Source organism: Ruditapes philippinarum, unplaced genomic scaffold (genome assembly GCF_026571515.1).
Source record: "Ruditapes philippinarum isolate M1 unplaced genomic scaffold, ASM2657151v2 ctg10199_1_1_1_1, whole genome shotgun sequence".
In the NCBI taxonomy this organism is placed as follows: Eukaryota; Metazoa; Mollusca; class Bivalvia; order Venerida; family Veneridae; genus Ruditapes; species Ruditapes philippinarum.
In genome coordinates, this window is record NW_026860910.1 from 1,384 (window position 1) to 73,472 (window position 72,089).

The following is a 72,089-nucleotide window of genomic DNA, read 5'->3' on the forward strand; positions in this document are numbered from 1 at the left end:
TAGTCATAACTTTTATATCTTAAAAATGGTATTATTTTTACAAGTTTCTGTTGTTATTTATAAGTCATAATTTGCAGAATTTGCGTTAAATCAGGTTTGATTATTTAATGTTTTCAATTATCAATTTCATCTTATTCAGTAGAAAGTTATATAGATGGACGATACGAAAAGTAAACCGATGCTTCAACAGATAAAAGAACGAAAATTAAAGGAAATATATAATAAAGAAAATCTCGCGGATCGATTAAGCAGTTTGCGGACCTAAGTTCCAAGATATTTCAATTTCAAGCACATAGAGTGTGAGTTGTGATCTACTGCGTACATCAAAAATGATTTCATATAGCAGTGACAATTTTGTCAGATATGTAACAGAATATATTTGGTCAAATTGCTTTGCTAGTCATAACTTCGTCTCTGAGTTAAAGATAAAGAAAGTAGTCCGCCAATTGAAATTACCACTTCTAAATGTGTTAAAGAAATAGATCCAACGAGTGACACTGATAAGGATAGATGTTGGATAACTGCCATAGAGTTGCTACCAACTGTGGACCTTGTTCTTGATGATGGTAAAAATTGTAACGTTAAAATTTGCAGAGTAGAAGACTGTCATTTCAGAATTAAGTTAACAACCGGAACCTTTTGACGTGGCTGTGGTCTCAAAGCATGAAATAGGTGTTACAATACCGGAACCTTTTGACGTGGCTGTAGTCTCAAAGTATGAAATAGGTGTTACAACACCGGAACCTTTTGACGTGGCTGTAGTCTCAAAGTACTGGAAATAGGTGTTTACAATACCGGAACCTTTGACGTGGCTTGTAGTCTCCAAAAGTATGAAATAAGGTGATTACAATACGGAACCTTATGGACGTGGCTGTTTAGTCTTCAAAGCATTGGAAAAAGGTTTGATACAATACCGAAACCGCCTTTGACGTGGCTGTAGTCTCAAAGTTTGAAATAGGTGTTTACAAACAACCGGGAACCGTTTCGACGTGGTTGTAGTCTTCAAAAGTATGGAAATAGGTGTTACAATACCGGAAAACCTTTTGAGTGGCTGTAGTTTCTCAAAGTATAAAAATAGGTGTTACAAATACCGGAACAGCAACAAGGTACAAATATTTTAGGTACATTGGAACGGGTTATCAAACAACTCCCGACAATGGCGAGGTTGATGGACAATTGTTTTGGAATTTCACTAAAATTTCCTTTTTTTGGCAAAAATCTTTCCTTTTCCAAAAAATAGGTTTAGAAAAAAAATTTCAAAAAAATTTGGGAAAAATTTCTGGGGTAAAATTTTAAGCCCAGTTTAAAAGGGGGAAAGAAACATTTAGCACCTTTTTTAAAAAGGGTTTGTTTTGTAAGAGGGGAAAACATTTGAAATTTTTATTAAATCACAAAAAAAGGACTCGGTTAAAAATTTCACAAAAAAAGGGGGAAAAAATTTTCCACATACAGAGCGGGAGACCCTTGACCGCCCGGAAAAGTGTTTTTTGCCAGGGAAAAGATGGAAGCGCCCTTTGTTCCCAAAAAGAGACAATAATTCCCTTACTTTAAAATACCCTTCCCAATTTTGAAAAAATTGAAGTTTTTAAAGGGGGGAAGAAAAAGACTTAACATACCATGGTCTTTTTTGTTCTTCCTCTTTTGGGGAATAAAACTACCTATGTTTTGGTGATGACGAGGGAAGTTATATTAAACCGTGACCTTCGTATTGATATTGCGTTTTCTTGATTTTTTGGTTTGTTTCGACAGTTCGCCTAACATTTAATTACCATGGTCAAAATGCCTGACCTAAAATTTTATACCCTGTATATGAACATCATGCATAATGATTACAAACAATTATTTCCCTATTTTCCAATTTAAAATGTTATTTTTATACAGGGAGTATTTTAAAAAACAGAATAAAATCCGTCTTTGAATCTCGTAAGTAATGGAAGAACATCCAAACACAGATAAGTGATTCTTGTTTTGAATATTGAATTCTCTTTATCAATAGGCAAAAAAAAGGGAAAAAAAAGAAGAAGAAAAAAAACACTTTCCCTTTGGCCCGTCACAATAAAAAACCCCTTTAAAAGAAACCAATGTACTTTGGGGTGTTTTTTTCATTCCCCCCTCGCCCATGGGAATGAACCAAAAGGTTTATTTTAAATTTAATTTTTAATAGTGTTTTTTTAGCTTCGAAAAGTTATAAAACCAACCCTTTTTGGGGGAAAGGAAAGGTTATTTAGTTAACGAGAGGAATATCGATTTGTTTAAAAAGCATAACCTGTAAAAAATTTTATAACGATTTTAAAAGCTTATTCATTTTATAATAAAAATAAAAAATGTTTTAATTACGTAAACAAATTGACAAGTAAAAAAACCCACAGGGGAATGATAAGGAAATTTACAAAATAAAACGAAACATTACCCATCATATTTTTTTTTCCAATAGTTTAAATAAATTATTTCCCTTTTAAATGAAAGTATATGGGCTGTTGTGGGTTTTGGCACATGATGTTACAGATTAATCACAAATGTAACTTAATGAAATAAAATGTTACCATGGCCAAAATGTAAAAAATATGTTTTAATGAGCAAATTATTGAAAACGAATTACATGTTTAGATGGGGCAAGAGTGGGGCACCCCCACAGTTACTCAGATTGTGCTTCCCCCCTCCCGCCCCGAAAAAAAATAGCAACATTAAACCGATTTTTTGTTGGTCGCCTTGAAAAAAAGGCGACATATAGGGGTTACTTTTGTCTGTGATGTACGGCGTCGTTGTCGGGTGTCCCCGGTAAGCTTGTCCGGAGCATAACTCAGTCACTATATTCAGATTGACTCCAAACTTGGTATGCATGTTCTTTATAATGACTCAAAATGCAGTGCGCAAAGAATCGTTAGTCTGCACTTCTTATTTAGTTATTGCCCTTTGTTAATTTTCATACTTTATTTTTGTCCGGGCCATTTCTCCTGAAGTATGGGTTTGACTATGGGATTGAAACTTCATAGGATAATATATCTCATTGAGAAGATTTGCAGTGCACAAAAACCGGTACTCTGTGCATTTTATTTTTGTGTTATTGCCCGTTGTCAATGTTTTTATTCAATAGGCTTGTCCAGAGCATAACTTGGTCAATATAAGTTTGATTGACTCCAAATTTGGTATGTTAGCCTTTTTCATTGACCGGAAGTGCAGTGCATAAGAATACATCACAGAGTACTCCATTTGATCTGTTAGTGTAAAACTTTTCCATGGTATTTTTATTTTTGATAATATAACAGTTTTATTAATCCCGATGTAAAATTGTTACAATCAGTTCAAATGCCACTAAAGTTAAAAGAACATGCACATTGTAAGAGCAGTGTTTTAGAAGAAGATGCCTCAGTGACAGCTATATTGTTCACAAGGCAACACATTCGACTCGCGGAGTTCTAGTTTTTCGTTTCAAATAAGCATATCGTTCACTATTCATTACATATAGAACATGCATCGCAGTTCATCACTTAAAGAATATGCATTATAGTTAATTACTCATAGTATATTAATGATCATTATCACAGTTCATCTCTCAAAATATCAATCACAGTACATTACGCAAAAAATATCTATCACATTAAATTTGATATAAAATTCACATCAATTCATCATCCATAGAATATCAATCACGGGTTTCCAACATTCCCAAAGAAAAACCAACTCTGAGCTTTCATCAAAATTTAAGGAAAATACCAAATCACAGGGTTCAGTCATTATAGAAAATATACAGTTAGAACTTCTATGAGTCGAACTTCGAAATTTGTCCCATTTTCCCCGAATTTTGTCGAAGAAAAAGAAAGTTTCCCCATTTCCCCCCCCCCCCCCATATAAATTTCCTTTTAAAAACCTATTTTTGATTCCCAGGAATTTTTTGTGTCGAAAATTTTTTGAAAGTGGTTTGGGAAGGGTTTTTTGTGGTCCCCTTAAAATATTTTTAAATTTTTGCAAATTTTCCAAAACATAAAATCCCAAGTCTTTTTTGATTATTTTTTACCCCCTTCGGGTTCCCAGACTTTTTTCACACCTTAAATTTACCTTTCGAAACATTTTTCCAAAACAACTTGTTTTGACAGGTGGGTTTTTTTACCATCCGTGTGTTCAAACAGCCCTTTGTTTGTGATAAAATGGTGGTGATAAAATGCTTTTAATCGTTGCCATTTTTAATTTGCCTCTAGTGGTATTTGAAAGTAAACAGTAAGAACTACTTTCATTTGAAAACACCCATGACCCGGTGTCGCGTGAGAATAACACGCGAAATATTTACTATAAGTCGTTTTAGTTATCGCCCTTTCTTACTGTTACGCCTTTTGAAACTCTATTGTATACGTCAACGGGTAGTCTAAATAATAAGCCGTGAAAAACGTTATCTAACATGCTATATTTATCATTGTAAAATGTAAAATATCTGATCAATGATTGAGAAAAATGAAAAAGGTTTCGTTATAGATCTAATGATTAGCACTAGAGATCTTATGATTAGCACTAGTCACGGGTCGAAATTTTGTCATGGAATTGAGAGCGATTCATGAGTCGAAGTCCCGATGTGTCGAAGTTTTTAACTTCGACTTACCGAAGTTCTACTGTACATCACAGTTAATACTCAAAGAATATCAATCACAATTCATTACATATAAAGAATATCAGTCACAGTTCATTACTCAATCACATCATAGCTGATAGTGTACAATCGCAGCGCATCAGTGATTGAATATCAATCACGGCAAATCACTCTATAATACAAAGACATTTTTAGATTATAACGCTGAGAGAATGCTATATATTCGAGTCACATAATTCGACTTAGCTATCTCGTGGCCACAACTAAGTAACTCGTGGCCACGGCATAGTATCTCGTGGCTACGACATAGTATCTCGTGCCCCCACTTAGCTATCTCGTGGCCACGACTAAGTAACTCGTGGCCACGACATAGTAACTCGTGGCCACGACTTAGCTATCTCGTGGCCACGACTTAGTAGCTCGTGGCTACGACATAGTCTCTCGTGGCCACGAGCTAAATAAAACACACACACACATGTCACATTTGTGCCACCATACAATAGCGACAATGCAAGAAAAAAAGTTATCAATTCGGTCTAAGCGGATGTTTGTTTAACATGGCATTTTTATAAATAATGAACGATAAATAATCATAATACAAAATAATAAAGAAATAAATAAAACGAAATAAAATATACGTGTAAGGCTTTTTTAATGATAATTAGTTTAAATTTGAACCATAATTAAAGCTACGAAAAGAAAAAAAATCAATTATACAATTTTTTAACTTATTCTTATCGGGTTTTCAAAAACCAAGTCTGCCGATAGTCTATGCGCATACAAATGAGCCGTGTCACGACAAAACAAACATAGTGGGTTTGCGACCAGCATGGTTCCAGACCAGTCTGCTCATCCGCGCAGTCTGATCAGGATACTTATAATAGGGTTTGTAAGCTAACAGCATGGATTATGATCAGACTCCGCGGACGCACTTTGTTGGTTTTGTCGTGACGCGGCTCAAATGTTTATTTATATCTGCATTGTCTATCACCCTGACAAAACAAATCAAAATATCTTTATACTCCTAACGAGAACTTATCACGCTTTTCATGCATTCCTGAACACATTCAAAATATTTAAGGCAGACGATATTTTTAGCTTGTACTGAAAACCGTTTTCTACTTTTAAAAACTGATTGTCACTCTTTTATTTGTATTTCAATGTTCAAATGCAAATCTATTCCTTTGTTCCTGAGTCGAATTTTAGGAAACAAACCAATGGAACATAAAACAAAAAATTTGACCTTTAGAAAATGGGGCTTTAAATACACACCCATATAATATACAAGGTAGACCAAGCGTTACAAATCAAATCTACAAATTTAAGATTTTCAACACTTAAATACGAAAATGATACTACATTTGTTGACCTTGTCGTCTAAATATCATTAACAATGTAACTAGTTGCGTATTTAAAATATTATATTACAAGATTATCAGTGTGATTATCAGATACACATTTATGTACATTGTATTGGTAGTATGTCTGATCTAATAATGCCGTCCTTCCTTGATGATCGTGTTTTTCATATTTTATACATGCGATATTTTTTCCAATTTAGTTAACGTTATTTAAATTATACATACACATAGCAAAATACATATGAGCCGCGTCACGACAAAGCCAACATAGTGCGTTTGCGACCAGCATGGATCCAGACCAGCCTGCGCCTCCGCGCAGTCTGATCAGGATCCATGCTGTTCGCTATCAGTTTCTCTACTTGTAATAGGGTTTGTAAGCGAACAGCATGGATCCTGATCAGACTGCGCGGATGCGCAGGCTGGTCTGGATCCATGCTGGTCGCAAACGCATTACGTTGGTTTTGTCATGACGCGGCTCATATCTATATATTAAACGTTATAATTATGTTAATCTAAGACTAGTGTAATTAAACTTGTAGAAATATTAAATGCTAAAAAGACAATATTCTGAAAAACCTGGCTTGTTATATGTGTTTTTTTTCCCATTTTCAATTATGTCTGTTAATTATAAGTATTAACTATGTCTCTGTAAAATGATTATGAACTTATTGCAAAGGTGGGGCGTCCGTGGTCGAGTGGTTAAGGTCGTTGACTTCAAACCACTTGCCCCTCACCTCTGTGGGTTCGAATCCCGACAGGGACTTTGGATTATTACATGTGAGGAAGCTATCCAGCTAGCTTAAATGGCTTACGGAACGTCGGTGGTTCTACTCTGAAATAATGCACGGAAGGGCACATGAGGTCTTCCTCCACCAGTAAAGCTGGAACGTCGCGATATGACCTATACTGTGTTTACCTGACGTAAAAATCCAAAACAAACAAAAAATATTGCAAAACTCTTGAATAAACGGTTTGTTCTGTTTTATGTATGGATGTTTGTGTGCGATAAGCCACAATTTACGAGAAATACATACATATTTATTTCATAGGAGTACATCGAATTCATCATGTATTGTACAATTTTATCGTTGAAAGCTACATGATGGTTGTTAGTACATGATAAATGTGTTCATCTTAAAGTAAATAATAACTAGAACAGAAAAAAAGTCAGGGAGATCACCGTGTATTTATTATACCATTTCAATACCAGCTATTCATTGTCTTATCTCCCTTTTATTTGTAATTTTTACAACTTTAAATAAAATCGTTTATGTACAGTGTTCCGTTTGGGCAATCTGCAATCTATTTTGTCTGTACCCGCAATGCACGAGAACGATGGTGTAAACGCGATGGTACGATGGTTCACCATCGTACCATCGCGTTTTCACTTTCGTACCATCGTGTTTGTCGTCGTGCCCTGGCGTTTTCACCATCGTGACATCGTGTTTTCACCATCGTGCCATGTCGTTTTCACCATCGTGACATCGCGTTTTCACCATCTTGACATCGCGTTTTCATTATCGTATCATCGCGTTTTCACCATCGTACCATCGCGTTTTCACCATCGTGACATCGCGTTTTCACCATCGTGCCATGGCGTTTTCACCATCGTGACATCGCGTTTTCACCATCTTGACATCGCGTTTTCATTATCGTATCATCGCGTTTTCACCATCGTACCATCGCGTTTTTCACCATCGTGACATCGCGTTTTCACCATCGTGCCATGGCGTTTTCACCATCGTGACATCGCGTTTTCACCATCGTGACATCGCGTTTTCATTATCGTATCATCGCGTTTTCACCATCGTGACATCGCGTTTTCACCATCGTGACATCGCGTTTTCACCATCGTGACATCGCGTTTTCACCATCGTGACATCGCGTTTTCATTATCGTATCATCGCGTTTTCAGCATCGTACTATCGCGTTTTCACCATCGTGACATCGCGTTTTCACCATCGTGCCATGGCGTTTTCACCATCGTGCGATCGCGTTTTTACCATCCCGCCATCGTGATCTCACAATCGTGCCATCATCGCGCTTTCACAATCGTGCCATGGCCTTCCGGTTGACATGCGCAATAGTACATTTTTATCAAAAATGATTGCTACTCATTATTTAACCTCGCACCCTTTCTATATTCGTATCTTTGAGATCTTAGTACTTAAACCATGAACAATAACAAACTGCAATCGCTCCAAAATTAAAAATAGAAATATGTCACCCTTGTGCACTGTACATATGAAGTTTCAAGTTGAAATACAGCAAAAAATGCAAACATGTATTAATTAAGCCTATATGAGCATATTAAATAGTCTTTGAGCTTTATACAGGATGATGATATAAATGAAAACTTTATTGTAAAGGTTTTATCATTTATAACTCAAATTAATAAGTAAGTATTTTAAAATTGTTTTTGTTATCTGCCGTATCGGAATTAGACATCTTTCTGTATGTGTATAATCATACTGACCGAAATGCGATGGCACGATGGTGAAAACACGATGGTACGATGGTGAAAACGCGATAGTACGATGGTGAAAACATGATGGAATGGTGAAAACGCGATGGTACGATGGTGAAAACACGATGGTACGATGGTGAAAACGCGATGGTACGATGGTGAAAACACGATGCCACGATGGTGAAAACGCGATGATACGATGTTGAAAACACGATGGTACGTACGATGGTGAAAACGTGATGGTACGATGGTGAAAACACGATGCCACGATGGTGAAAACGCGATGATACGATGATGAAAACACGATGGCACGATGTTGAAAACGCGATGTACGATGGTGAAAACGCGATGGTACGCGATTTCACCATCGTACCATCGTGTTTTCACCATCGTGTCATCGTACCATCGCCTTTTCACCATCGTGCATCGCGGGTAAGGACGATACAAAAAATCACTATAGTCTAAACGGAACACCGTATTTATGTACTTGAATATTTCTTTTAATTGTTAATAAGCAATCATTGCTTATTTATCTCTTTCATTAAATCAATATTTAAAACAATCAACTTGAAATACTAGACACATGTTTTGTTTTGTATGTGTACTCTGTTACACATGTTTCAAAAGAAACACGTACTACAAAGATTGTGTGATAAATGTTTTCGTAAAGGACGCATTTCATTATTTTTTCGAATAAGTTAATTCAACTAGATCAATGAACATATCGGCAGTTTTTGTTCTTTTGAAATCTTAGACAAAATGGGTGTAAAAGATAAAACATGTTATAGTTATATATAGTATAGCGACGAGATTGTTATATGTTTGTGGAAATACCATGGTCTGGGCGATATCGAGGGGTATTACTTTTTTATGTTCATGTATTCTACTACGGAGTCCTGCAAGCACCGTCTTATAATATTTATCAAGTCAGTATTGTCAATTTCTAACATGCCTCGAGATTATGTCACTATACACAAAAATAAGAAATAAACGGGGTTAAACTGCCACGAGAATGCGGCTGTTTTTTTCTCCCTCCGATAAGATTGTTAATAAAGTCAATAATGATCCATTTTTTACGGTGGCACAAAGGTGACATGTCTGTGTTTTTATTTATCTCGTGAAAACGAGATACTATGTCGTGGTCACGAGTTACTAAGTCGTGGCCACGAGATATCTAAGTCGTGGGCATGAGATTATGTCGTGGCCACGAGTTACTAAGTCGTGGCCACGAGATACTATGTAGAGGCCACGAGTTACTAAGTCATGGCCACGAGATACTATGTAGAGGCCACGAGTTACTAAGTCATGGCCTCGAGATAGCTTAGTCGTGGCCACGAGAAACTATGTTGTGGCCACGAGTTACTAAGTCGTGGCCACGAGATACTATGTAGAGGCCACGAGTTACTAAGTCATGGCCTCGAGATAGCTTAGTCGTGGCCACGAGATACTATGTTGTGGCCACGAGTTACTAAGTCATGGCCTCGAGATAGCTTAGTCGTGGCCACGAGTTACTAAGTCGTGGCCACGAGATAGCTTAGTCGTGGGCACAAGATAATTGACAAATCAGAATACACTATAATATATATTATGAATTTTTAAACTGAACAATTTTCCTTTACATGCACCATTAATCTTTGAAAATACTGAAGATATTCACTTTGAACTTTAGGATCATATTAGAAAGTCACCTTCCAAGGCCCACCAGACATTTATTTTGACTATAGCCCTTTGTTGGGACAATTTTGTGATCCAATTGGTCTGTTTGTATGTACTACGGCCTGTTAACATTGTTTATACGATAATATGAGAAGGAATAAGTCCTGGTTTATTTTATTTGGAAGGGACATTGCCCATGGACAGTAGATAGCCTATAAGGTAAAATCCTTGTCTGGTGAATAGTTCAGAAGGGACAAGCCATGGTTTATAAAAGCTAGAAAGATCATTGCACCTGATCAGTAGATGCCATCTAATAATTTCGAGGTCATTTGGGTCGCAGGGCGAAAACAAGAATGGCACAAATCAGCCACCATAATTTATATATATAATTTTCAAGCCTTAGCGACAGTAGGGTGCGAAATAGAACAGCTTCGTAGAACAATCGGCAACGGAAGAAAAATCCACTTGAAAAAAAAGCGGAAGTGTTCCCCTTTAATTTATCTTGGAGTTAATCGGCTACCTAATACCAGTTTTGTCGCTTAAACAACTCAGGTCAACGTCCATCGTGGTCAATTCATACGCATCAAAACTCATTTGGTCAAAAATCAGGGTCTCAGTGACGCTTAATTTGAAATAATTGACCGGTCAATAAGTTGTAAAAATGGCACTTTTACAGGCTGGTGAAGTAGGGGCATCCTTGTACTATAGCACATGTCTAGTTAATTAGGGAAATTCATATAAATGGTGTAATCTGATTGATTATTTTATTTATTTATCTCTTGGTCACGACTTAGTAACTCCTGGCCACATTATCTCTTGTTCACGAGATAAATAGAAACACACATATGTCACCTTTGTGCCACCGTAATTCTTACTGATATTTTCCGTTCTTATTATATTTTGTTTTCCATATGATGCTAAAACGACATCTTACATACACTAACGCCACAAGTTATATCCAGATCAGTTGATAAGAAAATAGTTGAGCCAATTTGTGAGCAGACATCATCCTAAGTATGCTACTCATTCATAAACAATAAAAGCGAGTCTTACAAGTAAGTTTAAATTGCTTAAATCTTTATAAAATAATTCTTTAATAGTACAGTAAGGTATTTTTTCTATTTATTATGGTGGCTGATTTGTGCCATTCGTGTTTTCGCCCCGCGACCCCGCCAAGCGAAAAGTCGAAATTTAACAAGTTAAAATGGCGGGGGCGCGCAGCGAAAACACGCTAATTAGCGAGGGCGCGCGGCGAAATTTAATAAATAAAACTTCGCCGCGCGGGGGCGCGGGGCGAGATTTAAGAAATAAAACGGCGGGGGCGCGGAGCGAAAACACGCTAATCAGCACCCTCGCTAATAAGCGTGTTTTCGCTCCGCGCCCCCGCCATTTTAACATGTTAATTATCGACTTTTCGCTTGGCGGGGTCGCGGGACGAAAACACGCTAATTAGCGAGGGCGCGCGGCGAAGTTTTATTTATTTAACTTCGCCCCGCGCACCCGCTAATAATCGTGTTTTCGTCCCGCGATCCGCCGTTTCATTTCTTAAATGTCGCTCCGCGCTCCCGCGGGGCGAAGTTTTATTTATTAAACTTCGCCCCACGCCCTCGCTAATTAGCGTGTTTTTGCTGCGCGCCCCCGCCATTTAGCATGTTAATTATCGACTTTTCGCTTGGCGGGGTCGCGGGACGAAAACACGCTTATTAGCGGGGGCGCGCAGCGAAGTTTTATTTATTTAACTTCGCCCCGCAACCCTGCTAATTAGCGGGTTTTCGTCCCCGCGACCCCGCCGTTTTATTTCTTAAATCTCGCTCTGCGGCCCCGCGTTCTCGCTTATTAGCGTGTTTCCGCTGCGCGCCCCCGCCATATTAACTTGTTAATTTTCGACTTTTCGCTTGGCGGGGTCGCGGGGCAATAATAAGAATGGCACAAATCAGCCACCATAATTTATATATATAATTTTCAAGCCTTAGCGACGGTAGGGTGCGAAATAGAACAGCTTCGTAGGACAATCGGCAACGGAAGAAAAATCCACTTGAAAAAAAAGCGGAAGTGTTCCCTTTTAATTTATCTTGGAGTTAATTGGCTACCTAATACAGGTTTTGTCGCTTAAACAACTCAGGTCCACGTCCTTCGTGGTCAATTCATACGCATCAAAACTCGGAATAGCCGATAAACACCGCCAACGTTAAAACTGCCAACCAATGAACATTAGGACACATACTACGTCATTAATGTAAACATTAAGATTATATACTTGTGTTAGTTGTATATATACGTTAACAGTAATTCTGGATTCAATATTTTAATAATAGTTGTTTAACATTTTTTAAAAAAAAGTTAACACTCATTTGTGTAAAACAACATTTGTCGTAAAATATTGTCTAGGATTTACCTAAAACTATCATGTAATTTTAAAGATGTTCTAGTGCAAATTAAGTTGTCCATATATGACAAAATGTGTTGGATATGAAATTGGATATGGACTTACTTTATAAACGGACCAGAGAAGTAAGTATCTTAATTACTAATAAGCTAAATTATGTGATTGATAAAAATTTATGAAATGATTTTTGAAAATTCGTTCATTGTTTATTTCAAACGCTATCGTGTAAAGTATTTGCAATTTCCGTGGTCGAGGGGTTAGAGTCGATGACTTCTAATCCAGTTACCTCTCTGGCGTGGGTTTGATCCCCGGGAGATGCTTTGGTAGTTAAGCGCGGAGGAAGGAAGTCTGGTGCTGGTGTAACTCTCCAGGAACGATGGTTAGGAAACTACCCGCCTATGTGACTGAAATACTGTTGGTAAAAGGCGTAAAATGAACCAACCAAACAAACAATTGTGTATACAGAATACTGACTTAACTGTCCACTTACACAAGGCGGCAGTTTCCATGTCAGCCTTGTTTCGACTCAATGTCAAAATAGAGAAAAATAGAATCCCTAAAGAACGTCCAAAATGGCTAAATACTCTGTTTGCAATACATCTAAGGAAGTTTTTAAATTCAAAATTTCACCATTTTCAAGTTTAAATGTTTAATTCTGCTTAAGCCGGTGCGAGGGGGCGTGGACGGTAACTTGCACTGTCTATTACCGGCCATGAACAGACTCAATTAAAACGAGCCTGCAACATTTTCAATTTTAACGTGTTGGGATTTCTTTAGGGATTCTGTTTTTCTCTATTTTCGTTTTTTCACACTATTAAGGTGACATTTTGTGCCCCTTCTTGTTGTTGTTGTCTCGTCTACGGTAAGTATCTTCACTGTACCCACTAGGTTTGCTTATTTTAACTTTGCACCCCTCTTCCCCGACCTCAAGTCCCCATCCCCTACAACTTTTACTTTTCCTACTTACTCCTTTGTATAGTTCACATAAAGAAATAAAATAATTTTCAATGATACATCATGCTCATCTGTAAAACCATTGTGTTTATTTCGTTTAAATACTGAATACCTATCGTACAAAGAGAGTTATTAAAATGTTCGTTTATTCATTAACAGTCATATAACGTAAAACTCGCTGTTTCTGTATAATCTCAAATTTAAAAGCATGTAATTAATGATAAACGCATATTTTACTGTACCTTCAACTTTACAGCAGTATTAGTTGGAATGAGAATATTTCATTTTAAATGCATACAGGTGTATAGTGATGATTTATTTTAAAAAAATCTGTTTGCAAAGTATTGGATGATATTTACTTTTTTCCATTAAGAAAAAGCTCGTTGTAAAGTGAATGAAATAATCGTTGTTATTGTGTACTTTTTGAAATCGTCTTCATTGAAAATAAAGACATGTCGTGACAAGACATATTTGTGCTTACGGTGAATAAATAACTTGCTAAACAATAAAAAGGCTCGGTTTCCTATATCATATTTTACATGCTTCATTCACGCACTTGATTCTTTTCAACTATTTGAATACCTTGATCTATTTGACTGATATAGATATATATATGGTGGATGATTTGTGCAATGCGTGTTTTCGTGGGGCGAAAACACGAATGGCACAAATCAGCCACCATAGATATATCCAATGAAAATTGTTTTATACAACATTAAAAAAAAACAGTTAAATATTCCATAATCTTCTCGTCGATTGCCGAAAGAGTTGTTACGTTAAATGTTTTTATTATTTAACAAAAATGTGTTGTTCTTAAACAAAATAAAATATAATATAATATAAATAAAATATTTCGGAACGTAATGTTTTGCTGCAGTTTTAAAGTAATGTTTAAGCAATGATTTTGTGCATGTGTTATTCGCTCTTTAAGGTACGTTATGCCCAAACATGCTTTTAATTTTATTTCTCAAAGTTTATTTTTATGGTATCTTCAACCATAGTGTGCTTCTGTTGCGTTTTGTCAATCAATAGAGTTGTAGTATAATATAATGAAGTAGTTTTATGGAAGTCAAAAAAATTACTTTGTGTACATTATGCTACATGCATTACACATAATTCGACATTAAAAGCTAATTCAGGTAATGATCATCTAACATGCTCCAATACGAATGTTTACCCTTTGTAAAAAATGAAAACAAATATTGCATCTCTAAGGCATATAACGCTTTTAAGAAAAAATACCAAAATATTTAATTCACACATGTATTTTGGCATATTTCTTTTTATGTGTCGCCTTCACGGGATAATGGCGACATATATAGATATTTCTCCGTCGTAGACTGTCTGTCCGTATAAACATAAAGATACTTAGGGGGTTATCGAAACAAAAGGTAACCGTAAATTTCCTGGAAGAGAAATTTGTTTGTCCCACGCCCACACAATAAATAAATAAATAAAATAAATAAATGAATAAAAAAGTAAAGAAATAAAATAAGTCACGCACACACACATGCACACACGCACGCATGCACGCACGCACGCGCGCGCACACACACACTTGACGTTATCCGGAATTCGGCAAATGCTGTGTGTGTGTGCGCGCGGGCGTGCGCGCGCATGTATTTTTAGCTCACCTGAGGACAACGTCCTCAAGGTAAGCTTTTGTGGTCGTCCATCGTCCGTGCGTCAACAATTGTTTTTGAACAACTTCACCTCCTAAACAACTAGGATAAATTATTGAAACTTTGCAGGGATGTTCCTTGCATGAAGCTCTACCAAACTTGTTCAAAGAATTAAATTCCATAAAAAAAATCTGCCATGGCAACCAAAAGATTTTTTTTTACAAAAATCTTAAAAAATCTTATCGTAGAAAACCCAGATATTTTGCATGAAACATCTTCTAGTGGATGTCTACCAACTTTGTTCAAATAAAAGCTCTAGGGTCAAAATTGGCCCCGCCGCAGGTGTCATTGATTTTTCTTATATGTATATAGTGAAAGCTTTAAAAATGTTCTTGTCAAAACCGAAAGAACTAGAGCTTAGATGTGTGGCATGAAACATCTTCTAGTGGACGTCTACCAAGTTTGTTCAAATAAAAGCCCTAAGGTCAAAATTGGCCCCGTCCCGGGTGTCATTGATTTTCCTTATATGTATATAGTGAAAATTTAAAAAGTTTTTTGTAAAAAAAACAACAAAAGAGCTAGAGCTTAGATATTTGGCATTAACATCTTCAAGTGGTTGTCTACTAAGTTTGTCCAAATAAAAGCCCTACGGTCACATGTGGCCCCGCCCCGGAGGTCATTGATTTCCCTTATATGTATAAAGTGAAAACTTAAAAAAAATCTTGTAAAAAAACGAAAGAACTAGAGCTTAGATATTTGGCATGAAACATCTTGTGTGTTCAAATGAAAGCCCTAGGGTCAAAATTGGCCGGCCCCAGGGGTCATTGAATTTCAATATATGTATATAGAATTTTTTTTTAAAACCTTCTTGTGAAAATCCAAAAGCACTATACATTAGATATTTGGCATGAAACGTCTTCTAGTGGATGTCTACCAAGTTTGTTCAAATAAATGCCCTAGGGTGAAAATTGGTCCCGCCCCAGGGGGTAATTGACTTTCCTTATATACATGTATATACTAGTAAAAACTTAAAGGATCTTCTTATAAAAATCCAAAAGAGGTAGAGCTTAGTTATATAGCATGAAACATGTTCAAGTGTATGTCTACCATTTTTGTTGAAATAAAATCCCTAGGTTCAAAATTAAACCCTGCCCAAGGAAATTGAAGTCGACAGTTCAATCCCAAACAGGTCAATGTTTGTTTTCCTTCTTTTTTTCTGTCATCTTTTATAAGCTCACCTTTCACTTAGTGACAGGCTGAACTGTTAAATAAAATGGCGACCACAGCTTAAATTAAAAAACAACAACATCTAAACCACTGGTTCAATTTTGAAATAAATTTACACAAAAATCTCCTTGGTGGCAGTACACAAAATTATTCAGATTAAACTGTCCATTGTTTTCAAATTGTGCTTCTGGGGTGAAACTGGGCTCTAAGTCTACCTTTTGACCTATTTCGCAGGGGAGCGATCCAGGGCCCTCTGGACCCTCTCGTTTTATCTATTTATTCATTTTATTTTTTATTTTATTGTACTATCTTTAAAAGAGAGTAATATAAACGTCGCGCCTATTTTTGTAACTTTACTATTAATTAGTACAACACAGCTGTAACTGTAAAAGTTTGTCTGTAACCAAGGGTCAGAAAGGGAAAAGTCCATATTAACAGAGCTTTAGATATGAATGTTTTATATATTTATGTTTACTTTCTTCACCAATATAGTTTTTATAGACCCCATATGCTTTCAATGAAGTTAAATTATTTGTCATGAACACTGCATAGTTGTAGTCTAATTAGTATACCATTACAGTAATTTCTTAAAATAGCTCAAGACCGCGCTTAAGATAGACCCAATAATGACAATAACCCTTTGTTTGGTTTTGATTTTGAAAAGAAGCTATCACGAAAATCTTTTAGACTTGTAAATCATTTTCATGTATAATGTATTAAATTTTGTCAATAACGTCATAATTAAACAATGTAGGACCAATGTAGACTTTTTGAAGAAAAAAAGATCGATATCGTTGTATGGTTAAGTTTTGTATTTCATTATAATAAAGGCATCTCAAATTCTTTGTAAGTTTGACACGATCACAATTTAAAGCGACCTCGACTTATCCTTCAAAAGTTATTGATGACGTATTAAATAGATTGTATAGATCTCAATGATTTGGCTGAAAACATAGTCGTTGAACGGTTTGACAGATCAATTGTCGTTAAAAGATGTATGAACCGAGTTGATATCTTATGGAAGATAATTCCTACAAAAATACACCCATTGTAAATTTTAGATTATATTCTCCTGCAAGTTAATTCGTTCATTGAACCTTAACAATGGTAATGTCATGCTGTATTCTTATATTGTGGATTGCAGGTTTTTTTTTATTTCAAAGAAGAGTGTGTTTTATTTCTACCCACTGTATAAGTCGTTCTTATATGACAATTTTTCTCACTTATAAATAAATGATGCTTGATCATAAGTCTCTCATTTTACAGATTTAGCTAATTTTGAAACATTTTATGAAGCATTGTTGTGTTTGAGTTTTGTTATTAAACAATAAAAGTTTTAACATTGTCATTTTTTTTGTCAAAATTTTAATATTCCCTATGACTAAAATACTAATTCGTGAATTTATCTGCTCATTATTTTATACCGTATAGTAATTAAAGTAACACTGTTTATGAAAGTGATCCGTGTTTAATACAATATGAAATACATAAGTATTTAAATCAAAGGACAAAGTCACGCAGGCCATGGGATCTATACTTCACAAAAGGTTTTTTTTATAGTATAACCATCCTAACGGGCAGTATAAGGAACTAAAAAATTGACAACATAGGTCAGATATATACCTTAAAGGACACCTGTATGTAAAATTAAAAAAACAACTTTACCTTTTGGAATTTAATCTTGTATGTAAAAGGGCCCTTTTTCCGAAATAAGGAAACCTTTAAATAATCTACAATATCATCCTTTAAAAAAAAATGTTTTCCTATAAATTATTTGTAAGAAACACAATGTAACATGTACATTCATTTAACAATCCATATAAGCAAAATTATTGTTTTTAATCAAAATTCATTAAATATGTATAAAAACGTTATCCTACCCCGCCAATTTGTAACACATGTTTGACCAATTTCCTACTTAAAGAGCCTAATTAAAAAATCCCTAAAATTAAATTAGATGAGTGTCAGTTTTCAAAGTTTCCCTAATTTGTTTTCAATGGTGTTTTGGTTGCTCTTGCAAAATATTAAATACTTTTACCATATAGTTTTGATTTTATTGCACTTTAAAAATATCAGGTTTCATATTTGTCATTAAATTTAGCATTATTCAGTCAATAGATACCTATAATAATTAAATAATCAAAATTAACAGAAAAATGTTGAGCTTTCTGAGGTTTGAATTCTCGGCCCTAAGTTTCAATTTATTTAACAGTAGTTCTAGCCTTTTGAATACTCTTCAATGCAAAGGTAATGCATTAGGATGCTCATACCTTAAATAATATTAATCTAAAGATCAGGTACGTTTTTAATGAACGAGATTTTTCAGCAGATGACAAAACAGTATTCAGATGCTAAGATAGACCGCCTCCGTGGTCGAGGGGTCAGAGTCGATGACTTCAAATCCAGTTACCTCTCTGGCGTGGGTTCGATCCCCGGGAGATGCTTTGGTAGTTTAGCGCGGAGGTAGGTAGTCTAGTACCGGTGTAACTCTCTAGGAACGATGGATAGGAAACTGCCCGCTTATATGACTGAAATACTGTTGGGAAAAGGCGTAAAATGAAACAAACAAACAAACAGATGCTTAGACAATGTTTAAACATCATTATAATAGAGACGTAGAGCGCAATAAGTCCAATATTGCGACAAGTCAAAAACCCAGCAGCAAAAAACAGGAAGCGCAGCAAGTGAAAGTGCAGCAAGTTCTTTACTGAAGCAATGCCACAAAGCACACCAAGGCAAAAGTATCAAGTGTAGGGTAAATATCAAGAAGAATTACGAGGTATGATCAAAATGTTCGAGGCCTGATATACTTCTTGCCACTACACTGGCATTTACACACTAAACGTCTATACCGATATCTTATTGAAGGTAACTGACCGAGTAACACACGGTTTTATACAGATTAAGTAACATAAATCACACTTTGATCAGTAGAGGGGTGTACCATTTAGACTTAATGGAGTAAGCCGTCATTAGGTACCTCTGTAAGAAAGGGATTTCCGACAAGGTAATCCACGAAGACTTCGTTGATACATTAGGCAAGGAGTCCCCTCCAATAGCACTGTGAATAATTGGGCTGCTGAATTTAAGAGCGGCAGGGGGAGTGCTGGAGATGATGAGCGGCCTGGGCGGCCAAAAGAGGCCACCAACGATGAAACTGCTGAAGCTGTGCACGATCTGGTCATGTGCGACAGAAGGCAAGACCTGCAAAACATTGCTAGGGTAGAGGGTATAAAAGCTTTGGTTCAGTTCAGGCAATTTTTGACTGATGTGTATGTCATGTCAAAGGTTGACTGACGACCAGAAACGGACCTGACTTGACATTTCAAGATATCTTTTATTTCGCTACAGGATGAACCTAATTATATCTACCGGATCGTAACTCAGGATGAAACATGGGTCCATCACTTCGATCCAGAATTTAAAAAAACAGCATGCAGTGTGGGCACCCTGGCTCACCACGTCCAAAGAAATTCAAGAGGGTGCCATCAGCAGGGAAAATGATGCCTTCAATTTTTGGGATAGTCAGGGGATAATTATGATTGGCTATCTTGAGCAAGGTCGTGCCATAAACGGTATATACTATGCAGACAAATTGAGACGTCTGCAACAAGAAATCGCGTGTAAAAGGAGGGGCACACTGACTCAAGGCACGACAATGCGCCAGCTCATACATCGCAATTTGCAATGGCTGCTGCGGCTTTGAAATTCTTCTACATCCCCCATATTCTCAGGACTTTGCCCCCTCTTACTTCTAGCTGTTTCTGAAACTGAAAACCAAGCGTAGTGGTAGACGTTTTGGAAGCAATGAAGTTGTCAATGAGGCGGTCAATGTCTTCTTTGAGGACCAAAATAGAGAATTCTATTTTGAAGGGTTTAACAAGTTGGAGTACAGGTGGCCAAAGTGCATTGATGTCGAGGGCGATTACATTGAAAAGTAAGACAATTAGTGGGGTTCTCTGACTACCGGAAATACATCCGATCAATCCTCGTATATACGGAATATAAACATAATTTAATGAAATTTCTAGATTACGTGTAATCAAAATAAGACGGTAATGAGCATACTCATTTGTAACATCGCCGTTGTTTGAACAATATCTCTTGCGCTGAAACGAAGTGTGAAGCAATCTCTTTAAAGATGCGGGCATCACCATACAACTATAGAAAACACTAGCATTAATTATAATCCATATTGTACGTTCATTTTGAGCAGTAACACTTCTTCGGTCATCACAGATTTAATAAATCCATAGCGTATCCCGATGCTCAAATGGTATGAAAATCATCCGGAAGAATAAATAACTTCAGGAAAATAAAACATCTAAACGGCTTTAACATAATGTTAACTTAATCGCAAATTCAAAAGAGTCAGTCGTTGACCACTATTGTAAAATGGTCGAGAAACGAATTGGGAATATTGAGAAAAAAACAGCTGATAAGATGGCACAAAACTCGGTCATTATGTATAGCAGATATTTACTGAAATGGGGGGAGTTTTTGAGCCTATAAAGGTATATTATGAGACAAGTGCGGAAGAAAATAATTATGACTGGCAAAGAGTCCGTCTAAATACAGGAAAATAAAGACAAAATAAATATCTAAAATATCTGAGAAATTAATGTACGAAAAACCTCTGCCAGACGGATACCCCATATATTGACCGATGACCAAAAACTGTACAAGTACAAACAGCTAAGCAATTTCTTTTAATTTTTCCTAATTGAGTCAAAGATACAAAATGTAATTTGAAAACATTGTTACTAATGACATAAAACGGGTTTGAACCATTAACAAAACTGGAACAAAAGATAGCTAAACAAACGCTATAGAAGGCACGCAATTGCCCAAGGATGAGCACACACATTTTTTATTGCACATACTTCTTCAGTAATTGTAAAGCCGTACGAGTTCCGTACCGAAAAGCAAAGTGTTACAGGTTGGCATCACCGAGATTATTTCATTTTTTTCGGAATACATTTGATGGTTTCATTTCTCATTTCTATATTCTCAAGTTCGCTTGCGGTGAGCTCGAAATTGCTGTCACTTTTAGGCGTATTCTTCGGTATATGTGCTTCTGTGCAACTATGTGTTATACCAATGTATTATAACTGTTTTATCATGTATGTATATGTCTCTTTTTTTGCAATTATATTAAATAAATAACACAAAAAGAAAGCAAAAATTGTGGGTCGACATTCTGAATTAGTGACCGTCGGCGTCACATGCTTTTTACACCTTCTGATCGTGAAAAAAGCAAATAAGGTTAACTGATACAAAATTAGAGGTGTTGTAACCGATTTGTTTCTTATGATAGTAATGATTTTTGTAGTAACGGTACACTGAAAAAACTTGCGAAATAAGTGAAATATATACAAGACAAAACTGATGTTTACCCGGTAAATATTTATGTAATGCGTATTGTAACCGTGTTTTTTGTTATATACTCACAGAATGATACTTGTTCGTGTTTAATTTAGTAAATGACTACAAACAGATGTTGCTGTTAACTCATTACTGCATGACCATTTTGTGAAAAATGGGTGTTTTCATTGAAAAGTCTACTGTTGCTATGAAACTATAAAAAGCTTCAATACTGTTCAAACTTGGCACAAATGTTGACTGGGCCATAACTGGTACATTTCAAAATTGCCAAAAATTACTAATTTATTTTGATTTCTTTCTTCAAAACAGAGTTCAAACGACTGCAACTTCTCAAAGGATTGAGATAGAGTCAAAGGCTTTTCAGCGTAGGTTACACGTGAACGTTAACCAGAGGCCATGTTTAGTCTCTCACAAATCCAAAATTTTTGTTGGAGTCGAGGGGTCTGCCCCTCTGGCACCTCTTTATGTATATATTTGAAAAACAAGTGTTTGGGGTCTAAATATGTCATTTTTTTTCATTATTTGAGGCCTCAAATGGGGTTGGGGTGGAAAGGCATGAAAATAGGTCTATATGAAGTAATGGGGTAAATGATTTGTTAATCCTTTAGAAATTCATTGTTAAAAATAATATATTTATCCTATAATTAACACATAGATATATTTTGAACATTGTACAACAAGTTTAGAAAATGTTAGAAATGATTGCTCAACCGAACGTAACCAGTTACAACATGCATGAATATAAATTTATATTGTGTACCGTTAATACTTAATTATTACATGGGAGTGCATTTTTTACTATAAATTTTAGTATTTAGAGGAAATGACTTATTCGAGGAAATTATATACAAACAAACAGCTATGTAGACGAATTTATCATTCGCCCGATGTAAGCTGCTTCAGGTCTATGTCCGACGTAAATATGATAATAAATCACATGATTTCAGCATAGTTCAACCTTGGTTGTCTCGAACTACGATCTCTCGAAAAAATTTGCACAGGCCCGAACGATGTTTGACTGCACAAATAACTTAGCCATTGAAACTGGACAACTAGTTATACAATACTGACCGACAACAACGATACTGTTCTCAATTTTATAAGAATATGGTTGAAGATCCTTATCATTTGTACTTGTTTGTCCTAAACAAAGGCAGTTACGACTCAAAACCTTTACTTTATGTTGTAGATGGTAATATATTCAAATGTTTATTACTTTAATGTCGGCAGATTCTAAAAATAATCTGCTTACAAATAAGCCCGATTATTTAATTTGACTCTCAGAGAAAGACAATGAAACCACTCCCATTTAAGCACTAGGATAGCAGAATGACTAAATACAACCTAACATTTGTCAAATCTAAATTGTTGATTTTTTTCTTATTGTAAAGTTTGTATGCACCGCTATACATGTATGTATTTGTATGGCTATAAGTATGGTTTATATTTAGTGCCAAAAATATTCTTTTCTGTGCCGTAAACCTTCGTATTTGATTCAATTTATAGATTTTTCCAAAGATCCCATTGACCCTTTGTTCGGGTGGTTTTTTTCGTTTATGAATAAATAGATAAACGTCTCAAATGATTGGACACATTATGAATTATCATTTAAAGTAATTATGGTAATTAAATGTAAAAGAACTCTTCAAATCTATAATCTTAAACCAGTACACTACAATAATATGGCAAGATATCATTCATAGTGTCAAGTAGTTCAAAGTACTGCTAAGTTAGTTAGTTAATTAACCTGAACAGTCGCACGATAGTTATAAGTATATTATTGTCTACATGTGTGTAAACGAGGAGACATATGTATGATACATGCATTCTGTTTAATTATGTTATTTTTAAGTCATTGCAACAAAGTCTCTCTTATGTTAATAATTAGAGAAGTGAACCCTAAATTGTAGCTGTAAATACGCTTACAACCGTAACTGAAATTGTCTATATGCAAAGACCCCAACTTAAAATGTTAAAATGCATGAACGTCTGTCGGACCGTATATGTCACGGACCGAATATGGCACACGTGTGACATATTCGGTTCGAATTTGTCACACGTGTGACATATTCGGCCGAATATGGCACACTCTTCAGCCGAATATGGAACATAAAATGTGCTATATTCGGTTGAATTGAGCTTTTCTGTGCTCACCAAAACATATTTGTCACTTTCCGAAATTGCGCAAAAAATGAGAATACAAACGATGTTATTATTTTTTCTTACATAAGCCCACCCTCCGAAAAAACCCAAGACACCCCCTCCCCCCAAAAACAACACCTAATGACGGAATCGTTAAAACTACAACCGCCATTTCAATCTCCATAATTATCATCATCATCAACGTTATCATCAGCAGCAGGAGCAACAACAGCATCATCATTAACATCATCACAAGCTGCAGTAGCAGCTACAGCAAGATGTGCATTGTAGTGCTTTAAGTAGTAGGGGCAGGCCTACTAGAAGTTACAGACTACTAGTGTTATTATGCCGTGCCATAGTGGTTAACAATATCACTAGATTCTATGTCGCTATGTCATGCGTACGAAATAATTGGCTATTCAAAATGTACTATCAAAATGTTTTTGGATCATGTTAAACATATTCTGACCGTCTGAAGATATTGTAAGAACAAGATACTAAGGTGTTTTAGTTTTTGTCATAACCAATACTTAAAATCTCATGTTTGCGACTTGCTCGTTGTTCTCAATACTGTACGACGGAGTATAAACTGAGAACGTGGTAAAGACGCACTGGGACTAAGTAGGACAAAGTCTGATGATCATCATCATCATCGTGATCATGATGATCACAGTCATGCTGATGCTGATGATGATGGTATTGATGATATTGTGGCGGAGGTGATAACATAGATATTAAACGTGTATGATAAATAAATATATCATCGACATTTTTAGAAATTTGTCAAATATGTCAAACAGCTTGTTTGAAACATCTTTATTGCGTTCAATCGTCATTTCGAAAATGAATATGACGTTTTTAGGCATTACATAACGTTTAAGGAGTAAGTTATAAATGTGTTGTGAACAGAACGCCATTCATACTTTCTTCTCTCGTGCGCACCTGCACTGTAAAATTATACAACTGGTTTGCATTAAGAAAATATTATTTATTAAAATGTTAAAAATCGGACAGACACACATATGCAGGCACACATGCGCACGGACAAGTAAAATGTTTTAATGTTTACCCCCCCCCCCATCAGAGTGGGATATAAAAAGTCGATATTTTATCTTCAAGTCAATACATATTAATGTTCAAAATATTTTCGACAAAGCAAGTCACTGTTTATTGACACAGTAGTCATCTAACGAGTAAGATGATAAGCATGGCGGCGTAAACTAACCAAACATATGCTGATTTACGATAACGATGATGATGTATTATTGATGATAATGATAGTGATGTTGTTGTTGTTGTTTATGATGATGATGTATTATTAACGTTTATGAAAGTAGGTTGGTTAAATCACGATGATAATGTTACTTTACTGTGTAAAATGTGTGACATATACGATGAGGCATTTGCTATCAAATTGCAGAAACGTTTATGGCACACACGGACAGCTGTGATTAATTCGGCCGAATGTGTCCCAAACGTGTGACATATACCTTCCGTGACATATACGGTCCGACAAACGTTTCACTTCCTTGTTGATATGCACAAGTCTTGTTGCCTGAAAAGTTCAAGTTTTCCATATAGAATAACATAATTTAAAAAAAAAAGGAAATACGAACTAAGTTAATTGTCTGAATAACTCTGAATATGTAATCAGTTCCATAGTTAGACGTTTTGTAATATATATGTGTTTCCCTAACCAGTTTCATCAATTGTTAATTTTGAAAAGGGAAATAAATACGATTAAGGTACATAAGCACTTCTTATGATTGTCAATAAGCTTACATTTTTCATAGTTATTCCCTACATAAATTTAACTTGAAAATTTTAAAGATATATAAGAAGCGGGGCATAATAAATTTATATCATTCTGACGTTTATTTAAAACATAAAATTTGTCTGAGTGGTATTTATCAGCTATCTAACACCTGTTTGGAGTAAATAATAAATAAAAATAAATTTATCTTGAAAACATAGTAAGGTCGGAAAGTATCAGTACATTTGTTTATTACTGTTGCCTTTGTCTATCCCTTCCATCTGAGAAAAAGCAGTAAGTATTTATTGGCAGTTGATTTATATTTTGGGTAAGGTGACAAAATTACGAATCATGTTGATTTAAAGATCATGAATTTATTTATGTAATTACAGAAATGACGATCTGATAACAAAAGGAAAAATGGCAACCCCAAGTCAAGTAACGTCTTCAAAGGCGCAGCAGAATAGTTGTCGTCTTTTTCGTCTGCAAATGCTGATTATAGACGGAGGACTACTTATACTTAGGAATATTTTCGATCAAAAACTGCAAAATGTCCCTCTTGTCGCATTTTTGAAGAATGAAAGACAAACAATTACAAACTTAAGAACACGCGGGATAATTACGCAGGTACAATATGATCTACTGTTTCCATCAGGTGGCACCGGTCCAACTTCAACAGACCTAGACATCACGTTAATCATATGTCTCCTTAGGAACACCAAGTCATTAGGCCTGAACAAGAACTTTCAATGGAACTCAATTCCTGCACAAGGTGATACCTCAGTTGAGGCTGATATTTCCCGTCTGAAAATGTACAGGAACGAGGTAAATGAGAAATGAGATAATTAGTTAGTTATGTTTTATTATCCCCCGCCGAAAAATTTCGGCGGAGGATATAGAAATAGTCTCCGTCCGTCCGTCCGACCTTCCGTCCTTCCGTCCGACATTTTTGTCCGGAGCATATCTCTTAAAGTATTTGAGGTATCAACTTGAAACTTCATAGGTGGATAGACCTCATTGAGGAGGAGTGCAGTGCACAAGAATGATAACTCTACCTTGCATGATTTTTGAGTTATTGCCCTTTGTTATTTTTCAAAATTGATTTTTGTCCAGAGCATAACTCCAAAAGCTTATGAGATATTAACATGAAACTTCATAGGTGCATAGATCTCACTCAGGAGGTGTGCAGTGCACAAGAATGATAACTCTACCTTTCATAATTTTTGAGTTATTGCCCTTTGTTATTTTTCATACCTAATTTTCACCTGAGTGGAGCATAACTCAAAAAGTGTTTGAGATATCAACATGAAATGCCAAGGTGGATAGATCTTATTGAGGAGGAATGTTGTGTGCAAGAATGATAACTCTTCCCTATACAATTTTTGAGTTATTGCCCTTTGTTTTTTTATGTTATTTTGTCCAGAGCTTATCTCAAAAAGTATTTGAGGTATCAACTTTAAACTTCAAAGGTGGATGGATCTCATTGAGGAGGAGTGCAGTGCTTAAGAATGATAACTCTACCCTGCATTATTTTTGAGTTATTGCCCTTTGTTATTTTTCAAAATTAATTTTTGTCCAGAGCATAACTCAAAAAGCCTTTGAGATATCAAAATGAAACTTCATAGGTGCATAGATCTCACTCAGGAGGTGTGCACTGCACAAGAATGATAATTCTACCTTTTATAATTTTTGAGTTATTGCCCTTTGTTCTTTTTCATACTTAATTTTTCAATTCAATTTTTTTCTCAAAAAGTATTTGAGGTATCAACTTGAAACTTCATAGGTGGATAGATTTTACTAAGGAGGGATGCAGCACACAAGAATGATAACCTACCCTGCATTATTTTTCAGTAATTGCCCTTTGTTATTTTCAGCCATCAGTATTCACATAGGTTTCAAATCTGTAATCATTATAGCCATCAGTTCTCATTACCAAAAGACCTCTTAAAATGGAATTATTCCGCTCTACTACATATACATTCTTCCAATGAGCAAACATATTCGGCGGGGGATGGCCATGTTGACTCTTGTTAGTTTGAGTGCTTGTGATATCTAGTTTAGAACAAAAATAATCTATATGACGTCAAGTGTAAATTATTACGTATAAAAAGTACTCTTTGCTGAAAAAGCTTTTCGAGTATAGAACTATAAATCCTAAGAAAGATAATAATGTTATTTTTTATTCTGTATGACATAATGATTCTACTAACTTAGTATTAGCTTCAGTTGTCTAAAAGTAAGACACGTCTTCATTAAATACATGACATTAAACTACGAAACATATCCATGATATCAAAGACTGGCTTCATAATTTTAGATTGAGCCAATTGTCTTGCATGCAACTATCATATTTTATTTATTTTTGTCTTCCCTTGCAACGTTTCATTTGATATAAATACTTATCTAACATTCTCTTACTTTTTTAGCTCAGTCACATATCTTCAACAAGTGGAATAACACTGCCTGTCTTTACAACAAAGTGGACGGAGATCGAACAGGTAAGGATGGAATTTTATGTTACTGATAAATTAATCTATTTTTTCCTTTCAATTCAGTTCATAGTAGGTTATGTTTATGCATTATTCCTTGAGGCACATTATGGGTAAGAAATCCATTCTTTAGAAATGTCAAACGTATGTTTAACAATTTTTGAATAATGAATTAAGTGCAAGTTAACCCTGTACCTCATATATACGCGAAACAACGCACTTTTGAACCCCCCTCCCCTCTTTTGGGCCTCAAATAGTGAAAAAATGTCCTATTTGGGTCCCAAACACATGTTTTCGCTTGAGAAATGTCGCAAAAAAGTGAGCACTTTTTCGGCGCCGCCCCCATCCAAAAGATACATCAGGGGGTTGCCAGAAGGGGGAAGTGCCCCGTTCTGTTTGGGGGGGTGAAGGGGGCGGTAGTCCCCCTCATCGCCAAGAAAATTTTGGACTTGTGAGAGGCTAAAAATAACCCAAGGTCGATCATAATGTAACGTGTAACCAACGCTGAAAAGCCTTTGACTCTATCTTTGACTCTATCTCAATCCCTTGAGAAGTTGCAGCACTTTGAAATAAATTTTGATGGAAAAAATCAAGGTAAAATAGTGATTTTTGGCAATTTTGAAACCTCCCCTCGATGGTAACAGGAAATTTAAGACTGAACATGTCGTTACAAAGAAAATGGTCCACTTAACATCTGTGCAAAGATTGATTAGTATTGAAGCATTTTTCATAGTTTTATAGCAGTTTGAACTTGTAACAGTAGGCTTTTCAATGAAAACGGCCATTTTTCACAATATGCTCATAAGGGAAAGGGTTAAATGTTAACTTAAATATATACTATGCTCATCTTTGGGTAAAATACTTTCACTTCAGAAATTCTTTAAAATCTATTAAAGACTTTCTGAATATGTATAATTTGAATAAATGAATGTTTAAACTATGTTTGGAGAGCTGCATTTCCTGTAACTAGTCAAATAAATTTGGTCAGTCCTAATAAAAAACTGACATTTATGTTTAAATGACATTATGTAATCATACTGTGTCAAGAGTTTTAAACATGACATATTGCCTCTTTTCATGTCCAAGATGTTTATTCTACATTTCAAAAGAGAGACTGTATAGTTATGATCAGTGTTTCCAAAGGATGCACGCGACTTAACTTACGTATGTATGAGAAGTTAATGCGGGGGGGGGGGTAAGTACCGATGTAAACAGTAGATAGCAATAATATCAATAATTCTATCATTTAATCTCTGCTCGTACACGGACATCCTTCATAGCATAACATAAACATAAAGGAACATAACAGGAATGAAACTACCAAGCATAGCGGAGCTCAAAGCAAAGTAAGCAAAATTATAAAATAAAGAGCATACCATAGAATATAATATCTAGCAGTATATACATTAACAATGGTGACAATAAATATGATATCTGTTTAAGTATACAATACGTTCATAAACCAGTGTTTATTCTAGGAGGGCGGATGGGGGGTTTCACTCATATTTTTGTGAATTCCCCCCTATTTTTTTCAGAGGCAGTGGGAAGTTTTTACATAGAGAAAGAGGAAACAAAATTAAGAAATGTAATACATTCGATAAAAATCCTCCCCCATTTATCTCGAATCCTAGAATAGACACTGTAAACAGTGTATTGTTTGGTTGGGTTTAAAGAAGTATGTTTTAATGTGAGTTTTAGCATGGAATTGTGACGCAATTCATGGTTTTATAGGTTCTTTTGAGGTTGAACACGGCGGTGTCACCCATACCAGACCTACAGAAGATGATTGATGACTTAAAAGTGAATCCACTCGATCCACAGGCAGAGAGAAGGGTTCAGAAGGCCATAGACAGTTGGCAAATGTTAGAAAAGGGGGTAGAAGCTGATTTAAAACTGTTAAAAATGGAGGACGAGAAGATAAAATATACTCTGAATGTGCAAGGTCAAACTGTGAGAAAGGCGGAGAGAATGGTACAGAAGGCAATAGACAGTTGGCAAATGTTAGAAAAGGGGGTAGAAGCTGATTTAAAACTGATGAAAATGGAGGACGAAAAGATAAAATATACTCAGAATTTGCAAGGTCAAACTGTGAGAAAGCATGCACAGAGTATTGATGAATTAAACAAGAAAACGTCTGAACATGATAAACAAATACATGACCATACTAAACAAATACAGGAATTAAAGGAAGAAACTAGAAAAGGTACGTCGCAGACGACTTTTTTGACACTCACGGTATTTAAATACAATGTATAATTATTATTCAGTCATACTAAATTTCTTATCTTAATCACTATAATTTTCAACAAATTTCTCATTATTTATCATTATAATGCAATCATGCGACTTAATAGTAATTTTTATCTTTATTAATCTTTTGATTTTGCTTATTCTTAAGAACGAAATTTTATTTTTGTAATAAATATAATGATTAATTAAATCTCACATCTTCGCTATTTTCAATTTAATTTTGTTTTGTTTTAAAGTAACCAAACCTGTCATGTGAAATATAAATGAATTTAAATGCAGATAATGTAAATCTTTTTTTTTTTCTAAGTTTAACTACTTATTGGTGATATTTATATTCACTCTATGTACATTGTCATAATGCAGATGTCACAGCAGAGACAGAATCAATGCGACAGTCTCAATATGAAGAGTCGAAAAAAAGTAAGTAAATGCTATTTATGTTATAATAACATATTTAAAAGATGTGTGGTATGATCAATAATCAGTAAAATTTAACACAATGTTTGTTTAGAACATTTGTTCATGCTGTGTTTAAGTATATGATTTATGAATGTATTAAGTAGAAAGAATATATTCAAGCTAAATATAGAAGAACATATATTTGAAAAGGTTCTTGTAATACCTGCATATTTTGTCTGTATTGCAATTCATGAGTTTGTGTTTATATCTTGTTCACTTGACTTCTAACCCCATCCTGCTTAATATATAGAATTATAAGATTGCATTTAAATGCATGAACCATATATGTATATACTTACAAGACATTTACGCCCTCTTTGTCTTATCTTTATTGTGATAAGATCGTCATGCATTATGCATGCTAAAAAAATATTTTACATCCTATTTGGCGAAAACACTTGACACTTACACAAATTCATTTTCATAGACAGTTTCTATATCCTTTCAATAAAGCTGTAAAACTACGGCTCGAACAGAGCATGGCACAAACTAGGTTTGCTTTCTATATTGCGGCTTTCGCGAATGATCTGTCGCACAACTGGTAACACTTATCGGCCAACCTCTGATTTCAAATCAATAAGACCCAAAATGTCTCAATATGCATCAGAATATTTTACTTTAATTTAAAATTGATATGCCAATTTTTAACAGCGGTATAATTTATGTCACTTCCGGTTTGAGATCACCTAATTACATATATGTGATACCAGACTTTAAGTGTTATACTAAAGCATTTATCGACAATTTTTTTTAACTTTTGGAAAATGACCTGATTAAAGTATGTTCTCCATGATCAAATATTCAAATTAGGACTCAGAAATGAAGTCAGATAACTTTTAAGGAAAACCGAATCCAAGGAAGGGCGTAAATTGTGTTCTTAGAACATTTTAATTAGGTTTTAATGGAACAACTTCATCCGCATACCTTTAGTCATTATGTTTTATGTATATGACGCAGATAATGAAACATTGAATCTAACAATGATGCCAGCGATAAAAATTGTTTTTGTTACAAATAAATTGAAATCGTTTGGAAAAGCAATGCATTTGCTATGAAGCGTGACAAGATTAGGGGTCTCAAATAAACTATTTTGTCAGCCTTTGTCTACTATGTTTGAAAGGCTTGATAACTGAAACAAGGACATTAATTAAAATAAATAAATATACTCTAATTATGTTTATCGTGAACTTTAAATTCATCGCAATTTAGCATGGCATTCAGAAAAAAAGTGTAAATTGATGATCTACTTGAACGCTGAGTTGGCAGAATTAACTTGAGGGGAATTCCTAAATACAGTGTTAACAAATGCTCTGCCGGAATGCATATCAATCAAATGGAGCATTCCTATATATATAGATACTATGTCGTGGCCACGAGTTACTTAGTCGTGGCCACGAGATAACTAAGTCATGGCCACGAGATACCATGTCGTGGCCACGAGTTACTATGTCGTGGCCACGAGTTACTAAGTCGTGGCCACGAGATAGCTAAGTCGTGACCACGACATACTATCTCGTGGCCACGAGTTACTATGTCCTGGCCACGAGTTACTAAGTCGTGGCCACGATATAGCTAAGTCGTGGCCACAAGTTACTATGTCGTGGCCACGAGTTACTAAGTCGTGGCCACGAGATAACTAAGTCGTGGCCACGAGTAACTATTTCGTGGCCACGAGATAGCTAAGTCGTGGCCACGAGATACTATGTCGTGGCCACGAGTTACTAAGTCGTTGCCTCGAGATAGCTAAGTCGTGGCCACGAAATAAATAACCAATCAGGTATCACCATTTATATGAATTTCCCTTATTAACTAGACATGTGCTATAGTACAAGGAAGTCCCTACTTCACCAGCCTGTTAAAGTGCCATTTATACAACTTATTGACTGTGTGTATTTTTATTTATCTCGTGGCCACGAGATACTATGTCGTGGCCACGAGTTACTAAGTCGTGGCCACGAGATAACTAAGTCGTGGCCACGAGATACCATGTCGTGGCCACGAGTTACTATGTCGTGGCCACGAGTTACTAAGTCGTGGCCACGAGATAGCTAAGTCGTGACCACGACATACTATCTCGTGGCCACGAGTTACTATGTCCTGGCCACGAGTTACTAAGTCGGGCCACGATAAAGCTAAGTCGTGGCCACAAGTTACTATGTCGTGGCCACGAGTTACTTAGTCGAGGCCACGAGATAACTAAGTCGTGGCCACGAGATAACTAAGTCGTGGCCACGAGTAACTATTTCGTGGCCACGAGATAGCTGAGTCGTGGCCACGAGATAATATGTCGTGGCCACGAGATACTATGTCGTGGCCACGAGTTACTAAGTCGTTGCCTCGAGATAGCTAAGTCGTGGCCACGAAATAAATAACCAATCAGGTATCACCATTTATATGAATTTCCCTTATTAACTAGACATGTGCTATAGTACAAGGAAGTCCCTACTTCACCAGCCTGTTAAAGTGCCATTTATACAACTTATTGACTGGTCAATAATTTTACATTTAGCGTCACTATGACCCTGATATTTGACCCAATGAACTCGAAAGTATAAAATGTCATCTACTGATCAGGTGCAATGATCTTCCTGGGTTATATAAACCATGGCTTATCCCTTTTAAATTATTCATCAGACAAGGATTTACCTTATAGGCTATTTACTGTCCATGGGCAATGTCCCTTCCAAATTGAATACACCAGGACTTATGCCTTCTCATGTTATCGTATAAACAAGGTTAACAGGCCGTAATACGTACAAACTGACCAATTTGAACACCACAAAATTCTCCCAAAAAAGAGCTATAGTCAAAATTAATGTCTGATGGGCCTTGGAAAGATTTCTAATATAATCCTAAAGACAAGTTCAAAGTGAATATCTTCAGTATTTTCTAAGCTTAATATTGCATGTAAAAGTAAGTTATAAAATCTTAAAAAATCATAATATATATATATAGTGTATTCTGATTGGTTCATTATCTCGTGGCCACGACATAGCTATCTCGTGGCCACGACTTAGTAACTCGTGGTCACGACATAGTATCTCGTAGACACGACTAAGCTGTGTCGTGGCCACGACTAAGTAACTCGTGGCCACGACATAGTAAGTTGTGGCCACGACATAATATCTCGTGGCCACGACATAGCTATCTCAAAGCCACGACTTATTACCTCGTGGCCATGACATAGTATCTCGTGGCCACGACTTAACTATCTCGTGGCCGTGACTTAGTAACTCGTGGCCACGACATAGTACCATGTTGCCACGACATGTTGCTATTTCTTGGGCACGACTTAGTTACTCGTGGCCATGACATAATATCTCGTGGCCACGACTTAGCTATCTCGTGGCCACGCACTAAGTAACACGTGGCCATGACATAGTATCTCTTGAACACGACTTAGCTAATCTCTTGGCCACGAACTTAGTAACTCGTGGCCACGAAATAGTAACTCATGCCACGACATAGTTATGTCCGTGATCACAACTTAGCTATCTCGTGGCCACGACTTAGTTACTCGTGGCCCCGACATAGTATTTCATGGCAACGACATAGTATCACGTGGCCACTACGTAGTAACTCGTAGCCACGACATAGTATCTTATGGCCACGACTTAGCTATATCGTGGCCACGACTTAGTAACTCGTGGCCACGACATATTAACTCGTGGTCACGACATAATCTCATGGCCTCGACTTAGCTATCTCATGGCCACGTCTTAGTAACTCGTGGCCACGACATAGTATCTCGTGGCCACGAGATAAATAAAAACACACACATGTCACCTTTGTGCCACCGTACATGTTGGCATCGGTGTTGTAAAACTTGAAGACGATGTAAATGAATCTAATTGGCTGAAACTGTTAGTTTTTTTGTATGCTGATGACATTGTTATCATTTCAGATGACCCAAAGGATTTCCAAATATGTCTGAACGCTTTTAACTCTTATTATAGAGAATAGGATCTTACAGTTAACTTGAACAAAACAAAAGTTATTGTGTTCGGTTGTTGGTCTGTTCATAACTACGAATTCAAACTTAGTGATAACTTTCTCGAGTTTTCTGATACATATCATTATCTAGGATTCCGTGTCATTTCTTAATGCCCGCAAACAGAAAAAAGCAATCGATGTTTTAACTTTTCTCTACAATTAGAAATGCCGACTTGCCAATTGACTTGAGTATAAAATTATTCGATCACACTGTTTTACCGATTCTATCATATATAGCTTTAAATTTAGATTTGTTAGAACCATTTCATAACGATTTTTTGCGCAAACTATTAAACGCCCGTAGAAGTACACCTATTTGTATATTACACGGTGAATTGGGAAGGTATCCTATCAAAGCAGGATGATAGGATTTTGGACACGCTGACTATCTGGTGACCATAACAAGTTATCGTTTAAACTTTAATGGACCTCGTACGTTAAGAAAATACTTGATTAAGCTGGCCGTTCATACCTGTGGTTAAATCAATTTTATAGACCTTTTTACGACGCGGTCCGTTGCTATGAAAAATCGATCGGAAGTAGTACTTTCTCGCGCATGCGCAATCTGCGTTGGGCAAAAAGAGCATGGCCTTACATAGAAATATAGTAGAAGTTCATAGACATTTCTGAATTAGTTTAAGGTAAAAGGAATAAAATTATATAAAAAAAGCTTTTAACAAAAATAGAAAAGATTCCTTTATAGCTTTGTGGCCAAGATTGCCATAAAATGCACGGGAAATGTAATTGTTTAAGAATTCCCCCTTACGGTCACGAACCCGACATTGAGATTTTTTTAAAGAAAATGTGGAAATATATCTACATGTATAAACAAATAAAGAGTTTAACTAAATTGTTGTTGGAATAGTTCATAAAAAAGATAAAAGAAATTTTATAACATATGAAATCGAGGTTAATTATCATTCGAAAAAGTTATAATGCATTTTTAGTGTTCAGTTTACCTGATTTTATCCTTAATCCGTTTTGATTGTGATGCAAAACAGAAATTTTTTAAGTCACATAAATAAACATGTATTTCAAATAATTAAATAGTTTTTTTCCAAATCTTTAGAGAAGATGGGTAGTGAGAAGTGAAATAACACACATTTTATCCGGTTCCTCGTAACACATGTTAATTTTTTTCAATGCACGTCACACTATTTGTCACTTCAAAAAATCAATAAACATTGATCTAAAAATTACTTAAATAACGATTATTATAATTGTACTTGATAAACTACTAGTATGTCATAGGTCTTAAACGTCCCGGTTGAATGATACTAAACAAGCAACCGGTCACGAGTCAATCTGTTTGACACTTACCGACTGGCCAATCCAAAAGAAGTGCAATATTATGAAATACAGGAGTAATAAAATATATAATTTTTAGTCCCGCAGTTTAAATTTAAATCACGGATGAAAAAGTCGTCAATGAAACCTTAAATTTACGACTTTTGTATGCGCATTTTGACCAGTGAATTATTAGTCCCGCATATTTTAGTATATCTGTTATGAATATCAATTCACGTTTTAAGTACTTACCGCTGTAAGTCATCCCAAAACTACTACAAAAAACACTTACATACTCACGGCAGTTGGACATAAATATGTTCAAACACATGCTTAAACTCACCATTTATCATGAACATTCTCGTTGTTATCAACGAACCGGTATGTAAATATAATAATAATAAAAAAAAAATTAGTATGGAAACTATTATTATAACACTCCATTCTCTTCTGTATGTGTAAAATAATTGCCTTATAACGAAAGGCGAAATACCTAGGTTATTTAATTGTGTTTTTGCCCCGTCACGTGAAAATAGTTTGTTCACGTTTGCGCTATTTTCCTCATGACATGGCTTATATCAGCCACCGTAGATGGTAGAAAATGACAGTTCTTACACGTCAGCTTTTTCTATTTATAGTTTTATGTTAATTACAGTTTATCCAGTGCGAAAAAAAGTTTCTTGGGTACATGCAGATAACGTCAAGTACGTTAGCTACCAAAATAATTTTAATTTGTAAAAGATTTAAAAGATAAAAACATCAGCAAATAAGATTCTCATTGAATTCAACTTGAAGGTATTTTTAAGACATTTTGTATGAAATTAAGTTAAATATTTGGTACAAATTATATCTATGCTGTGTTCGTCTGCTATGAAATAATAACAGACGAATACAATTTATGGCGACTTTTGTTTGTCTATTTCCAGGTATTTTAGGGAATTATCAGAAACTGTTTTTTTTATTAAATATGAATGACTTCGTTTTCATTCCTCTTTTTATTTTAAGTAAATATGACAAATTTCTTTTGCATGTTGTATAATTAAAAAAGCATGGTTGCCTGCTTGTCGAGTGTCTTTTCTTGTATTTTCATTGAAACCCGAAAATTTGAATATGTATAGGTTACTATAAGCTATAATATGTCAATTATTTCTATTTCAGAACTAAAGGATGAACTCATTACATGGTACAACACCAATCACAGTACAATTCCTCTTTCACCACTCACAGATGATCCCCATACCCCTCTAGCTGGGTTTTACATTATGCCAGAAATTGACATACAGACGAATCTACCAGGTGGTAGGAAAGAAAGAACTAGAGTCAAGTCGTTACAGGACCTATTTACATCTCGTAGAAAAGTTCCCCAGGAAATATATTTATCAGCGGTCGCTGGATTTGGGAAAACAGCATTTTCAAAATATCTCGCTATAACATGGTGTCAAGGTCATAAAATGGATGAAAATTATAACCATTTTAAAAAAGAAGAATTGGAGGCGATATCTGGCTTTGAGTTTTTATTTCTAGTGCTATTGAGAGACTCAGATACAGAATGTGATGTTGACAATATGATTGAACAACAAATCATAAATAATCTTCGTTGTAAATCTGAAATACCAAAAACCCTTTTAAATGACATTTTACGCAATGAAAAATGTCTTGTTATACTAGATGGACTTGATGAATGGTTTCATCCTGACAACGATTGTACAAGACTTCCTAAAAGTATTCCACATCGATATGCACGTGAAAAGTGTGTAATCTTAACAACGACCCGGCCATGGAAGCTTGGAGTCTCAAACTTAAAGACAAGTCAAATGGACAAAACAGTAGAGCTTGTTGAACTAAATGCAGATAATACATGGCAGTTTAAGCTTAACACAATGAAAATATTGTTAGGCAACATTGAAGATGATAAACTGATAAATGATGTGTGTAGATTTGACGAAGAAATCAGTAATCATGACCTTGACGAAATGGAATCTACCCCACTTCTGTTACTCTATCTTATATGCTTATGGGTTGAAAAAATTCCAATAGGAAATTCAGCAGTAGAATTATATACAGGCATTATTCAGCTCCTTCTATCTAGAACAGAAAGGTTACATGGAAAATTTCATTCATCATGTAATACATTTCCGAGTAACGTTCCCGCATGTTTTAGAAGACATCAACATTTCTATCGTTACTACACGTTTCTGGTGACCATTGGGAAACTAGCTTTTAATACATTATTCAGTAAAAAAAAAGAGCACACATTAGTTTTTGATGAAAATGTTGCAGAAAAATATCTTAACCAAGAAGATTTGAAATCAAGCTGTCTATCAGGAATATTATCAGAAAATAAAGTAAAAACATTAATAAATGAAAGTTCTAAAATCTCATTTTCACATAAAACAGTGCAGGAATACTTTTCAGCAATATTTATAAGTTTTCAAATTACAAGTGAAGTTCAAAAAATCATTTTTGAAGAGTGCAACTGTTTACAAAATATTCTAGACATGTCAAAAGTGTTTGTCTTTATTAGTAACATGAACCCTAAACTAATGTCTACAATATCACGTGATTTGATGCCTGTGATAAACAATGATGAAAAAACAAGCAAATACAGAACTTTGACAGATTATGAGGACATGTTTATTGATCCATTGCAAGACACACAAGACATGTACATTTCTTGTGCCAAAGAAAGCCAGGAAAACAAAAACCTAAAATTGTGTTTACAAGATTTCTTCATTAGTGATAAATGTAAACAAGAAAACTACTTCAAACAATTACAACTTCTGTGTCAACAAAATAAAGAAAACATAAAATCAATAATGATAGAAAATAAAGGTGTTTGTAGTCTACAAGAAATTATCAGTTTGTTTACACTCTCTGACCTTCCGCATATAGAGAAATTATACTATCAAGGTGAAATTGAAGAAGAGGAAATAATGAGTTTGTTACTGAAGCCTTTAAAATGTTTAACTGTGAGATCAAATACATGGGAAAATCATCAATTTGTAGGAGTAGATTGCCTGCTGTCTGCAGAGATAAATGGAAGACTGGTAAAATTACAACACCTGGAGTGTTTAAATATAGACTGTTTCACTATGACCCACGAGGTAATGGAGACATTTTTAAATTTCCTCACTAGTAAAAAATCAATGAAAGAAATAACATTGTACAGTTTATACTGTAGTGATCACACGAATACTTCATGTAGGGGATTCAACCTTGACCTGTCTCAACTTTCACAACTAAGAAATTTAGGATTGGGCGGGATACCTGTGTCACAATTAAACATGGATGTATCATTGTTAGAGGAATGTAGTGTAGGTGAATTATATAAACCTGGTGTTGTGTCATCTTATCTCAGTCAACTACCAGCAGCCAGTAAACTACAAGAATTTAGGTGTGGTGATCTCGAATCTTCCAATGACATAGAAACAATGTTACAAACATTATCATTGTTATATCACGTGAAAGAAGTTATGTTAGCGAGAATCAATCTAGGTGATAGATCATTAACACTGTCACCTCAAATGATCAATATTGAACGTGTTTTCTTGTTGTATATAACAATGTCTTGTTCAGTGTTACATGATCTCATTACTGTTATAAACAAACTACCACATACAGTGACAGTAGGTATGGCAGGTTGTGATATAAAACCAGAAACAGAATTTGAAAACTTTAAAACATTTATAAAACAATCAGACAATTTTGTGGTCACCTATGATGGCACCGGGAAGTCTGGAGAGTATGGGTTTGAGTTTGAAAAAACAACAACAAGTACTGAGTAACCTTACATGAACTTGTGAGAAATAATTTATAAATAGATTATGAGACATTTAAGTGACAGGTAAAATAGACATCATTATTTTTATTTTGAGTCTGAGATTTAATCAATACTTTGCTGTTCATAACAATGTGATGTGAATGGAAACTGAGGATTTTCTTACTGGGACAACAAATGTGGATTAATTTTAGATGTATTTTACCCAAGTAAGTGTTGTTTATTTCTTTACATGTACTTTATAACAGTTATATGTGGCATATATATTGATGCTCCTGGGCCAGGAAGCATTATTAGCCTTACTATAAAGCATGTCATGCAAAATCAACCCATAGCTTGGGGTCTGCGTCGGCGTAACCACTTATGTTAAAGTTTGCACACGTGTTCACCATTCTGTCCCAACCTGTAAATAAGAGGAGGTAGCTCTATCAAGTATTTTGACAGAATAATGCTCCCTTTTCTACTTATAATTTTCACCAAGTTTGCGTACCACCTTAAATATTTCAAAGTCCATTGACATATTGCCTGCTGCACAGTAAATGGGCCAATTGTGTTAGCATCTTAGTCAACAAATAAAGTTAAACATACAAGGAAATATTTTCTCTTTTTAAGATTTTTTTTTTACCTTAGGATGTCTGTAACAATATTTTTGGGATGAAAGGATAAGTTTTTAAATACTTTTTTCAAAATATTAAATCTTATGCAGTGTCGGTAGGGGACAGATGTTACAACTTATATACTAAAACTTAAAAAAGTCTGAATATCTTAATAAAATTTATAATAAAAATTGTATTGTTTCTCTTTATTTTATTAATATAGTATGTATTCTGAAAAGTCTGTCACAAATTTTTTTCAGAAAATTCATCTTAGATATAAAAATATTTGCTATAGGTACATCAAACCATATTTAAATCAAATATGCAAACACATTTTTTTTTTAAAACATTTAAAATTATAGGACTTTCTTATGTATATTTCTTGTCAGATAATCCAGAAATGAATTGTATCAGGGGTTGGATGTTACTTTTTTTTTGGGGGGGAGGGGGGAGTGGGAGGACGGATGTTTCACTAGATGTTTAAAGCTGATAGTTCATACTTTCTTTTGGTTTTATTATAAAGTTATAAAATTTCTAAGAGTATTATGCTTTGTATAGTACAATAAATGTATAATAATTGAACAAATTATGAGAAAAATGTAGAAATATACCTGACAATTATGGAGTTTCTTACTTTTTGCGTTTCACAATGAAAAGATGCATTGCGTTAGTTGTCTTCCAGTTATCTTACATTTGAATGAACTTTGAAACGTTTGGATTAAAATAAGATCATTGCTTATCGATTTGATGAAACTTAAAGTAAATTAATGTGGAAAATAAGCAGCATAATCCAAAGATTTCATTATGATTCAGTGTCATAAGCTAATTGTACCCCCACCACAAAATGTGGGAGGGGGCTATAATGGATTCGCTTTGTCGCGTCGGTCGGTCACTCCATCAGTCTCCATTTTCGTGTCCGCTCTATAGATCCTATACCAATTTAAGGATTTTCTTCAAACTTGGCTCAAATGTTCACCTCAACAAGGGGATGTGCAGAACCCATGTTGCCCATGTGTCAGCTCAAGGTCAAGGTCACAATTGAAGGTCAAATTATATCAAACACAATCAAATATTTAAGACAGTATGTCGTGTCCGCTCTGTAAGTCCTACACTAATTGAAAGTTTTTCTTCAAACTTGGCTCAAATGTTCACCTCAAAGACAGCTCAAGGTCACAATTGAAGGTCAAATAATTATCAAACAATCAAATATTACACAATATATCGTGTCCGCTTTGTAATTAAATTTTTTGCTTCAATCTTGGCTCAAATGTTCACCTCAGCAAGGTTATATGCAGAACCCATGTCACCCTATTGCTGGCTTAAGGTAAAGGTCACACTTGAAGGTCAAAAATTGACTTAGAAAATATTCTTAAATTTTAACATGTAATTATTTGAATATATCTGAAACTAGAAAAGGTATTTGCTTGAAACTTAAAACATATATGAAGTGTCACAATTTAGATATGCTTTTCAAGTTTCATAACTCTGTATTGCATTTTAACAAAGTTATGCCGCTTTTTAAGTCTTAAATTTACATACAATCAAATATTAGACAATATGTCGAGGTCTCGGCGCAAGACTATTCTAACTTGTATTTTGAAAAATTTTCAGGAAAGGGAAAAAATATGTTATTTTATTTTGATTTCATTTTTTGAAAAAAAATTCACAACCAACCTTATCAGAAAATAGAAGTAAGTTGTGTACATGTTCATTTTTTCAAGAAAAGTGTAAAATACGCATTTTATTGCCTACATGCTAACATAGCCTAGTATTGCACTAGAAAAGCTACTTTGTCCAGAATATTTATTGTGCAAAACTATTCTATCTTGAGTTAGAATACTTTAACACTATAAAATATGTCCCTTTGATTTCTAAATCTTGTGCAAAACTATTCTATCTTAAGATAGATTACTTTTGCAATATCTTGAAAGTTAAGAATATCTTTTATCTATCAAGTTAGAATATATTTTTACTTTTTGAAAGTAAAATTAATTTCTTAAATAATATTTTTAAGGGATATTTGAGGGTTTCGGGCTGTTCTAAGACCATAGTATATAACTATAATTTGATATTGTTACATATTTGCATAATTATAAGTAATTTACACCCTACTAAAATATATAGTAGGTACAAGTGATAGCAACCATGACTTATTATCTCATACAAACACACAAATCGGGTAATAATTTTCATTCTAGTCATATCTTTTGTGTTTATACAAATTCTTAAAAGTGAAATCTGCAGATTCTTAACATTGTGCTAGAAAGCATTGCATGCATGCATGCTTGGGCTGTGAATGCATCCTTGTTGATGCACAATTAAAGGACTGCTTTAACCCTCCATTATAGGAATTTTACTATCCTTTAAAGCTGCATGCCTCCAGATTTATGCTAATTTTCATGAAAAATTTGAAAATGTATTATAAAGTAAAACATTGCGAAGTGAAAAAAAAAAATTGTAAACAGTACTTACAACCCGTGTTAATTACCAAAAAGAGGTCAAAATATGCTAAAATAGCCCTTACTGCATTAGTAATGCAATAGATCTAAGGTTAAAAACTAATGCAAAATCGGTCATACAATGTAATTCACATATAACATGGAAATTATAACTTTTATCTTGAATCTTTATACTTTTCTTAAAATCTGAATACTTTTGTTTGGTTTGTACTTTATTGAAATATTTTGGTTCATCTGCAGGCATGCAGCTTTAAGTCTCTTATTATTTTTATAATTTAAATAGGTACTGGTAAAAAATACCGTACATGATGTTATTGAAAGTTATTTACTAACACATTAGACATTTTGCAAATTTAAAAGATTATCATAATACATGTATCATTAATTCAATTTATAGAAAAATTGTTTTGTGACTATAAACTAACAAATATGTTATGATCTTATAACAATATGCGCTCTCACTATTGATGTCATAAAATCATGATGTCACATAGTTCTTGTTGAAAAATAATTCTGTCACCTTTTACGAAATTATGATACATTTTTGAATTGATATGACTATGTAGATAACTAGATATTTATGTGTTTCTCGTATTCAAGAACATTTTAGTCATAATGGTGTGTATTCGGTATTTTTATGTATTTTAAGTTATATTCTTTTCATCCGCATTCAGATATAGTCTGGCTACTGTGATAAGGATATTTTATAATTTCACTGTCCACTGAAAAGCATGCATTAAATGGAAATATTGTGAGAAATACACTTAAGTTATAAGTACAATGTGATGTATGATGAGAAGCACTTTAATATTTGCACAAATCAAACGAAATTAATGAAATACTACAGAATTAGTTTTTGAATATAAACATAATGTGATAAAGTAATATATAAGATGATACACAGAAAAAAATCAAAGTGCCTTAACACCATTAAAAACATATGAAATAAATGTAAAATTTGTTTATTTTGCATGTAAGGTCAAATAATATTTCATTTAATTTATTTGTGAACACCAGCAGTGTTATATTTTCACTTGTGGCTGTGTCAAAATATTGCATTGGGTGTTCATTTTATAATAGTTTTCAATCTTATCTTCTAATATACTAAACCCCACTTTAAAATGACTGAAATATTTTATCTAAGGAAACATTTTATTCTTTTAACATAAATTTTGTACTGGTAATTTATGTATATATTTTCAATAAATGATCGACACTATTGAAACATATAATGAAATTGACAATTATGCACCAGGAAAACATTTTTTGATTTTACAAAGTTTGCCAATCAAAGATTACAATTTCTTAGAAACTGACATTTTAAAAGTGTATTTAAATACAAAACACAAAATTTAATGAAACTCTTTAAAAATTTAGAAGATACATTTTAGTAGTGATTAATTTTCATAATATTATAGTATTACTTAATTGTCATTTAAATGTAAAAGAATGTGCTTTGGTAAAAACAATCCTTGTTTTAAGAAATAAATCCTCAAAAACAAAATATTGTTTTACTATATTAATAAAGGTTGCTGAAGATACATAAATTCAGTGAAAGTTTTGGAAGTTTTCAAAATTGAAAGTTTAAAAAATTCAACATTCATAAGCACATAACTCTAAATTGTATTTCTAGATTATCAATCTAGTATTATAAAGTATACTTTTGTAAATACAAAGAAAGAAAACAATTATGTACAGGCTTGTAAACTTAAATTATGCTATTTGAACTGGAATAATATGAATCTTAAGGATGTCCTGATTAAAATCAGCTTCTAATTAACACTACGCATTAGGATCTGACGACCACCAATTGGTTGTCGCCTTCTCATAACCTTTCAAACAGCCAATCATCAGCAAGCTTTTACAATTTTGAAAGCGATATGGTTTCTAATTTCAATGGCTGGAAAACCATTACTGAGTAGGTCATTTTCACAATTTCGAGAACAAACATGGTGTTGTCCAGATAGCCAGCAGGTAAACTGCATGCCCATTATAAATTCAGTCTTTAATTTCCAGTTCATTTCACAAAAAAAAAATGAAAGTCTCTTCACTTTAAACTAATATACCACATACGGATGGAACTGATGCGTGTTTGTATTATTTAAGACAAGGAAATAATAACAGCAGACTTTCGTCAGATGAAATTGTTAAACTTTTGAAACTTATTCTTGAAAATAACTACTTCAAGTTCGGGGATGACTATTTTCTTCAGAAAATGGGTACCGCTATGGGAAGCCCAGTCGCCCCCGCGCACGCAGCACTTTTTATGGGGAAATTCGAAGAGGAGTTTTTGAAAGATAGTCAGCTTAAACCGTCATTGTGGCTTCGTTTTCTAGACGATATTTTTATGCTTTGGGATCATTCTCTTGAAGAACTTAACACATTTATTGACAAAATCAACAATGTTCACCCAAGCATTAAATTCACCCACACCATATCTCAACAATCTGTTTCGTTTCTTGATGTTCAAGTATCAAAAGGAAAATCGTACGAACTTCAAACTAATGTTTATGTAAAGGAAACTAACAACCACCAATATCTTGATTATACATCCTGTCATCCAAAACGGTGTAAAGACGGAATACCCCACAGTCAGGCTAAGCGTTACAGGAGAATTATATCCGACGACGACGTGTTCTCTACTTCACTGAGCAAACTACGAGAATTCTTCATAAGTAGAAATTTCCCTGAGACGGTTATTCCTGTACGAAAATGCCTACCCTGACTACACCCTGATTTGACATGGGATCAGAAATTTATTCCCAGCCAGGTTTTTTAAGCTATTCAGTTGACTATAGAAGACAGAAATCTATTTTTAGATTTTTTAGTATACAATAAAGAGTGTTTTCAGGGTGGATTCATCGAATTATTTAAATGAGCCAGAAAAAATACCACCCTGAAATGGAAATCCAGGGCAGAATTTTCACTCACACAGATTTCTAAAAATAGATTTACTTCTAGTTAAATTAAGAGTAATTTCAGGGTGGGATTAATTTGAAATATTTAAATGAGCCATAATTCACCCTGATTTCTGTTTAAAAAGTCAGGCCAGACTTTTTTCCTCCTGTTATTATCCCGCCCCAAAATTTTGCAAATCCCACCCTGAAATTAAGTTAAAAAAATCCACCCAGATTCCTGTTCTTTTTGATATTTGACAAAATAATAACTGAGATTTTTTTTTCACTTATCTGTATTTGATTTTCATACAATTAAATACATTTCAAAAGTCATTCTTGTTTGATATTTCCACTAGGTAGCTGCACACTGTATTACATAACTCCACACTATAGTATCTGGACTACACAATCTGTAAACAAATGAAAGCAGTGCAGGAATATGTTATAGACAACTTTCAATTGGTATATACTGTATTAATCTAAAAGAAAATGTAACACCTTTATATAGAGAAATATGTCCATACAGTGTAGTTTTAAAGGTATAATATTTCATTAATTGCAATCAAATGATTGATGAAATTATTTTTAAGAAGCAACAGCATTATAAACATATTTGTACTGACTTCATGAAGTCATTAATTCCATAAAATTTGCAGGAATGAATACTTTTAATAATTCAAACTGAAACTAATTTTGATAGAAAATGAAAAAAAGTAAAATTTACCGGTAATATTTCTTCTATTGTATTCTTTTTTCCAACTACACCATTTTCTTCTTCTTTATCCTCTTGTCACATGTTACTGAGCTATTTGGCTTCAACCTAAATTTTGGAAGTAGAAAAAAACAAATATGCAATCATGTCATAATTTTTATTACATTTTAAGACTTCAGTTTTTTTTATCTAAAATGGAATGATCGAAATGTATAGTTTATTTAGAAAAATTAAGAATGATTTCATTTTCCCTCCATATTTTAAAACAGGTTTCCTGGAAATTTATTTGAAATTTTTTCAGAATACTGAGCTTACAGAATTCACAATTTTATGAAAAATTAAAAATATTAAGAACTGTAATTCAATTATAACTTACCATTTATCTGTTACAATTGGCTGCTTATTTCCCTCCATTTTTTCAAATTGAATAATGAAGTTTAACACATCTATTATGCTCCATGTTATATATAAGTTTCACAATAAATTTCCCAAGAAAGTTCTGTATAGCTGGGGTAGTTGAATTCTTAAATCTCATTTTCTATGTAATTATCAAAACTCATTTATGTATTAATATATAATTGTAAGTTGATTTATTTGAATTAAAATCACAACTGAAGCCTCCAATCTTTCTAAAGAAAATGACCATGCTGGAAATAATTTTCAGGGTGTGATATTTGCTCTGGATTTTAAACTGCTGTCCGTCAATCTGTGGTAACTTCTCTATTTTCATCTGCCAGATAGCCCAGTTTAACATAAAGTATTTTGAAATACTGTAAAAAGTTCCACTTGAAGGTTATTTGTTTATATAAACTGAAAGCTGACCTTAGAGTAGGAGATTATGTGTAGATTGTGAGATGATGGATACAAACTAAAAATCTTGAACATTAGGTATTGCTGACCAATTTATGCATTAAATAATAAATTGTTTGTCATAAGTTAAATATAAATACAATCAATTACTAGAAACAATTATCAATTTTATAGATAACAATAAATCATGTGGAGCTAAATAATCTACACAATTTCAAAAAAAAATAATAAAGAATAATTCAGTAAATGAAAAGGATTTTTGTTAAATGGAGTTTACCATAAATCAACTGAAACTGTACAGAAATAGACATTATAATATATTTTCTTCTGAATTAAAAATTCAATTTTATCTGAACAGCAATGTAAACTGTTCTATGAGTGTATTACAATATTCATTTCTAATAACTCTAACAAAGAAAAATGAGGCTGGAAATGAAGAACTTTTAAAACTATATTGAAACTGGTTCTTGATAACTTTCTAACTTTGAAATATCTGGGTAGATTTTGCTTATATTTCTCCAAGTCAGTAAAATCTGTGTCAAAATATTTTCAAAGTGCAAATATTCCTGCTTCCACCCTGACTTTTACCAAGATGAAGACGATGTCAGGGTAGAAAAAACTTGAATTCCCATGTGAGATTTCTTGAAAATTCAGGGTCCATGTCTATTTCACCCTGATTTTGCCAATTCTGGTTCAAAACAGGCCTGAATCGGTCCTGTTTTTCATAAAAGCCATGCTGATTTTTCGTACAGGTAGATTCAGCGTTTCTTCACGTGTCACAGATGTCACAAGAGGATGCCTTACGGCCACAAGATAAAGAAAAGAAAAACGTTCTTCCATTTATTGTGACATATAATCCGTCCTTACCTAATATTGGAAATACTATTCATAAATATTGGGACCTACTAAATCTGTCAAAAAACGAAGGTGTTAAAAATATTCACAATAACTACACACCCATAATTGCCTATAAACGTCCAAGAAACTTACAAGACTTTTTAGTTAGATCTAGATTTGATACTGACAGTGACTTTACATCACATTCTGGAGGTTGTTGTAGAAAACGCTGTTCTCATTGTGTTCGTATTAATAGTGGTACGTCATTTTACAGTTCAAATACAGGAGAGATATTTGACTTACGTCAACATACTAACTGTCAAACCAAGAATTGTATATATTTGATAACATGTAAAAAATGTAGCATGCAGTATGTTGGTCAAACCAAACAACCTGTGTCTAAACGAATGAATAGCCATAAATTTGATATATGCAATTTTGTAGATCCTGCATTCTCCACTAATGTTGCAAATCATTTTAATAAGGACGATCATAATTTTACCGACTTTTCATTTATGCCCATAGATGTTGTTTACAATACTTTAGATCGTTTGTGCAAAGGAACATTTTGGATTCATAAGCTAAAAACTCATTTTCCAGAAGGAATGAACACAAAGTTGTTATACTCAATTAAATAATTCATAAAATATCAATCCACGCTACAAATGCTAGAATTACGCCACATAGATATTCGTTTTTTCTTATTATCATTTTTTATAATTAAACCCTATAGGAAATATTCGTATTTATTAATCCGATATCTATTGTGTCGTTTTTATATTTTTATATTTTGATGCTTTGTTTGGTGCACTTATCTCTTTTATCATGAATTGGAATTGTTCGTATTTGTTCGTTTTTCCGCTAAAGTGGGCGTGACGTTAATTGTAAAATTACGACGTCACGTCCGTTGATATTATTATTATTTATTTACCTTGAAAAAGGCATACATTTGCCGAAACGTTGGAAAAATAAAAAATGATATTATACGTGTTATTGCTGTGACTTTATTATTTTAACAGTTCATTTCACATCACTTCAACAATTTTTTTTCTATCAAAAATCAACAATACTTATGTTTACTTTAACAGAAAATGATATTTTGATACTTCGTCTTATAAATCCTATATGTAAAGGACGGTTTTATTTCATTGCTAAAAATAGCTTTCCTGGGAAATCCAAATCACAATGAAGATTAAACAAATAAGGGGACAATCAGATCTACATGTAAGAAATAAGTAGATCAGAACTTTAGTCAGACTGGAAAAGACCTTTCTATAAAAACTGCATGCTTTCATAAACACTGATTGTCAGAAAATATTATCGCCCATTTTGCATACTTTATCCCGCGATTTAATATTATATACTGTTTTAATACTGTTACAGGCATATTGTTGCCATTTTTGGTTGTTCCTTTTTCTTCTCCCATATGCGTATTTAAATAATATTTTGAAAACATCCCATCACATAAGTATTCATTGCACAATTGGTATAGATGATATTTAACTTGTAAACACTCAAATGTTCCACATACAGAAAATATGGGAACAAGGGGACTCAAAACATACACCATATGGATGTGAATGATTTCTGTTTCATCACTGAGGTAATTTGCCCTGTTACCTATTTGTTGTGATTGTCCACACACACACAAATAATTTGAAACAGTGTATTTTGGTCAAGATATGGGTATTTTACAGTGGTCTCCTTAACTCAAGTAGGTTTGAACGGTTTAATACACCTCAAAGCTTCCTAAATAAAGGTTAATAATTTGTGCATACTGGCAACACTTCATTCAAATAAATATTTTTTTCTTTATTTTTGAATTGGATTTAATTCAGAGATGATTTTTGCATAATTGTATTGACATAAAGCTTGTTTTATTCTTCTGTTGTTTTATTGAAATTTACTGAAAGCCAGTACTCAGGAGCACTTATCACTTTCTCCATCCAGTGAACTTGATTGGCGATAAACCATAAATCTTTAAATGTAAGCAACTTATATTCATCATTACTATAAACAAAGACTAAAAAGGGAAAATTTCTTCTAAAATTGTATAATACTAAGTTCTGATTTTTTTTATTCTTTGTACAGAGAATTTGAAATGCCATGCAGTCAGTAAAATAAATTAATTACAAGTGTTTGAAATTGATTACACTTGGTATAAGTATTAAAATGAGGAATCAAATTGTCTTCATCTTGAAAACAATGAAAGACAGGCAAAAACACATCAGAATATGTTTTAAAACTGTAAAATTCTGTAAAATATGATCAAAGAAAAAGTGTCAGAAATATTCTTGTAATTTATGACATCATCAAAGCTTGTGATGACATCATCAAACTTTGTTTATTTTCAGTTAGAATAGTTTAAATAGCAAAACCTCCTGTTAACAGCATCTTTTATTTCGCTAGACTATTCTAACTTGAAGTTAGCATAGTCTTGCACAAAAGAATATCAAGCTTTTAACTTAAAAGTGATTGTCAAACTATTCTAACTTGAGTTAGAATAGTTTTGCACTGAATATATTATATCACCAGATACAATATTTTCTTAAAATGTGTAAAACTTAAAAATTAGTGGGAAATTAATTATGTCTTTTTAACAGAACATGCATTGAAGGAATTTATACAAGAAAATGTCAAAAAAAACATTTTCTGAAAAATATTGAGTTAGAATAGTCTTGCGCTGAGCCCTCGATGTTGTTATCACTCTATAAATCCTATACTAATTGAAAATTTTCTTCAAACTTTACTCAAATGTTCACCTCAACAAGGTTATGTGCAGAATCAATGTCACCTTTGTCATGTGCCGGCTAAAGGTCAAGGTCACACTTGAAGGTAAAAAAATGACTTTGAAAATGTACTTAAATTTTCACATGTACTTGAATTTTTCTGAAACAAGAAAAGGTATTTGCTTGAAACTTAAAAGATATATGAGGTGTCACAAATAAGATATGCAGGTCAAGTTTTATAACTCTGTATTGCATTTTGACAAAGATATGCCCCTTTTTATCTCTTGTTTTTTTTTTGAAAAAAAAGTAGAGGTATTGTTATAGTCGCGGCGGCGTTGCCGTCCACAAACTTGTACCTGGATCATAACTTTTTTATTTCTTGGTGTATTGTCTTCATACTTGGCCACAACAACCCTTGGGACAAGACCTTTCAGTAGATCACACTAACCTTGACCTTCATCCATAAATGACCTTGACCTTCAAGGTTAAAAGTCCAAATTTTGCTTGTTCATGCTGTTATTGGCTGTAACTTTGTTATTTTTGAATGGATTGTCTTCAAACTTGAACATAATAATCTTCAAGGATATACCTTAAAAATAACCAGACAGACCTTGACTTTCACTCATTAATGACCTTGACTTTGAAGTTAAAATTATTGAAATTTTCATTGTTTTGGCTGAAACTGGCTGTAACTTTGCTATTATTGAAGGGATCAACTTCATATTATAACAGAACATACTTAAGGACAAGACCTTGTTGTGACATCACCACGTGACCTTACCACGTGACTTTACCACGTGACTGCACCACATGACTTTACCACGTGACTTCACCACATGACTGCACCACGTGACTCTACCACGTGACTCCACCACGTGACTTTACCACGTGATACACCACGTGACTTCACCACGTGACTCCACCACGTGACTTTACCACGTGACTCCACCACGTGATTTTACCACGTGACTCCACCACGTTTACCACGTGACTCCACCACGTGACTCTACCACGTGACTCCACCACGTGACTTTACCACGAGACTCAACCATGTGACTTTACCACGTGATTTTACCACGTGACTCCACCACATGACTCTACCACATGACACCACCACGTGACTCCACCACATGACTTTACCACGTGACTGCACCATGTGACTGCACCACATGACTTTAAATCGTGACTCTACCACGTGACTTCACCATGTGACTCCACCACGTGACTTTACCACGTGACTCCACCACGTGACTTTACCACGTGACTCCACCACGTGACTTTACGTGACTCCACCACGTGACTCCACCACGTGACTCCACCACGTGACTCCACCACGTGACTCCACCACGTGACTCCACCACGTGACTCCACCACGTGACTCCACCACGTGACTCCACCACGTGACACCACCACGTGACTTCACCACGTGACTCCACCACGTGACTTCACCACGTGAATCCGACACGTGACTTCACCAAGTGACTCCACCACGTGTATCTATTTATAGAATTTTCTATTCATAGAATTGTGTGTTTCTATTTGTATATATATAAATTAGTATACTTATATAATCAAAGTGCTGCAGCACTGAATGCGACGGACATGCAACCGGAGAGACATTTAGGTTTTTTTTTTAGAAAAATAAAAGAAATAAAACACAAAATATATAACAGAGAAAATTTGTTCCATACAAGTTCGAGATCTGTAGAGCAATACATTTTGTGTCCCAATCTTATATAATCCAGATTTTTTACTTTCAAGCATTTAAATACAGAATGAAATTTATGCCTAAAAACTCTGGTCAAACTTGTAAATCAGTGTCATTATCGATTTATTCCAAGAAATGATATGTAAATAGAAAAAAAACTGTCAACGAAATATTTCTAAAAAAACATGCAAATAAACTTCAAGCATAATACATTATACATGTGAGAATGTTATCTAGAATTGCTTCGTGTTTTAACATAGTGGACATACAGACAATAAAATATAAGTCATTTGTATTTTTATTTCTATTGGATATGTACGTCTCATTAAAAATATTTTTGGTTAAAATCATCAGCAATTAATAGTGTATTTTTAGTGTTTTTTTATTTACAAGGGCCAGAGCACATCGTTTTTATTTTAATTTAAATGTCACTTAAGCACTACAGTGTTTAGTTGTCCTTTTCATTTTCACACTAAATTCCATTTTCAACTTGTTTGCTTCTTACAATTGTATAGAATTTCTAAGAACAAAGTAAGTATCCGCTGGTTTATAACATGTATAATGTGTACTCCCTACTGTCCGAAAATCGGCACAGGTAAAGCAGAATCTATTTATAGAATAGCGAAGGTTAACTCATATCGTGACCTAGAAAAATATGTAAACAAACCACAAGAATCGGAAGTAGAACTGATATTATAAGTTACTTCAATAAAGTTTACCATGAAAGACTACATGGTGGTAAAGTGTTGATAAACTCTCTTGTTACATGAATTTTCAAAAATAGATATTTATACTGACCATTGTACTGAATCTAATTTATTAATAACTGCTGAATATTCAGCTAAACCCACGATATGAGTCACGAAAATAGTTCTTGTTTTATTAATGCGCGAGTTATTCTAGAGTCATGAAAAACTTTTGATTTGTTAATAATAATGTTTTGTATAATGTAAAATATTTATTTCCTACTAATAATTTATTGGAACTCAGAGCTTACACCTTTATTATAGTATAATTTGCTGCCCTACTTTTTCGACAGCGGTAAATCGTTTCGGCAGTAATTTGCATATTGCGCAATAATACTACGGGACTACAACGTTTTTATCAATCATATACGTTCATATTTTAACTTGGATAACTTAATTTGAAATTGAAAAGGCTAAATATGGAAGATTTTAAGATATCCCGACATAGTATGGGAGTTTTAAAGGATCAAATTCATGTACTATTTCTTGGGCTGTTAATCGGTTGAGGACACTTTGCGCGATTGTAGCAGACGAAATCCCATGTGTAGATGACTTAGCTCTGAACGCGCCTGAGGTCGCGTCCGTCGCAAAAATATATAGACAAACCTAATTTGACAAGACAGAATGATTAATTTTATAAAAAGGAAACGTTAAGATTTTGTTCAAACATTTCTTTGTTTGCTTTTAGAGAAAGTAAAAAGTCGAGCGTTGCCCCCGCCCGGCGGTGGCTCTTGTTTTTCATATAATATGGCTAATATAAAATTTGACTTTTCAAAACCTGTCACAATTCTCCCTAGAATTTGCTGTTATAGCTTTTCTCTGAATGATGAAAAATGTGATATCACAAATTCAAAATTGTACCAGTTCATGTTAAATGTTGAATTCTGCTTAAGCTGCTACTAGGGGGCGTGGACGGTAGTTTGCACTTAACAGTACCGTCGATGAACAGGCTCAATCAAACTGAGCCTGTAACATTTTTCATTATGCCGTTTTGAGCTTTCTTTAGGGATTCTTATTTTATAAACATGTGTACATGGAATTGAAAAAAATAAACTCTGTTCTTTCAATGTGACATTACAGTAAACATTTGCACAAAAATAAGCTACGAAATCTTTACCAAATTCACAGAATATAAACATGTTTTAGAGCATTATAATGTCTTACAACTTTCTAAATATATGTGAGAGACCTGATAATAAGTATGTCAATTCAAAATGCTTCTGACATTGGTTATTGTAAGATTGTTATTTTAAAACTTTGATTTGTTTTGTATTTTCAGCATTATGTGTATTCCTTCTTCCAAGAAATGGACAGATTCACAAGAGGCTTCAATTAATCCAAGAACTGACATTCATGTGAAATTTTCTGTAATTATGATATGAACAAAATCAAAGACTACAAAATGGGTCCTAAAATGGCTCATATCGGATTCATGAACAGCACATGTATGGATAAATTTTGCATGAATACAAATACTGAAGTCACGTAGTGTAATGACGTCAAGCAATTAATTGCAGATACTGGTATTTATTAAATATTATATAACAGTTGATTTTAACATTACTCTTTCAAACTTAGGACTCCAGCCAATCATGAGATGATTAGTTAATAGTTAAACTAAATGAGTACTTGGCACTTAGTTATTACCAGAGAGTTGCAGTCATTGTATTGTTTAAAACATGGATATACAACTCAGACAATTCAAGGCATGAAAATAGCCTACTTGTGCAATATTGCGTTATATTAACTCTCAGGAAAATTTATTTAGTGAATATATAATGTATACATATATATTTGTATAGACATTTTACTGTATAGTATGTGCATTATTTATATTCATGTATAATATGTAAATATACATTGCTGTAATATAGAACTGCTAGTCAATATTTGTACAAAAACTATTTTTAAGTTAGATTGTTAAAAGAAACATTATGCCCAACCAAATGCATGTAATGAGTGAGTGAGTGAGTTTTATTTTTAAAAAATATACGGTCATTTCATCTCAAAGTGACAATGAAAAAATTAGGTCACTGTCACTTAAAAAATGTACATGAATGTCCACTTAAACGTGATAAATCATATTTTTGTGTTATCTTTGAAATCATAGTTAATGCTTATCAGTTGTTAATGGAAAAAAACAGTGTAATATAATTACAAATAACTTTTATACATGTATATAATTTTTTTAGACAAAGTGAATTAAGATTTATTTTCATTCATACATATATGTGGAAGTTTTAATATAGATATGCGACTAGTATTATACAACAGCTTATCAAGTTGTGTTTCTATTCAAAGTTACAAAAGTATTGTTTTCTAATATGTTTTAACTCAACTTTTTTTTAGAAAAAAAAGAGGTACTGTTACAGTCATGTTGGCGCAGCCGTCCGCAAACTTGTACCTTGATAATAACTTTTTAAGTTCTTAGTGTACTGTCTTCATACTTGGCCACTACAACCCTTGATACAAGACCTTTTAGTAGGCTAGACTAACCTTACCTTCGTTCATAAATCACCTTGACCTTCAATGTCAAATGTCAAAATTTTGCTTGTTTCTTGCTAAAAGCTAGTGGCTATAACTTCAGACTTGAAAATAATAATCTTTTAAGATAGCCCTTTAAGTTAACCAAACATACTTTGACCAACACTCATGAATGACCTTGACTTTGAAGGTCAAATTAATTATTTTTTGCTGTAACTGGCAGCAACTTTACTATTGAAGGGATTGAATTCATAATACAGTGTAACTTCCGAAAACCGAACACCCATGGGACTTGTAAAAAAGTTCGGATTTCAGAGGTTTCCGGAATTCAGAGGTTTATGATATGTGGACAAGACTAAGCCACTTAATATCACTAAACGTCAAGGAAGATGTGGCCATTACTGTAATATCATATATAATAGTCTTTTAATCAAGAGAATACATAGCTTTTGAATTTCTATCAGTTTGTACAAATGTTGTTAATTGCATAAACTTACATATTATATCGTCCAAACTAGTTAATTAATTATTACATCAAATGCAATAAAATCCCTAAAGACGTTTGATGCATACATTGTCCCAATTAATTGTCATTTAATCCGCTAATAAACACTTCAAATTAACTGACCGCCGTAAATTACTTTGATTAACCCATCACTTCAAACATACCATTTCACAGTTTGTGATTTTAACGCGTGTCAAATTACACGATCACCGCTAATTAGTAAACAATCGATAGGGAGATTAAATCTTCCTGCAGGGTAAACATTCTCGATTTACAATGTATTTCACACCTTTGGATATTTCCGGTTTTTGGAGGTAAAATTGCATTGATTCAATGAAAATCATAGAATTAGTTTGACCAGATTTAGATGCTCTGAACATAACTTACTTATAGAAGAAGGAAGACATAGAAATATAGAAAGAAACCTTAGAATTTGTACCAAATGTAATATGAATGTCATTGAAAATGAATATCACTTCCTCTTAGTTTGTCCGTTTTATCGAGAATTACGTATCAAATGTTTGCCAAATTATTATTGTCATTGGTCTAATTTATTCAAGTTTAAAAATCTTCTTAACAGTTCTCAAAGTAGTACTATTATCAAGCTAGCTAAATATATATACCAATCATTTTCTTTAAGAGGATGATTATAAATAATTAATGTATTGTGTAACCTGTGTGGTAATGTCATAAATAATTTATATGTTTATGTTCAAAGTATATAATTGTTATTATCATGCCTTTCTCATGTTCAAAATATGTATTGTTTTGTATTGTGCCACCAGAATACTATATGCATTGGCGATAAACATTGTATATATGTTAAAGCCAAATAAACATTGAATTGAATTGATCTTTAATTTTACGAAAATATCGTACGGAATTCAGAATTTAGAAGTTCCGGAATTCAGAAGTATTATATTAATAGAAAATAGAAGGGAAAAAATCGGGACCGAAAAAATTGTTCGGTTTTTAGAAGTTTCCGGATTTCAGAAGTTCCGGAATTCGGAAGTTACACTGTATGACAGAATATTCTTTAGGATAATTAAGGCATTCATGTATTTCAAACTCAAATTGACCTTGGCTCTTTAATGACATTGACCTTGAAGGCTAACTGATTATTGCTATAATTATCTGTTAAGTTGTAATTAATCCACGGATCTATAGATTATTAAGCTGATTATATATATATAATAAGGAAAACTAAATTTTTTCTTTAAGACTCAAGATTAGTTCAAGCCATTTATTTGTTTGCTTTTAAAAAGGTCGAGCGTTGTCACTGCCCGGAAGTGGCTCTTGTTTATGAGTTGCTGTAAATAGATTTTAATGCCCGCCACAAAATGGCCGGGCATAAAGTGTTACCCTGTTTATTACAGTTAAATGATTTTTAGCAGAGTAATGCCCCGTTGAATTTGAAAAAAAAAATTTTCTTTTTCTCACTAATGGTTGTTCACACTTAACTCAAATTTGCCATTTGTCATAGAAATACTCAAGTCAAGTTCGAAATAGGTCATGGTTTGATGATTTTTGACAGAGTTATCTGTCTTGATCTTTGTAAAAATAAGATATTTTAGTTTCCCGTCATTATCTTCCCAACAGTTTTACAAATTCAAATGAAATTTTCCATACAGATACGTTAAGAGAATGCTCAGGTGAAATTTGAACTTGGTCATGCCTTGTTGATTTTTGGCAGAGATATGCCCCTTTAACTGTGAAAAAATAAGATATTTTCAGTTTTTGTTTATTTTCTACCAAACAGTTGTACACATTGAACCCAAATTTAATATATTGATATGTCATAGGTATATGCAGGTCAATTTCGTATTTGGTCATGGTTCGATAGTTTTTGACAGAGTTATGCCCCTTGAACTTTTTGGGGAAAAAGAAGTTCTAAGTTGTCAATTTCTGTTCATTATCTCCCAAACAGTTGGTCACATTTGACTCAAATTTGACTTACAGATAATCACAGGAATAAGCAGGTCAAGTTTGTATTTGGTCATAGTTCGATGATTTTGGTCAGAGTTATCCCTCTTGAAAGTTGAAAAAAATACTTTTTAAATAATGTACGTATAATGATGAAATTGCATGTGCAGGTAATAAACAAGAAAATACAAGTCAAGTTAAATTTTTAAATTTGATGCGATGAGTTATCATTTTTGAACTAAGAAAAAAAAAGAAATTTATGGTTTAGTTTTAATATTGTATAAGATTTTCATTTTGGTACATGATTTATTACAAGATTTATATTTTTTGGCATAGTTTAATGCAATAGTTGTATCTGTTTACATAGATAATGTAATATTTGTACTTGTGTACATAATTTTCAACAAGATTTGTATTTGTGTACATATTATTTATCACATTGTATAAGATTTGTATTGTGTACATGAGTTATAGAAGATGTGTATTTCTTTGCTTGATTTTCTTTAAGATTTGTGTACATAGATAAATGTAAGATTTGTATTAATGTACATAATTTTCAAGATTATTGAGTACATGAGTTATAGAAGATTTGTTTTTGTGCTCGAATTTCTGATCTTCTATATGATTCGTATTTGTGTACATAGCTTACTATTAGATTAGTTTTTTCTACATTATATGAGAAAGGTATCAAACTAGCTTACTCAGGTGCCTGTTTATGCCTGATACAATTAATAGAAGGGGCACCTGATGTTTATGCTCTACCAGTAAGACTGGACATATACTGAGTTTGTGTGCCGTAAAACCCAAACAAACAAACAAAAACTTTTTACTATAAAACTTTTATATGATGTATATGATTAACTCTCAGTTTTGTATTTGTTTACGTGACTATCTATAATATTTATATGTGTGTTTACTATAAGTTTTACTACATGAATAAGATTTCTATATTTGTGTGCATGATTTACTTTAGGATTTGCATTTGTCTATATTATTTACTGTACAGATTTTACCATGAAAGTGCATGTAATTGATAAGGAGATTTGCTGCTATAATGACCATTTGAAATTTGTTGTTACTTATATGATGTTTTTCCCCTGAAACATATAATTATGATATGCAATGAAGTTGTTAAGACAAAGTACACGGTTTTGAAGAAAAGGCTGAGAAGCATGTTCAGGTGTCATTGGAGCTGTATGGTCATTCTATTTTAAGGTTTTCAAACAGCCTTATTGACACTTATAACCTAACTATAAAGAATAATCACTCTAAATGCCTCTTTATTCATAGCTAATTGTTTTAACCATGCAACAAGAAAACTTAAAGTTTTACACCTTAACCTGCGCTCAAACCTAGTTGGCAGAACCTAATGGACCTCAGTAAGAACAATCTTTGAGTGGACCATATGAAATTAGTTGTTTTGGTCTGCTTAACATTATATAAAATATATTTAAACTTTCAATCGATTTTTATATTTAGACCGTACGTTTCACCACGAGAAAGAATATATAATATAAACTTTTCTGTAATTGTTCTCCTTAAATGTTTAATATTTTTTCTTAAATGCTGATAAAACAATATAATTTGTTTGTCATACTCTAAATAATGATAAGAACAACCTCCAGCCGACATAGCTTGTTTTACCACTAGCCAGTTTAATGAAGCTTATTAGGAAATGTCATTGGATTTGTTTACAACAAATAGCTAGAGTCATTTTGTTCTGCTTAATGAAAGATCCAGCAAACTGAAACTATCATTTTAACAACATCTGGTAATTAACAATTGACTTTGATATAACTAAACAAGAATACTTTTCTTTTGTTCTTTTAACATAAATGGTTGGAAAAAGGATCATGTTGTCTACCAGACCTTAAAGTACAACATTGTTTTCCAAATGATTGAAATTAAAGTTTTCGGAGAGACTGGAAACAAATATGATTCTTGGAAAGTATTGTACAAAAAGGTTATTATTTGTACTGTTCATAACAGTTAACAGTTGTACTGTACAAAAACAGTTAACAATTGTACTATCTGCTGAGCGAAGGTACTTTCCTCTTGAGTCGTTAGCTCGGGTTGGAAATTAATTATTGAATTTTTGTTGCTGGAGTAAAAAAAATGATAAGTGTTTTCCTGGACATTATTTATCCAAGATTAACTGTATTTTATTATCATCATAATTATTATGTATAAAAACATATGATTTTGTATGTTTGCATAATGATTGTTTTAAGATAAGTATCTATAATAAATCAATAATTAGTGTTGACACAATGTTATTTGCTTTTATTATTCCACTGTTTACACCTATTTTCCATATATTTATGTCAAAATGACAGTTGCGTACCTTAAATGTTACCAGACCTATTTTCCTGTTCAGCACATTGAAAAGGTTATGTTTGGCTATTGGTTTTGTACTATTGTCATTTCTTTAAACAAAGTACAGTATCTCAAGGCATATAACAAAATTGTGCCCCTCTTATTTCCGTTTTAGCACTTTGAGAATAGGATAGCAATTTGGCAATATCTTAAATGCAACTGGTACCATTGACTTAAAATGTTACACACTTAATAACTACTGTATTGTACATGCTAATGACACGCCGTCCGGTCGGTTAGCTCAATAGGTGGAGCGTTTGACTGAACCGGGCGACTTTGGTTCGATTCCTGGACGGTACAAGATATTTTCGTTGTGCTTGATCATGAAATCCCTTTCTACGGTCATTCGCACTGTACCTCTGCTCTTGCATGTACTGAAGTAATCAGTCCTTAGAATATGAAGACAATTTGTATTGGTAAACTGCTGGACAATCTGCCCAGAAACGATGTGGCGGCAGAACTGTGCTCTGGTAAATTTAGTATTTCGTGGCCACCCAAACAAATAAAAACAAACAATAAAACAAAGAAAAAAACAATAGACGCATGCGCGGACATTAAACTCGTAGGTTTCAGGGGGTTCATTTTGAGACAACGTGTTTTTATTTTGCCTATGATTTAAAAAAAAAAGAATATCAAAACACTCTCGGCAATCTGAATACTAGTAATACTCGGGAGCTATGTCCCCGTGTACAAATCAGATTCTATTAAATATCCCGACAGACAGTGTGGAAACTGGAGTGCGGGTAACTAATACCTGCACTCCACAACAGAAAGGTCCCCAAACTATCATACAAATAAAGCATGCTCGTTGATTGGCAACATTTTTTCTGCAGTTTACTTATTGTGACGAAAGGGAAAGAGATAACGATAGAAAATCCATATACAGATGTTCGTAGACTGATTACTTTTTTTCTTGGGTTTCATATTGTGACTACTAGGAAAGTGTTTTCATTTTTGCCTATGATACAAAGGAGAAAAAAAACCCACCAAAACACGTCCCTCATACAAAATCAGATATGCTCTTTCTATTACTTTTATACACAGACACGCTAAAACAAATTTACTCAATTGCTTAAATATACAAAGAGTCATTCATTCGAAGACCGTTACAAATTATTATAAAAGCGCATGCAATTGTCGAAAGAACGCACTAAACCATTTAAAATGCACTTAAATTCATACATTTGTAAATGTTTATAATGCGGATATATTTTTTTTTAATTTAAAGGAAAGAAAGTAGAAATTTGATTCGAGTCCAATGTATTAATATTTGAATTTATATTTTGCCAAGGTCTTTCAAATAGAAAGACCTTGATTTAACGTATGAGTGTCCCATTAGCCCATGTATAAGGAAATGTTTTTGTATGTAACTATGAACTATAAATGTTCGAGGCAGACGAATAACTTTCTGTTCTGTTCCGGATTCATAACATTTACTAAACATAACATCATTTTTTATAATTTAACAAGCTTTTTACTAACACAGTTGATTTGCTTCTGATAAAACTAAATAATAAATACAGTGCACGGTAAAGACGAATCGTATGGATATTCTCAAGTTACAGTGTCGGACATTCGTGGCTCAAATCTTAATCATTAAACTCGAACTTGTTAAACAAGCCGTCATAAAGTTTACTGACCGATGGTTCTAGTGTATAAATCTCGTTCCACAAATAAGACTGAAATATTTTTGAATGATTATAATGCTAATGGTTTCCCTGGTTACCAGTACATTGACAGGCCAATGTAAGGTCAGATAAAAGCATTGTACATTGCTCCAGCACATTTGTCGATATATCCCTATTATCACATAAACTGCGGCGCAAGAGTGTAATAAAGCCATTTAATAAAAAGGATATTACACTAGTGTAATAACACTCTGACGTGACGTCATTTGCGCTATAAAGAAACATAGCGTTAAAGCGCGCTAATGTTAGCGTTACACTATGGGCGCGTCATTGAAAAATTACTCATTTTAACAGTTTACTGTTCTTAGTTTATATATGTGATAAAAAGAATATTATATTCGTGTAGATTCAATACTAAATTTATTGAACTCGTTGAATAAAACAATATTATGCTCGCCAGAGGCTCGCATAATATGATTTTATTCAACTCGTTCAATAAATTTAGTATTAAACTACACTCATTCAATATCCTCTATATATTATATGATAGAAAAAAGGGAATTTCTCCCTAAAACGCTTAAAACGGAAAAATTGAAAATATTAAAGACTTTTTTTAATTTAACATGTTCGTGGACAGTACAGAAAAGTACATGCGGCCGCTCATGCTCCCTAGCACCGGTTAAATAGAGGATATTGAATGAGTGTAGTTTAATACTAAATTTATTGAACGAGTTGCGCCGCAGTTTATGTGATAAAGCAGAATATCAAACATTTAACCTGGGATGATAAAAAAAATGATTTTAGAAACATCCATAGATGTGTTCATTAGACATTCCACATATAAAGTACTTCAAGTCCATTTCAAAAATTAGTGGGGTGTAGATTCAACAACATTTTTACATACTGCCATGGCTTTTCATAACCGGTCTTTGTCCAAAATACATTGACCTACTTTTTTATGTATTTGTAAACAAATCTTCTTGTCAAATAGAGCATGCTTTGTTTACAAAATATACCCTCGCAAAATTTTATGTTTAACTTTATACTTAAAATAGTATAAAATAACATTTAATATATTGACAGTTGTGAGAAATTAAACATAGAAGAAAAGACAATATTTACAAATAATTATTTTTTCACGTGGTAAACCAACTTAATAGATTAATGATATGTAAATGTATGTAAACCGTGAACTATATTAAACACTACAGCTAGCCTAGCTGTACGTTGATTGCTTTAAAGAATTACCTGTATAACGAAATTGCAGTGTTTGGTGTTTGTACCTTTTCCTGAACGGGATGGGATGTAAATTTTTAGTGACAGATATTCAAAACTTTTTATGAGAAGATGTGTGTCAAAGTTTCGAACTTGATTAACTGTTAACGTTTTAAAGTTACCCAGTTTGAATTTTTAACAGTTCAGTTTAAGGAATCTCAATACCAAAATATACGTGTATGTCATAACCTACCAACAGTATCGAGCCTGGTTAAACTGGACCGAAGACCCTACTGGACTGGCTCCTATACTAGTTGCAAAAGTTTATCACTTCCGGTTTCAGTCGGGTCAGCTAGGGTTCATTTGTTATGAAAGCCGGTTGTATTTATTTTAATTATGAGCCTAAAAAACGTTAACTATACATTTATAAAATTATTGCTACACGTGTGGTGGATATATTTTAACTGTTTAACTTAGTTACCTCGACAGTTCATGCTTCAATAAATATGAATGACTAAAAACGCGTCTGCTTTAATGAAATAAATACGTGTACCTTGATCTATTTTTTTTACGTTTATCAGTGAAGTATATAATTTATGCACTGATAAGAGTACTTTTATATTTTCAAGGTTAGTTTATTTTTTTTATTTTATTTTAAATCTAATAATTTTCTTTCTCTTTCATTGAGTGTGCATTGTAGATTTTGCAGTGTTTGAAAATAGCAGTAAATTCTTGGTCGACAAATCTCAATCTCAAATAAGTAAATAAATAAATAAATAAATAAATAAATAAATAAATAAATAAATAAATAAATATAATATAAATATTTCATACCACAAGATGACAAGAAAATTTGCATTTAGAGAAAAAAACTTGAATTGTCTGTTTTTTTATACACATGTAAAAAAAATTCTCTATTTTGACATTACACAACTTGAATTTAATATATAGGCTGAATTTGGAAGATGAAGTAAGGCAAGACACCAGTGAAAATACGGAAAATATTTTTTTCACTGCAAAATTACGGAATAATTATGGAAAAATAACTTTTTATTTCATCAATATGTCATGTATAAGTATATAATTATGTGGTGTTATTAACCTCATCGAAATGTAGAGTGCGTGTATTTTAACCACCGTTCGTTTGATGTAATACATTATTGCAGCATCTTCAGAAAACATAAAAAGCGGCATTATTTGTATACCAGCACTAGGCTAATGTTTTTTAAAACCTGTGTCAAAATGAGTTAGTTATTCAAACGGAGCTTAGAATAAGTAGAATAATAGGCGTTCATGTTATATGAATATAATTTATTTCAATATAATTCAAGACAAATTGAGTAAGCTAGTTTCATTTGTTTTGTTTTTTAAGGTAACTGAAATCTGGAATATTTTGCACAGAGTCAATGGCTACATCAGAAGAAAGGCTTGCCTTGTTTAAGGCGGAGTACCCTCACACAGATAATGTTTCCTTGACCGGGGCAGATCTGGGTGTGGTGGCCGGATACTTTGTTATCATCATTGCCATAGGAGTTGTGGTAAGTTGGAAAACATACAAATTGTAACAATTTTAGTTGTTTCATGGTAAAGCTTTCTTATAAAAGAAAGAAAGAGTTTGAATGTTAAAAGTTTTTGTGTAATACAAAAAAATACTTTCTATATAGTGTCATTTTTAATAAGTGATCTAGTTTTAGGGGTTTTCGGATCCAGATTTTTGCCTTCCCGATTTAGAATTGCTGTCTGTTTAATTTTGTTTGTAGTATTACCTTATTAAATGACATTAATTGAAACAAATTAAAGTGCATAACAAGGGGAAAGAGAAAAAAACATGTCTGCATATAAAGTGCAAAAACTGCATGGAGACAATAGTTTGTCATACTTACATAAATACAAATATTACAAGGTTTATGTTGAACGTGATTTGAATAAAGAAATGATATTTTAATTTACATAAGTGAAAAGAGATAAAGTTGAGCTTCAGGAGAAGTAAATAAAGCAACCATAATGAACGTTGAGATAATTAGAAAGTAGAGGTTACGGGTTGGGCGCGTTTTCGTTGCTTTTCATTTCAAGGTTGAATATTTTGATAATTGTGCGTTTCCCATGTTTAGGTTTAATATTGTAATTATAATAATGACTGATATTGCAGACGACACGCATTCCCACACAGCTTTCCGCATGTTACATTATTTGTTCTTTTAGTTCCGTTTGCCAATAGTCCATTTGGGTATTGTGAAAAACGTAGAAAGCCTCTCCACGAAGAAACCTTTTTATTCATTCTTTTTATAACAAATGAACCTTCTCATAATAAGTTATTACCTCCCCTTTTATTTCTATAGCACAACCTATGTATAGTTCTACGTCATCATTTTATTTCAGGCAATGTGCAGGTCTAATAGAAGCACAGTTGGTGGGTTCTTTCTCGCAGGAAGATCTATGTTCTTCTTACCTGTAAGTATGTTCATGATGTTGATGTACATGTATTTTAAATGGTGTTCTGGTAATAACTGACCATCGGTCATTCAGACAATAGTACATTATACAATGGAACAATTCTTGATGGTGCATACTTATCATAACTTTTAAAGATTTTTTCTAAATTTATAAAATAAAAATGTTGTTTAATAGTTAAAATATGACTGTGTATGACTGAAACAAAAATAGAGATGAAATGCTATATAAGTTTGATATTCATTAGAACTAACATCTGAAGTTGAGTTCTTGCAGTCAGGATAACGTTTATACGTCAAACCTGAAACAATTAACCATGATGGGGTTTCTTATTTTACTATTTTTATCTTTATTTTTGGCTTCTTTCAGATTGGTGCTTCACTGTTTGTCAGTAACATCGGAACTGAACATTTTATAGGTCTTTCCGGCTCGGGTGCTGCACAGGGTATTGGTGTTGGAGCATGGGAATTTAATGTAAGTAATCAGTACAATGCTTGAGAGAAATTGATACTTATGTATAGAATATATTATCAAAATAGAAATCCATGGAATACCAAACCGCCGAAATAGTGAGCGACTAGCATTAAAGTGTATATGTTTGCTGATGACATAACTTTATCAATTAACAACCATGAAGTCTTGCAAATTAACATCTTTGTGATAATAACACCTAATTCTGAAGTATATTATTAAACAAGGAGGGCACGTACAAAATATAAGGACATAAGCATAGAACACTTATTTTAATGCACTATTGAACATAATAAATGAAAAATTCCAATTTATTTTAGCCTATAATTCCATTACAATACTTTATTTTACCTTTCAATCGAAGGTATCTCTGGTTCGACCTGTATTTAGCTTAAGCAGAATTTTGTTAACAGTATATTTTATTGAAAGAAGGTAATGCGTCTTATTTCCGCCATGTCTTTATGTTATAATGGTGCCAGAATTCAAATGATTATCAAATATGATATAAGTTGTAATGTTATGACATGTTATTTAAATGAAACGTGTTATTTATTTTCAGGCAATCCTACTCTTACAGTTACTCGGCTGGATATTTATCCCCGTGTACATTGCATGTGGGGTAAGTTTCTTTTAATTTGTTGTTTTGTTTTGGTGCCGACGAAAACTTGAATTCGATGATAAGCTTTGTCGAGAAGTTATCAATCTGAAAAAAATATGTTGATATTATATTCTTGACCTTTTTTCAACTTAAGATAGTAAGAATACCTGAACCTCATTTAATATTCATGGCAAGCTAGATTTACATAAACAATCATGTAAAGTAAACATAGCACCTCCATCTATCTGGTTGGTCGACAAAATTGACAGATTGAATATGTAAATAGTTCATCATTATAAAAATATATTATCACTGGCCGATAATAATGAGAGTTCTTTTTGCAGATATTTCATGAGTTATATGAGCCGCGTCACGACAAAACCAACATAATGGGTTTGCGACCAGCATGGATCCAGACCAGCCTGCGCATCCGCGCAGTCTGATCAGGATCCATGCTGTTCGCTATCAGTTTCTCTACTTGTAATAGGGTTGGTTAGCAAACAGCATGGATCCTGATCAGACTGCGCGGATGCGCAGGCTGGTCTAGATCCATGCTGGTCGCAAACCTATTATGTTGGTTTTGTCGTGACGCGGCTCATATATTATTATTGTCAATTTCGTAATTAGACAAAAAAAATTAATTACAATCTTAATTTTCAGACGTACACGATGCCTGAATACCTTACAAAAAGATTTGGCGGTGAAAGGCTGCGGGTTTACTTTGCATTACTATCTCTAATTTTATATATATTCACAAAATGTTCTGTAAGTATTCGAAGTACAATTAGCCACTTCTTTTCCGCTGTAAAGCTTTATAATTTGAGGTTATTATTATACATTGTCGAGTGCATTACGGAATTCTATAAGAATAGTACACAGCTGTGAAACCTTTATAAATCGAGGCGTAAGACATCAAATATGTCTTGTTTATTTTGTGTCAAACAGGGACTAGATCTAGTTGTTCTCCGTCATTGGTAAACATAGTGAATTACTTAATAAACACCAAAGGCCCTGAATTTGCCATTTTTTACAAACGTTTATTCATAAAACTTGAGAAGGAAGTTACTTGATTGAGCTGTATATATAATGTAAAAATGAAGCCAGCGAGATAATGTTTAGATTGTCATCCCTCTGATTAACTTAAGTTATATCTAAATCAGACGTTTTGAGCAAATAAAACCAGTTATATCCCGTATGGAACAGAATTAATGCATTTATTCTATCTTGCTTGATGGCATCGGAACTTGCATTATGCTTAATTCCATCTTGCTTGATGACATTGGAACTTGCATTATGCTTGATTCCATCTTGTTTGATGACATTGGAACTTGCATTATGCTTAATTCTATCTTGCTACATGACATTAGAACTTGCATTATGCTTAATTCCATCTTGCTTTATGATATTTAAACTTTGCATTATACTGGATTCCATTTTTCATTATTTCATTCAAACATTTCGTAGTGACCAATTCTTTCATTGAGTGATAACTATTAAACTGGAACAAGCCATTTCGAATACTAAAATGTTAACGTCATATACCTTTATGTATAAGCTACCTTTCTTCATGTTCTATACGAACCATTTAAGGTTTAGTTTTTTTGTATTACTTTTATGTAGAAGTCATTTAAAATTGACTATTTTTTGTTCCCTGATGGATTTTGTTAAAATGTGACTTATTTGATTTATAGCTCGCATGGCGATATTACTATTAGCTTTCGCTTCTATCCATTATTGCTTAATAAAGCTCCGTGTCTGAGGCTTTGTGGATTATGTTTGATCATCTTACATTATGATAAACAATTTAAACTATGTCTAGCGATTTGTGAACTGTTAAGGGGCGAGAACTCTGTTATCGATATCAACGGAATTTTTCCACGATTCGCCTATCATCGGAACTTTCCGTATAGATACTGCGTACATGTATATATAAATACGTACTAAGCGCTTAATACATAAATTGCAGTTGAAAGAATATAAATACAAGTAGTAAAGGATTATGCAATATATTTTATATATGTATACAGTCTAATAGAAAAAATATGCTCGTAAACAGTTATTCAATGGGGCAGTTATACGTACAGTGGCGGATTCAGGCCCTGGCTTAAGGGCTGCACCTACCCCCAAATATACGTTCATGAGCTGGGACGGAATATATACGTGTCAGTTTCATGCAATAGTCTTCTTAGTGTACTCCCTTACCAAAACATATTATGCTGTCATCCAGTTGTTAAGCACCTGCCTTGGTACTGCGAAGGTCTTTATCTAATGGCTTGGACATTAAAAAGCAAACAGTATTGGCCTTTTAACTTAATAAATGTCTCAGAGTTACTAATAGTGGCGAATAGGTATGTAACACATTAAAATATACATGTATAATAAGGAAAGAAGGAAGTTGTTTATTTTTGTAACATGTGCATAGTCAATTACAATTGAGCCGCGTCATGACAAAACCAACATAATGGGTTTGCGACCAGCATGGATCCAGACCAGCCTGCGCGTCCGCGCGGTCTGATCAGGACCCTTGCTGTTCGCTATCAGTTTCTCTACTTGTAAAAGAGTTGGAAAGCGAACAGCATGGATCCTGATCAGACCGCGCGAACGCGCAGGCTGGTCTGGATCCATGCTGGTCGCAAACCCATTATGTTGGTTTTGTCGTGACGCGGCTCAAATGTTGGGCATATGTGTGTCTGATTATAGATCAGACATCCCGCACACACCATCACATTCACATACATTTGTGCTTAATGATATACTATGCACATCTTTCAGTAACATATTTTTATCACAGAAATTTATTAAAATCTATAAAATTCTCACTAAATATGTTTTATTTAAATAAAAACACATACACATGATGTATAGGGATCTGCTTTCCTTATTACGGGTCAAGTAAAGTTGTGCCTGTCTTTAAAAGAAACTTCCATATATTTTTTTTGTAATAACACTATACATGTATATTCATACTGCCCACTTACAGTGTAAAGGATTTAAAGCACAATATTTGTGTGAAGCCAAATTATATTTATTTTATTTTACAGAAAAAAAATCAAGTATGTACTGTACTAGGTCGTGGTCACGAGTTACTGATACTTGGCCACGAGATAGTTAAGTCGTGGGAACGAGGTACTATATCGTAGCCACGAGATACTATGTCACGGCCACGAGCTACTAAGTCGTTTAAGTCGTGGGAACGAGATAACTAAGTCGTGCAGACGAGATAATTAAATTAGATTACACCATGATTTTTTAAACTTAGAAAATTTCTGTTTAAAGATTTACGTGCAACATTAATCTTTGAAAATACTGAAGTGTTCACTTTGAACTTGATACATGTCTTAAGGATCATAAGGCCCATAAATCAGACATTAATTTGACTAAGTTATAGCCCTTTGTTGGGACAATTCTATGATAGAATTGGTCATTTTGTACGTACAACGGCCTCTTAACATTGTTTATAGGGACTTAGTCCTGGTTTGTTTTATTAGGTAGGGACATTGCCCATGGACAGTAGATATCCTAGAAGGATGTTTGAGGTCACGGGTCAGATAAACATGACACTTCATGTAAATTCCTTGTCTGATGAATGATTTAAAAAGAATAAGCCGTAGTGTATATAACCTTAAAAAGATCAGTAGATGACACCTAATAATTTTTGGTCAATTTGGTCAGAAATCAGGGTCACAATGACGCTAAATCTTTGACCAATCCATAACTTGTATAAATGGCACTTTTTCGGACAGGAGAAGTAGGATCCTCGTTAGGAAAATTCATATAAATAGTGTAATTTGATTGGTTATTTATCTCGTTCGCAAGACTTAACTTTCTCGTGGCCACGACTAAACTTTCTCGTGACTTGTTACAACGACTTGTTTATCTCGTGGCCACGACTTAGTAACTCGTGGCCACGACTTAGTCATATCGTTCCCATGACTTAACTATCTCGTGGCCACGACTTAGTAACCCGTGGCCACGACACCGTCTCTCGTGCGCACGAGATAAATAAAAACACACATGTCACCTTTGTGCCACCGTAAGTTTGAGCATAATATATCTTAAAATTCAATTTCACTATTGCTCATACGACTATCACACACGCTCAAGAAAAATGTAAACAATTGTATAAGAGGTGAGTTGCCACTTGTAGGATGAGTTATTAGAGACATCTATAACATTTTTTCCACATGCTGGCGGAATCTTCAAAAACACGCACTTTTCGTCTGTCGCATCGTGTTCTCTTGTTTTTCAGTAAATTTTCCCTTTACATGTCAGTCCCCAACTATACGCCCCTGTATAAAGGGGACGTAACTTTGTTGTGCGAAAATACGGGATCATCCGGAAAATAACGGGATGTACCGACAAAGCGACACCTGCTGTCATAATATGAACACAAATTATTGCAACTCGCGTTATGCTTACTGCCAACTGCTTAGTGCGTACTGTCACATGCGACTATAATAGAGATATCGTTGTCATCTTCGTTGTCGATGCGCAGTGATCATGTAATATTGCATTATATTTGTAATCAGTGAATATATTGAAGCATATGAATGCTAAGACACATCAAATTCGCCAATTATTGATCAAAATTAATAATTTATTGTGACATAATGTCGACAAAATATAAGTGGCAGATTTAAAGCAAAATTAAAGGTACTGACAGAAACTTACCACGTTACATATAGTTATATCAAGAACAAGCAAAGAATGTTATCTTAAACACCTTAGTCCTTTATAAAAGATGCAATTAAACATATAGCATTTTAAAATATGTCAGTTTGATGGTTTAGTAGGGAACACATAAGGTTGCAATTACATGAAAGTGCATTCAGTAATCATAAGGCATGATTGAATTCAGCAAAACGCAGGTTTCCATTGTCATAAAGAAGTATAGAAGCAAGCATAATGTAAGTCCCGATATCATAAAGCAAGATGGAATAAATGCACTAATTCTGTTCCATATCAGTTTCCTTCCTTTCAATATGCACGCGTGGGCAGGAAAACTGGTGGGAGAGTAGGAGCAGCGTAGCAAAGGGTAACATAGGTGAAGGTAGATGTAGCGAGTCTTTACTACATTACAAACTCTTTATCAATTTAAGACTTCTTTGGGTAGAATTGTCACCTACTGATATACAATGTAATTTAAATTCATTTGT

General features: G+C 33.8%; 2 protein-coding genes across 2 annotated transcripts in view; both read left to right on the forward strand.

Moving 5' to 3' along the window:
• The first annotated feature begins 25,924 nt into the window (after window positions 1-25,924).
• LOC132713897 (uncharacterized) lies at window positions 25,925-39,997 on the forward strand. Its single transcript, XM_060696602.1, has 5 exons — window positions 25,925-26,357; window positions 27,959-28,030; window positions 29,753-30,224; window positions 30,635-30,691; window positions 37,169-39,997. Exons 1-5 carry the CDS (start codon window positions 25,953-25,955, stop codon window positions 39,793-39,795), a joined length of 3,633 nt encoding a protein of 1,210 aa, XP_060552585.1. The 5' UTR covers window positions 25,925-25,952; the 3' UTR covers window positions 39,796-39,997.
• A 23,934-nt stretch (window positions 39,998-63,931) lies between these two features.
• The window catches only part of LOC132713899 (sodium/myo-inositol cotransporter-like), a 13,740-nt gene continuing 5,582 nt past the window's right edge, over window positions 63,932-72,089 (forward strand). Inside the window, exons 1-6 of the mRNA XM_060696604.1 lie at window positions 63,932-64,042; window positions 64,786-64,951; window positions 65,793-65,864; window positions 66,234-66,338; window positions 66,895-66,954; window positions 67,594-67,698. Of these exons, the coding sequence (XP_060552587.1) occupies window positions 64,820-64,951; window positions 65,793-65,864; window positions 66,234-66,338; window positions 66,895-66,954; window positions 67,594-67,698 (474 nt within the window). The 5' untranslated portion in view covers window positions 63,932-64,042; window positions 64,786-64,819. The remainder of the gene's footprint in view (window positions 64,043-64,785; window positions 64,952-65,792; window positions 65,865-66,233; window positions 66,339-66,894; window positions 66,955-67,593; window positions 67,699-72,089) is intronic.

Coding starts and splice junctions, on each gene's coding strand:
- LOC132713897 (XM_060696602.1), top strand. CDS start 25,953: ATGGCAACCCCAAGTCAAGTAACGTCTTCAAAGGCGCAGCAGAATAGT. Junction 26,358..27,958: donor TGAAAATGTACAGGAACGAG/GTAAATGAGAAA, acceptor TTACTTTTTTAG/CTCAGTCACATATCTTCAAC. Junction 30,225..30,634: donor AAAGGAAGAAACTAGAAAAG/GTACGTCGCAGA, acceptor GTCATAATGCAG/ATGTCACAGCAGAGACAGAA.